We start from the raw sequence: 68,083 nt of genomic DNA, 5'->3' as shown, positions 1-68,083 counted from the left end.
GCCCCCATTCACCCTTTTCTTCGGGGGTTGCTTTTTGTTTATGGACTGCAACTTCATCACCTCACACCCAACTCTATCCTCCACATTTCCATCTTCATCACCCTTTGCGAGTCCTTCCTCGGCGTCCAGCCTAACTGGGCGTTATGAAAGCGCATCTTCTTTTGTCGCCGCAATGGCTCTCCCAATGTTGCCTATAACATAGGCGGCGTTGTTATCTGCGTTCTCCCTGATGTCGATTACTTCGATGTCAAATTCCCTGACTCAGTTCAAGGGTGGCGCAAGAAGTGGCTATACATCCATGAGGAGAATCATGGATGTGCTGAAGACAACATCCCTCCTTTTGATGGTGCCGAGAAAATCTATCGCCGCCGCTCCTGGGATGCAGAGGCTACCGAGGAAGAAAAAAACGGCGACGGAGGCATTGATGACCCGCATCCACGAGCTGCAAAACACCCGCGGCAAAGAGCTGTCGGGTATCCAAATCATGGCGTATTTCCTTAGAATCAGAGTGCAGCCTCTGCAGGCTCGCAAAAATCTCCTCTGGAAGTACGCTGGCGACAATGATGTGGATCGGTTGTCGGTGGATTTATCGGTCAAGGATTTAGAAAAACTTGTCCGGAAAATCTCCTCCCTCAGCAAGAAAGATCCTGTCCCTTCTTCTTGTCGCGTAAAACCATATAGCGCCACCAATACGCTCCCCGAGGTAACCTTTGTCGACTTGCTGATTTTTGTTTGACATCCTTTCCATAACCCTTTTATTGACATCTCTCTTCGTTTGTTTGTTTTTTATAGAACCATCCAGACCTTGTCTCTCTTCCTCCCCTTCCTGAAGGTGGAGAAGTCGACGAACGAGCCGTTGTCACTGATGACAACCAAGATGCTCCTATCCCTGATAGTGAACCCGCAGGTTCTCGAAAATCTGCGGGATCCTCTGAAAAGGAAGCTGAATCCGAGGGTACCACCTCGGCACACTCTCCTCCTCCTGCTGTTTCTCCAAAGAACAAAAGGAAGAGGACTGATGTCGAAGATTCCGGTACCTCCAAAGCCGAAGAAGCTGCTCCTTCACGTCGGAAGGCAGCTTTCGATCCATACCTTGAAGCCCTCGTCAGTTCGTAAGTCACCTATTGTCTCTTACTGTTTTGCTACTTGAAGAGTTTTGTCTATCTTGTTTCTTATACTGTCGCCATTTAATCGTAGTGGTGACGAGGAAGAAATGCCAGCTATTGATGCGACCGCTCGAACGAGTACGTCGCATACTCTAGTTGTTTCTGAGGTGCAAGTTAAAGGAGAAGAATCTTCGCCTCCTCAACAAAACACCGACGAACCTGCTCCTCCTGCAAGCCCCCTTATCCCTTCACCAAAAAGGGCGAGGGTTGAAACAATCACGGAGCCTACCTTACAATTGGGTACCTCCTCGACTCCTCTTTTGGATGATGTAAGTCCTTAAATGCTTTCTGGTGCTGTCGATGTTTTCTCTGTTTGCTTCTTTTGATTTTGTGCTATCGCACTTTTTCCCCTACCGACGCTTTCTTTCTCTATCTTTCTTTTTAACAGCCTTTGATTAAGGAATTCATCCGCTTCGGTGCCCAATTCGTTGGGTACCGTGAGTATGCTAGCAAAGCTGAAGGTAATGACTCCCTGCTTTCCTTTACCCTTGCCTTCTCACTCCTTTCTTGTCACGATTTTAACTATTTTTGACTGTTTCGGCAGAAAAACTGGCGGAGGCCACCGAGCGTGCCAACACACTTGCTCAAAAATTAGAGCAAAGTGAGGAGGCTCGTAAGAAGGCCGAATCAGATGCTAGTAAGGCTAGGGCAGAGGCTGACAAGGCCAAGGCCGACGCTGCTGGTGTCGAAGAACGTAAGAAGAGGCTTCACGACGCCGAGACTTCGCTGAGCGAGCATATATCCGAACAATCTGCTCGCGAGGACGCGATTATTAAACGCCTGAAGTTGCAAAACCGTCGCTTTGTCAGTGAGTACCCGAACCATTTTGTATTCTTTGGACTTGCTTTTCTTTACTCGTTTGTTGATCAATAAATTTCTGCCTCGACAGGTAAAACATCCCAGGAATTTGAACTTAAAGATCCCGACAATGATCCTCTTCTTGACGCGCTTGCGTTCCTTGAGTTTCACGGAACATAAGCACGCGAAGGTATTGATCAGGCCAAGGAAGGGCTGTCGCAGCTCTTCCCCTACTTCTTCCCTAAGAAAGAGGAACCCGCGACTTTTCTTTCTCTTGCCAAGTGCTTTAATCCGCCAGAAGATCTTGGACTAAAGCTGCGCCAAGAGAATATGAAGGTGGATGTTCAAAGCACTGTCGCCCTGGTTGCTGACAGCCAACAAAACATCGACTGGACCAAAGTTGGCGACACACAGGAGATGGAGACCACGAAGTGGAGATCGCTGATCAAGGCTACGAAGCCCATCACAAAGAAGATCCTTGCCTATCTTGGATTCAAGCCCACTCCTGCTCCTAGCTCGTCGAAGCCGGAGGTCTAGTAGAATGCCCTTATCTTTTTCTGTTTTTCATTTTCCTGTTCCTTCTGAAGTTGTCGCCATAGTAGCTTTGGCGACAATTGTCGTAGTAATTCTTTTGAAGACTCCTTCTGTAATATCTGTGTAAATGTCCCGAAGATCAATGGAATTCTATTTTGCGTGACCATTGATACTGAAATTTTCTTTTCCAGTTGATATTTGATAACTACTCCGCAAATCCTCATCCTGCCGACGCTTTTCCTGCTTCCTCCTTCTCGAAGAAAACACTTGTCGATGATGACCTTGTCGACGGTTCTTCAAATAAACACTCCTCGCAAGATTTGCAAGGACTTCGCCAACAACTTCAGTCCATGAAAAAGCAAACTCTTGCAATGATGGAGCAATCTCGCAAAGCATCCGAAAGGGAGAGGATTGCCCTTCAACAAGCTAAAGAAGCCATAACTACCAAGGAAGCTGCTGTTTCGGAAGCTGAAAAAGCAACTACTCGAGAAAATAGTATGCTCGAGCTAATGATTGAAGCTAGTGTGGATATGTTGGGTATGCTTTTTCCAACTTAGAGCTTCCTCTGTCTTTTGCTGTATCCCCCTTTTTGTTAAATTTCTTGTTCTTTCGCTTGATAGGTTCTGTTCTCGACACTGCTGCTGAAGATGAGAGGGTAAATGTAAGGACGAACCTCCTCGTTAATCTCTCTCTTAACCATGGCTGTCTATTCTGGGCCACTCCCGAGCGGACCCAACAGATTGTCAGGTTCCAAGATCGCGCATGTCAGGTTCGCGAATTCCTTAACTTCTGCACGAGAACCTTGACCCTTGTTTACAAGACTATGTTTCCACGAGATGAAGCTCCCGATACTCTTCTTGGATTGATGGAAAAGTTTCGAGATGCTCCTCGGATTCATAACTTTGTACGAGCTCAATTGACTGCTGGAGCAAGATTCGCCATGATCATGATACATATTTGCTATCCAAAACTAGATCTAACGAAGATTGTCCCTGACTGCCTGGCCAAGAAATTGCGACGAAAGAATAGCGTTGACGATATCAATGAAATGGTGACTCCTGTGGCCGAAGCGATGATGGATGAACTTCTTCGCATGGATTCTGAATTCTTCATCAAGGGGAGCTATGCTGAGCACAAGACAACTGCTGCAAATAACAAAGGTTTATCCATAGATAGTATATTAGGCCTTGACTGAGTTGTACTATATTGCAAAAAGTTATGTCTGTATTTTTTGTCGGACTTTTTGTATTGATGAAATTGTCTATATTGCAAAGTGTAATCTATATTGCGAAGCCCCCGAGCCTTTGGCTGGGGCCTATAATATTTTGTCTTCTTGAAGAATTTTCTGTTTTGCGAGAATATATGTATTTTGCTGTCGTGGGTTATGAGCCCCCGAGCGTGTCGAAGAAAAAAGATGTATCTCATCACTATGTTTTATTATATTGCAGCACCGCGAGCCCGCCTCATTAAAAACCTTTCCAGCCCCACTCGGTGCCCTGAAAAGGAAAAGAGTGCGTCTGAAAACTCGCGGGCATTTCAGTACATTGTATTTTTACAAGGGAGGACTATATTTTGGCTCTAAGCGTAGAACCGCCTGAGCTGCGCCACGTTCCAGGGGTTTTTCTCGGGGACCCCTGTCTTCTTGTCCTTGATCCTGTACGCTCCTCCTTCGATTACTTATGTGATGACGTAAGGGCCCAGCCATGGTGACTCGAGCTTTTCAGTACTTTGTTGATTGAGCCGTAGAACCAAATCTCCGACCTGGAAAGATCTTGGCCGCAATCGTCGACTGTGGTAGTTTTTTAGGTCTTGCTGGTACTTGGTGACTCGTGAGAGTACTTCATCTCGAGCTTCGTCGAGTGCATCTACGTCGTCCTCCAAAGCTCTTCTTGAAGTTTCTTCGTCATACTCTGTGACTCTTGGGGAGTCGTGCTCTATTTCGATCGGTAGTACTGCCTCAGCTCCATGGACTAAAAAGAACGGAGTTTCTTGCGTCACCGTATTTGGTGTTGTTCGAATACTCCATAGGACACTTGGCAATTCTTCTGGCCAGGTATGTTGAGCCTTTTCAAGCGGTCCTAGCATGCGCTTTTTAATACCGTTGCAGATGATACCATTGGCTTTCTCGACTTGGCCGTTGGTTTGCGGGTGCCCAACTGACGCGAAGTGTAATTTGATGCCTACTTCTACGCAGTATGTCTTGAACTCTTTGGACGTAAAGTTACTACCATTGTCTGTGACGATGTTGTGAGGTACTCCAAATCGAAAAACGATGCCCTTCACGAATTTTATTGCTGACGCTGCATCTGGTGAATTTATCGGCTTCGCTTCTATCCACTTGGTGAATTTATCGACAGCAACCAACATGTACTCGTATCCTCCTGGCGAAGCCTTGTGCAATTTTCCCACCATATCGAGTCCCCATTGGGCAAAAGGCCAAGACAATGGTATTGGCATCAGCTCTGCCGCCGGAGAGTGGGGTTTTGCGGCAAATCTTTGGCACGCGTCGCAGGTTCGTACTATCTCTTTTGCATCCTCGATCGTTGTCAACCAGTAAAATCCAGCCCAAAAAACCTTGGCTGCAATAGCTCGACTGCTCGCGTGGTGACCGCATATTCCCTCGTGTACGTCCTTTAAGATTTCCCTTCCTTCTTCGGGTGTAATGCACCTTTGCAGCACGCCCGAAATACTTCGCTTGTATAACTCCCCTTTGACCATTGTGAAGGCTTTGGATCGTCGAATAACTCGCCTTGCTTCAACTGGATCGTCAGGTATTTCTTTCCTTAGGATATACGATATGTACGCTTGCATCCATGGGACTTCTACCATCATCACCAGCTCCTGGTCCTCTTCTTCGTCTGGAGCTTCTTTGAGAGGCGCCGAAGTTTTCTCCTCCTTCGTCTTCTTTTGCGCCTTCTTTGGCTTTGTGGATCTCTCAGCTATTTCTTCCCAAAACACTCCAGGCGGTATTGCAAGGCACTGCGACCCGATGTTTGCAAGAACATCGGCTTCATCGTTGCTCAGCCTACTGATGTGATTTACTTCGCATCCATCAAACAGCTTCTCGAGCTCGTTGTACACCTCCTTGTATGCCACCATACTGTCGTTGACTGCATCACATTGGTTCATAACCTGCTGAGCTACCAATTGTGAGTCGCCAAAGATTTTTAGTCGAGTTGCGCCGCAAGCTTTCACCATCTTCATCCCGTGTATAAGGGCTTCATATTCTGCTTCATTGTTAGATGTGTTCGGGAACGTCATCCGTAGTACGTACTTCAATTTGTCGCCTTCAGGTGATATGAGTATCACCCCTGCACCAGCTCCTTCTACTCTCTTGGATCCATCGAAGTTCATGGTCCAAGTTCTCGACAAATCTGGGGGTCCTGTATTTTGTAGCTCCATCCACTCTGCAATGAAATCTGGAAGAATTTGCGACTTGATTGCTTTTCTTTTTTCATACGTGATGTCCCGAGGGGAAAGTTCTATTCCCCAAAGGGAGACACACCCTGTAGCTTCTGGATTGTTCAGTATATGTGATAGAGGTGCTTCATTGACCACTATGATCGGGTGTGCCGAAAAATAGTGGCGCAATTTTCTTGCTGTCGTGAATACTCCATATGCTAACTTCTGGTACTGCGGGTACCGCTATTTGGAAGGCGATAAAACTTCACTGATAAAATATACCGGCCTTTGCACTCCATGGAGTTTTCCTTCTTCTTCTCTTTCTACGACTAGCGCCGTGCTAACCACCTGAGGCGTGGCTGCGATGTATAACAGGAGAGGTTCCTTTTCTTTCGGCGCCACCAAGATTGGTGGTGTCGAAATTGTACGGTTCAGATCCTCGAAGGCTCTATCGGCCTCTTCGTTCCACTGGAATTTCTCTCCTTGCTTGATTAGAGCATAGAACGGTAACGCTTTTTCTCCTAACCTGGCGACAAATCTGCTTAAAGCTGCGACTCGCCCAGTTAGTTGCTGTATTTCCTTCAACTTTGTTGGCTTCCTCATGGTTACGATATAGCTTGGATTTTTTCGGGATTTGCTTCAATCCCTCTTGCTGAAACTAGAAAACCAAGAAGTTCTCCTGCAGGGACGCCAAAGGAACACTTCGTCGGGTTCAACTTGAGGCAGAATTTGTCAAGGTTGTCGAAAGTTTCCTTCAGATCCTCAATTAGCGTCGTCCCCTTCTTTGATGTTATGACGACATCGTCGATGTACACTTGTACGTTTTTCCCAATTTGTGTCGCCAAGCACTTTTGCATCATCCTCTGGTATGTTGCTCCCGCGTTTTTCAGACCAAAAGGCATTGTTCTGTAGCAAAACACGCCGTAAGGTGTGATGAACGCTGTTTTGACCTCATATTCTTCTTTCAATCTGATCTGGTTATAACTAGAGTATGCATCCAAGAAGGAAAGACGTTCACATCCTGCCGTGGAGTCGATGATTTGATCGATCCTCGGGAGGGTAAAGTGATCCTTTGGACAATATTTATTGAGACACGTAAAATCGACGCACATGCGAAGGACTTTAGTATTTTTCTTCGGCACCAACACTGGATTTGCTACCCATGTGGCCTCTGTATGCAGCTCTTTGATAAAACCAGCTTCTCTTAGTCGATCGATTTCTGACAGCATAGCTTTGCGGTTTGACTCCGAAAAACGCCGCAAAGGTTGTTTTATTGGTCTTGCTAATGGATCCAAGTTTAGGTGGTGCTCGGCAAGTTCCCTGGGTACTCCTGGCATGTCAGCTGGACACCATGCGAAGATTTTCCAGTGCTCACGGAGGAACTCGACGAGCGCGCTTTCCTATGCGAGGTCCATGTCCTTTGCAATGGACGTCGTCTTTTTTGGGTCTATCGGGTGAATCTGCACCTCCTTAGAATTTTTCTCAGTGTTGAAAGTTGATTCTTTGTTTGGCCTTCCTACCTCTGGCAGCACATCATAGTCAGTCGTGAGTCTTGACGCCATGTATTCTGCTTGCATCCCGAAAGTTTCTGACAGTCGATGAAAATCCTTATCACACTTATCGGCTAGCGCAAAGCTTCCTTTGACTGTGATTGGTCCCTTAGGCCTAGGCATCCTCCATAGCAGGTACGTGTAATGTGGTACCGCCATAAACCTAGCATATGCTGGGTGTCCCAACAAAGCGTGGTATTGTGATGGGAAATCCACGACTTCGAATTCCAGCCTCTCTATTCTGTAATTTTCTCGGGTCCCAAACTGAACGTCGAGATTAATCTTCCCCAGCGGATAACTTGGCTTTTCCGGTGTGATACCGTGGAATCGCGTGTCGGTTGGTTTTAGGTTTGCTAGGGATATGTTCATCTTCCTTAGTGTATCTGCATACATAAGGTTTAAACTGCTGCCGCCATCTATGAACACTCGAGATACGTCGAATCCTGCAATTACTGCTGGTAAGATAAGTGCTGATTGCCCTGGTCGAGGAACTTGTTGTGGATGATCCGCTATTGTGAAGCCAATATCTTGCCCTGTCCAGTTAAGATACTCGACTGTTGGTGGAGGCATCTTCTCTTCCATGAACACCTGTCGCGAGGTTACTTTCTGAGCTCTATTGGATGGCCTGCCTTTCTGAATCATCGAGACCGCTCCATTGGAATTGGGATCAACATAAGGCGGTGGTGCAGGTGCTGCCGCAATTCTGAGCTGATGTCGATTGTCGTCCGTAATTGCGGGAGGAGGTGGCAGGTGAATCTCACTCCTGGGTCCTTGAGGATTTCTGGGTGCTGCCTGAGCATTGGCATGCCCTGCCCACCTTAACATTGCCTGAAAATTTCGGCAATCCTTCTGCAAGTGTCCCGACTGTCTTTTTCCGTTGTTGTCAAGATAAAAATGCATTTGACACGGCCCGTTCATCATCTCCTCGGGAGACACGAAAGGCCTCTGAAACCTCGACCCGGTATTTTGCCTGTTGTTTCGAGAGTCATCTCTATTGTCGCCTCGCTGCTCGTTGCTCCTCTGGTAATCATCTCTATTGTTTCCTCCGGCGCTTGCTCGGAAGCCAGCCGAAATTTGCCCAGGTGTATCATAGCCCGAGTACTGCCGAGGAAATCGTCGCCTATTTTGATAATTTCGGCCGCGGTCCTCCTCTGGTGACCTATGCCGTTTGTTGTGAACAACATCTTCTCCATCTGCCCATCTGTTTGCTATCTCCATCAATGCTGATACTGTCTTTGGATTGGTTCTCCCCAAATCCTCGACAAAATCTCCTCGCCTGATTCCTGCAACAAACGCATCTATCGCTCTCTCGTCAGATATATTCCCTGCCGAGTTTTTGATGATATTCCACCTTTGGATGTATTTTCTCATTGATTCGTCTGGCTTTTGTCGACACGCCCTCAATTTCTCTAGCGATGCCGGTTTTTTGCAGGTGGACCGGAAATTCTTGACGAATATGTCCTCGAAGCTATCCCAGTTGTTGATAGATCCTGGAGGAAGCTTCTTAATCCACGATCGCGCGGCTCCACTTAAATGCACCTGGATGCTTTGCATAGCTGTTGCTCTGGTCCCTCCTGTGAGCTTCACCGTTTTGAGGTAATCAACTAGCCAATCCTCTGGATCTTGCAAGCCGTCGAATTTCTTGAAGTTATCAGGCAACTTAAATCCCGAAGGGACTCGAGTTTTTCGGACTCTCCTCGTGAAGCATGGTAGACCGCACATATCCTCGTCGTTTATTTCTGGGGAGTGCCGATGTTCCCTTCTACTTTGCCGTGCTCTGTCCACCCTTGCTTGCGCTGCTGTGTCTCTTGCTCTACTTGTTCCTTCGGGAGCTGCTGCTGCTGCTGCCGCAGGTCGTGGACTATTTTGTCTTGCTGTTCCTTCGGGAGGTGTTGATGCAAACGCCGTTCCAATGGCTCCGACTCCTGCCATTGCCATGGTGTACAGTGCCTCCCTTGGATCTCCTGGAGGTGGCCTTGATGCAAGGATAAAGGCTTGTGTCGCCATATACCCAGCTTCTGGTGTCTTGGGGATAATATTCCCTCTCGTGTCTATCGACATAAAAGACATTTCGAGGTTTTGAACCAAGTGCTCTCTTTCTCCTTCGGGTATATGTTGCAACCTTGATCTTGCTCTGTTTCGAGCTTCCATGTGGCTATCTCCCGAGGTTCCAGATTGTCGACTCAGCTCTGCCCTTCGCCTGCTTGACGCAGAGGCTGCATCCTTTCTTCTGTTCAGGGCAGCTGTCTGTTTTTCCAATTCCCTCGCAGCCCGTGCGAGCCTATATTCATATGCTTGCAACTCTTCTGGCTTGGCTGTTGTGGCCATTGGTTCTGAGCCATCCATGGCTCTTGCGGCTCTATCCCATGCTGCTTGCGGGAGTTGAACTCTATCACGAGGCTCAGATCCGATATATTTGTTGCCTAGACCTCGTCGTAGATCAGAGGGATCGACGTATGGATTTCCCAAATCATCGAAAGCCACAGACGTTTCCTCCTGATCGCGGCTTGGCTCTCCGATGGCATAAATCTGATGGTATTTTGTATTCTGCTCTGTTCTGGGTTTGGTGACACCATCATAAAGATTGGTGAAGACCTTGCCCACTGTAGTGGATTTGTCGATGAAGTTGAAGCTATCGACACTGCTCGAGTCATCGCTTATATAGGAGTCCGCAGATGACTTGAAGGACATGTCGCTGAAGATCTTGGCGAGCTTTTCGCTTGCCCTAGTACTGATGAAGCGTGGCGATGAAGTCTCCTCTTCGCCTGACTCGATTGACGATGTTGAGCTCGAAAAATCGGAATCGACCGCCGACAATCCCGACGAGATCGAAATTTCGAGACGATACGTTCCCTCTTTCTTGACGCGAAAGTGGAATCTTCCGAACGTCATCTCCATAGGCTCCTCCAGATACGCATATGCATCCAAACAGGAGGGCGGGTGAGGAACAAAATCGACAGGACCAGTTGCGATCTGTTTACCTCGATCCATCGCGTTGCTTGCTGTTGATGAAGTCGACGATCTTGAACATGTCATCGAGACCAGATCCTTGACGCCTCTAATTCCCACAGACGGCGCCAATTGACAAGGGATTAACTTGTCAATGCCTACGGGTTGTAGACTAGGGTTTAGTTGGAAGTAGAGGGCAAGCAGATCTCGAAGGTTTCAGCCGAAAAGTACTCGACGATTGTGAAAACTAGGGTTTGAGAGACAATGATTCGATGCTTTCTTTATCCCTCGACTCCCCCTTATATAGGAGGTGGAGCCGAGGGATTCGTATTGTACAAATTACAGAGTCCGGGAGGGTTTCCAACTCATCCCGCAAGATTACAAATATTATCTCCTAATACAACTCTAGCTTTCCTTAATAACAACTTGGGCTTCCGATTCTTCTTATTCTTCGAGTCGTGGGCCTTCAGTAAACCCCGGGTACTATCTTCGGCAGGCCCATTGGGGGTGCCTATGTCACTGAGTGAGCTGATTTTCGTGACTGCGTTGAGTGCGAGGCTGACTGAAGTTTGCTACATTTTTATTCGGATGCTGTAAGAGATGCGAGTTCTGTACACGCTATACATGCATTCAGCCTCTTCTATTTAAATCGCTCACACCCTCACTCTGAGCTCTCACATTCTACGCGCGTACTCACTCTGTCACTCTCAACTTGCTGACAGTCACACTCACACTCTCAGCTCGCTCACACTCACACTCACACTCTCACGCTGTCACTCTCAGCTTGCTCACACTCACACTCACACTCTCATTCTCAGCTCGCTCACACTCTCACTCTCAGCTCTCTGAAGTATTATGTGTACGGTGCAGGAGCTGATTTAGCTGTACAAAAGATATATCAAGGTAAGGGTTTAACAAGCAGATCCATTATATTTTATTTATGTACTTAGAACGTAATTAGGTATGTAATATAATTAGTTTGTGTCATTAGTGCATGTGCTGCGGTTGCATGCATAGACAGGGTTAAAAAATGTTAGGATATAGACTATTATTTTATGTGTTACGTAGAAATAGGCCGCGTATGAATTAAGTTGTAATTAGACAAAGTAATGGTGTAGATTAGGAGTAAAAAGGTAATTAAATGTGCCGTTTAGAATTAATGTGCGGAAATATATCTCGTATGAATGATCAACTTCTAATTAGATTAAGTAATGGTGCATATTAGGACTAACGGTAAGTAACGGTGAACATTAGTAGTAAATAATGATCTCTTCTAATTAGACTAAGTAATGGTGCATCTTAGGACTAAGTGGAGTAAGTAAGGTGAACATTAGTAGTAAATAATGATCTTTTCTAATTAGACTAAGTAATGGTGCATATTAGGACTTAGTGGAGTAAGTAACGGTGAACATTAGTAGTAAATAATGATCTCTTCTAATTAGACTAAGTAATGGTGCATATTAGGACTAACTGGACTAAGTAATTGTGTTGTGTTATGATTATTTAAAAATGTTAATGACATGTTAAATATTGTTGTGTTGTAATCTAATATAATTATAAAAATATTATGCGGTAGGTACGATGGAAACTTTGTTAGTGTTTTATGGAGACGTCGTACGCGACGAATTTTCTGGTGTCGATGTGTCGCGCTGCGACTCGATGAAAGTTGTAGTGACAGACATGGTCAATAGAGAATTTTTGGATGTTAGAAGATGCATCCGAGCATAGTTTGGGCGTGAGATGCGTGGGAAGAAGATGACCGTTGAGGCTCTCATCGTCGTAGGAGGGAATGATGGGACACCTGCCCGTTGGGGTTTGTGGGAAGTAAAGAGTGATAGAAATTGGGGTACATACATGAGGTTTGCAAGCACACCTGGTGCTGCTATGTACGGAGAGCCCATTGTGTATGTTCAGTTTATATCAGGTGATGATGGTGCCGGAAGTAGTATCGGCGCTGGTGAAGAGGAGATGGCCATCGTCACAGGACCGAGCACCGTTCAATCGCTTGGCCCTGACTACAGCAGGCATGATAGGCCAATCAGAGCATGAGGCACTGACTGCAGGCCATAGCACCGGCCCATCGGAGCAGATGGTCGCCCAGTTTGCTGCCGAGCCAGGATACTGGTCCGCGTTCGTTGACATTAGCGAGCGTGTGGAGGGACTGCCAGAGGCGTTAGACGATGACGCTCGTTCTTCTTCGTCTGAATCCTCCTCGGACGAAGAAGGCGTCGGTCCTTCCCGGAGGGCGGTTGCGGCACCAATGGACCCTGAGTTCTTAAAAACAATTACCATCAGCAATGAATTCCGCTCTGTTCCAGGCATAGGGGAGGCGAGTCTGCAGGTTGGGCAAACTTTCCCAGACAAGGACTCGGCTGACCAAGCAATCAAGAGGTATGCGTTGGCCATATCTCGGCAACACAGAGTGAAGCAGTCTGATCAAAGGCAGCTGAAAGTCATATGCGTCAAATTGAATGAGGGTTGCGGGGGGAGAGTTATCGCTCGGGTGAGCCCTGGGGTATGTCAGCCATGGCATATCTCAAAAATAGAACCCCATAGCTGCGAGCAATTGGGGGCTCTTGACAACCACCGCAACATCACTGCAAAATATGTATCACATATCATGCAAGTGGCGGTGGAAGAAGATATAACCCTTGGTACAAAGAAGCTGCAAAAAACCGCGGAAGATCTGATTGGCTTCCCGGTCAGCTTTAGTAAGACAAGGCGGGCGAAGGAGGAGATTTTCCAGAGATTGTATGGCACCTATGAGGAGGCATATGATCTTGCCCCGAGACTACTCCATCATATAGCAGCAACTAACCAGGGGACTCAAGTGGTCAGGAGAGTTCGTCAACACCCTTTGGAGAAAAACCAAGAAATCCTTGATCGTTTATTCTGGGCATTCCCCCAGACTATACGTGCATTCCATCACTGCCACCCGGTGCTGTCAATAGATGGTACCTTTCTCACAGGAAAGTACAAGGGCACACTCTTGGTGGCGATCGCAGCTGATGCAAATAATCAGCTCTTGCCTATTGCCTATGCACTTATCGAGGCTGAATGCTGAATGCATGTATAGCGTGTACAGAACTCGCATCTCTTACAGCATCCGAATAAAAATGTATCAAACTTCAGTCAGCCTCGCACTCAACGCAGTCACGAAAATCAGCTCACTCAGCCTCGAAATCGAATCAATCAGCTAAAAGTCACCGCATGCACAGAAATATTCGAGCGGGAAAGCAGCCTCGGAATCAACGTCGTCAATCTCGGAAATCAGTGCGATGCTGCTGCCGGGAAGATGCTTTGTCGGGAGCTTGCCTCCACCGGAGCGATGTTGCTGCAACTGGCCAAAGTTTGTCCCACGACGCAAGATTCCACGCGGTCGTCGGCCATGTGCATGGCGGGGCCTGCCGCCACCGGCGTTGGAGGCAGCCTCCACGTCGACCTGCCGCCGCACCGTGGGGCGGCATGGCCCACCAGGCAAACGGCGGTCTGACGGCGAGCAGGGCCGGCTAATGTGCCGCCACAGCCACTGGCGGCGGGTCCCTGCCGCCACAGCCCCTTGCGGCAAGCACCACGTGTCGGCTGGGGGCCCTGCCGCCACCCAGCAGGTGGTCCTTTTTGCCAATTTTGCCCAGAGGTGGTCCTTTTTGTCAATGAGTTGGGGCAGATGGTCTCTTTTGGCAAAATTTCGAGAAAACACCACCTATACGGTCATACGGAGTACATGAGTGAGCAGCCCGCGTCCAAAATCCTCTGCCTCTTGCTCCACGAGGTACCACCGAACGCCGTCTCCGGGAAGGCGACCTGGGCCAACGCCTGCCACACTGTCAGCTCCAGGGCCCTAGGTCCAGCACCGACATCGCCGTCCTCGTTGCAGAGCACGAACACGTGGTGCGCCCTTCCTCCCAGTGAGGCAAACTCCGCCCTCAGTGTCCTCAGCCCGAGGCCGCGGAACGCTCCGGCGAGGCCCGTGAATAGGCCCGGCCGGTCGTCGCAGCTGACGGTGGCGCGAATGCACGTGGTCCGGTCGTCGCTGCCGGCTGTGTAGCAACGGACTGTGATCTCGTTGGCCTCCGGAGGAATGGGCGTCAGCGGTTGTGTGGCGGTTTCGGCTGCCTTCCTCTTGAGGTGCCTCACTTGGCTCACCACACTGCTTAGCAATGTGGCCTTGTCCATCTGCTCAGAAGGTTATAAGATAAATACTGTTATTGCCATTTCTTTAACAGCTGAACCGATCTTGTTTCAGCTGCAAATTCAGGTACTTTGTTCATCTGATTTTAGGGATTGCATGTGTCGCTTTGGCAATTTTTGTGAAGTCTGAACTCGCATGGATATGACATTAAAATGCTAGGAGACAGAGTTGCTGCAATGCAAAGTTGCGAACCTGGTTAGCATCGGGCATCATTCTCCTGAGCGTAGCCAGATGACCATTGATCCTCTCCCGCCGCCGCCTCTCGGCCTCGCTGTGGACCTTCAGGGACCTCGCCTCCGTCTCGCTCCGTCCCGAGGACGACGACAGCTCCGGCGCGGCCGTCGGAGTAGGCTGGCGTCTAGAAGCCGTCGATGCCATTATCCTCTCCAGTGAGATCTGGAGCAGCACTTCAACAGGAAGCAACAAGTCTCTATTCCCTCTCCATTGTAATGAGATACGCTAAAGGATTGACCAACGCACAGTCACCTGAAGTTGATATGAGCAGAGCTACACTGGTGCAGGAAGAATGATATGGATGGATATGGCTGTGAGAGCTACACCTCATGTGGTATATAATGTGGACGTGTTCCTTATATAATTGGACAGCCACCAGTCCCGCCCAAGGACATCGTTTTTCCACATTGGTTCCCCACCAGGGGTTGCTTCTTTGGACCGGCATTTGCACGCTATGTCAATAATCGTCCATCTTGGGACTGTCTAGTCGTCAATGAGTGCAGTGCATAGATCGGCCTGCCATCACTGAATTTTACTGCCCCGGTTCACACGTGCAACTTTCTTTTTATCCGAATCGGATCAGATACTTTGCGTTTAAGAACATTATGTACGTGCAAACATGGAAGCAAATTTGGTGCACATGAGCACTAGTGCTCTCAGTTTTTAAAAATATTTCAAAACTGAATTTCCGCATTTCAAAAAATCATCACATTTATTCCATGAATACATACAAATATTCTGAATATTTATGCAAAATTTTGGTAGAAATTGCATTGTATTTTGAGCTACAGGAAAAAAACAAATTTGTGGCTAGTATAGAGGTATATATTTGTCAGAAATTTGTCTTTTTTATATAGCTTAAAATATAACATATTTTTTCTTTAAAATTTCTACCGTACCTTCAGAATGTTTTTTTTTTTGAGAAACACAGTACAACCGTAGACGCTCACATACACGCGCATACACTCACCCCTATGAACGCACACACGCACACCCTACCCCTATGAGCACTTCCGAAAGACTGAGCTGGCGGATTGGATCTTGAAATTGACGAAGTCACCACAGGCGCCTCGCTGTCGACGGGAATGTCGCCTCCCACTGAATGAATATTCCGCCTTTATGAGACACACAGATGTCAAATCTGAGATTTGAACTCTGGTGGGCTGGGGGTACAACCACCCTCCTAACCACCCAACCTCAGGTTGGTTCTCTCCTTCAGAATGTTTATATGTATGTAGGTATTTAATTTCATATTTTTCCAAATCCAAAAAATATGATTTTTAAAAATCGGGAGCAAACATACACTAGTTTAACATACACTAGTTAATTGCCTAGTATTCATTTCAACTTTAGGAGGAGGGCGCAGAGACATTGGAGAAGGTGGTGTCAATTTGGCTATCCGACAAATGTGTTGAACAGTAGCCTCAGTCCGACAGTGGCTCACAGGAGAAGAATTGGCGTCTAGCGAGCTGCAGCCGCCATTTGCTTTCACACGCACGCACTTTGCGGCTTTCACACCCGTTGATTTTGCGCACGAGCTTCTCTTTTCCCTCTTTTTTACTTCCGTTTCGGGCAGTCGTTGCTCACATGTGGCCCCTCGTGTAGTTTTCGCCTTCTTCATGATATGAGACTAGTATAAATGCCCGTGCGTTGCTACGGGGCTTCAAATTTTATTTCTCAATACACATGTATAATTCACAATTTACTACGAAAATTTAAAACAAACCAAAAATATCATAATATAATACAACATGATAATACCAAACGAATAACAAGACAACATTGTTGTGCGGTTTCAAGTTCTAGGTCTCCTTGTTACTCTTCTGTTGTAAGTCCCACTGGGCCGTCATAACAGTCAACTCAACAATCTCTACTTTTGTGTGTATTATTATCTCACAAAACATAGGTGCCGCAAACACAAGTATAACTGAAGGAATACTTCTTTTCTAATTAGTCTAAACCACACTTTGATATTCATAAATATAATAACGCGTGTCTTTCGAATCCTACTTGTCTTTTGTCAAGTTGCTTATTACCTTTTACCTATGTGTGGTTTAATGAGCTACTTAAATAAGTTATATGGCCTAACGGTGTAAGCGTGTGCATGCAATCGCATGATCCACAAACAAGCGATGGTTCAAATTTGAGTTATGTTTCACTCTATTTTAGCTCGATAAAATAAACACTGTCTTAAAATATGTCATATGAATCTGATAAATAGTAGGTGGAGTTGTTTTTTCCAATAATAATTTTGTATAGAGCAAGTATCCATTACCTAAGTAAATACATGTTCAGAAATATTAAGAAAATATCTCTCATCCTATATTTCATCAAGTTAAACATCCACACACCACAAATGACTTACGTCATTACGGAATTTGCAGGATGCAATTTGTTGAGAAAATGATGATTTTTTCAACATAATCAATTAAAAATAGTTATGAAAAAGATATTAGAAGATTTTAAAATTTAAAAGAAAGCATAATGTTGAAAATCCTAATATAATCCTAACGCTAGCTGGACCGAAGCAAATCCAACATTTATGTCATTGCCTACTGAGAAGTGTATAAATTGATGAAGTAGCTCACTTCATTGCCACAATGCCGAGAAGAAAATAAAGGAGAGGTGTATACCCTACTACGGATTATGGAAAGCAAAGAAAATGATAACATGAATCGTACACATTCGAGCCGCGTCAACCATCCCCTCCATTGCCTTCAGTTGCTTGTGCGGACGGCTGCCCCTTATCTGCCTCCCTACCGCTGGCGATAAGATCTGCTCCTCCACTTCCTCCCGCCACTACCGCGAGTTTCTCACCTTCCCTGCTTCTGCAGCGAGTTCCGCTCCCTTTCCCGGCCTCCCCGATGCCGGCGAGAGGACCGCCCCCTCCCCTGTCTCTTCACCGCCGGAGACACGCCCCTAGTATCTTATTATCCCTAGTCATTGACCCCGGTCACCAAAGATCTCGAGGAGGCACTGGAGGTGTGGACATCAGGCAACCTCTATCTCGGCATGCTACAAGCCAGGCGACCGCCTGGCGCCAACAGAGGTGGAGGCAGAGGCGCTGACTTCCTGCTCACCGGATCCATGGACGCGGACAACGCGCGCAATTGAGGGCTCCACAACACCAGCCTCCTGTTCCCACGGGACAAGCCGGTGAACTGGAGTGTGCTCAGCTTGATGCCAACAAGGACACTTTGCTCCAGTGGGTTGGCCGTGTCGCGAGCTTCCCTGAGTGGATGGTTGACAGCCCTCCACACCTCACCCGTCGTGGTCTGCTGGAGAAGGTCACTCGACAATTCGCTAGTATCCTAGACTTCTGCACATTCCCAATTCTCCCGCATCTCCACAAGGTGTGTCAGTTCCCTCTCATCTCCGAACTCACGACATCCCAATGTTCCTCTTAGGACGCTTGAAGCCATTTGTCAGGATCTGCTAGATCCAAATACTGCAAAAGTGATAATAAGCGAAGATGTGACTAATTTAAAATTTATATTAGCGCGAGGGATTCTAAAATTGGAAGAAAGCTGGAACCAAACAATATATATTGGTAAATGAATCCAATTGTGATTTGTATTGTACTTGACTCCACAAATGAATTCATCCAATTCAGATTTCTACCAGTGACAAAAGGACAATAACAAAGGGTGCCTCCAAATTTCTACATCTTTGAAGACGATATATCTCATAAATGGAAGACAGAAGATGAAATAATAAAAACAAAACATATACTCCAACATTAGGTTCTTTCTCTCCACTATATTGTCTTAAATCCAGTATACAACAAAGCCTAGTTAAGACCTCAATCAGAACTCCAAAGGAACATCAATAATTATCAAGCATTCTGATTCAGAAATAACTCACTGCTCACCACCATAATTATTCTTGGCAGTCACCTCCCACGATCCAACCTGCAATATAAAGAGGCACAATCAGATAAGAGGATAAAAAAGGAAGGTCAGATAACGGTAAGTTCCATCCAGCTAGGGACTTTTTTGACCAATTAATACTCTTTCTACGGCATGTTTAGTGTGACATGTTGCAGCTTGGCGGATCTAGCACTTAGAAAGATAGTTTCTTCATGAACCAGCCAGAATAAGAAATCAAGTGGGGTGGTGTATTAATACCCTTTCCCAATGTGTTTATGCTTTTAAATTAGGCTTCAGAAGATAATTTAACAAAATGAAGAAACCTTATTCTGGCTTCAAAAGATAATTCATAACACAAAATGTATTCAAACAATTCCTCATTATGTGAAGTATGATATGTCATGCATGCCTCATTCTGCAAAGTGCACTCTGTGGCCAGCACAACAAAAAACAAGACTGAGGGAAGGCCTCTTATAATGAGTGAATCCAACGGATGATCACCATGGAATACCAAAATGATGACATAGCAGGTTGACTCACCAAATCATAGCCGGGTTGCCTTTCATCCAAAAGCACCTAAAATTACCATCATCACAATTATGAAGGATGACCAATTTGATTATTTGACCTTTTTAATTATGATTGTACTAAGATATAATGTAAAAACACTAAATATAATTAGCAATGCTCATATTCTCAATACGTTGGTTGCTGATATATACAAGGAACCTACGCTCTACAAACCTGCTGTTCTTGGATGAGTATTTTCTACCGTGAACCTGCTGCTAGCTCGAAGACGTAAGACCCTCTCTGCATTTGACATATTCAATATCATAAACTATGGTTCTTTCCCTGGCTTAAGGAAACAATCAACTGAATTGTCTGACAAATCAATAGAATATATATGCATGGTATGGACGGTAGAACATACGTACCAATCACCCAGAACTGAACCGCCACAATGAACAGCAGTAGGGAGAGGCTGCATGGCCGCTGCTCTTCTTGAAGCTCTTTCTCCTCACTGGCACAAGCATCTTCATATATTCAGATATTCAGATGCAAAACCCAGCCGGCAAGAGGTAACAGGCCGCGCACTCCATCGTTAGGGCTTGTAAAACCAGCTGACCCAGGCCTGCATAGCAGGTCTCCGCACCTTTGCCCGCGTTGACCTGCTCGACCAGGATGGTCCCCACCACCGCATGTCGGGTCAGGTCTCCCCCGACGCAGGAGATCGAACTCCTGCATCCATCCTTCTCCTTCTACAAGGATGGAGTCGTCCTCGTTCGTCGCCGCGGAGACCTGCTCGACCAGCATGATCTCCTGAAAAAGCTACCATATCTTGAACAGTATGCACAAGTCTTAGTACGAATGAAGAAGTATGTAATGTACTCACAAGAGAGTGTATTAAGACCTCTGCAAGAATTCTAAAACAAAGTTTCAGCGTTGCAGAAAATAACTCAGCACAAGTTCAGTAATGAAGGTTTAGAAATTCTTTTGCCAAGTTACAAAACATCTTCAAGCACAAGGAATTGCAGGCCTTACTATTTTCAGAGGTACTAACAATGATACTGCAGCAGTTTCAGACCTTAGTATTTTTCAGATAGCAAAACAAATACTCCATTTAATTAGAAACAGAAATACATCCTTGATTTTATTGTGCCACCAAATATATATCTCAGGTTGTAACAATGCAGGTTGAACTACTAAATATGCAGGGAGTACTAAAAAATGGCTACTGTAGTAAAAAAACAAGGGAGTATATACCTGACCTGCTTCAGAAATTGTGGAAGCATGGCTTGTAGTAACTGCTCAAGCACTTGCCTTCCACTTGATTCAATGGCTTCACCATTGGACGCTTCATCCCGCAGCAAATCATGTCAATGAACTCTTGAAATGAGGATTAAATATTTCCTTCAGAAAATGCAAACATGCAACTACGAATTATGCATGATAAGCTAACATAGAGTAGTTTATTTTTTTCAGATTTACACAATTATTGAGTTAAATAAGTGCAGAGAACAAACAAGGACCAAAAGTAATTGCAGGCTGACATAACAGAATAATGAAAATCAAACATGACAAGACAAGTACAGAAAATAAAAATGTTACTCCATCACTCTCACGGAGAATTTTCTGTCATGAGAACACATTTGCAGTTTAACCTTCAAGTGCAATGGTATTTCACAATCTAATAGAGAACTTCTTATGACAAATGAGAATGGGTTCAGAGAACAACCCTGGTCAGCTGCCCTAGCTTTATTGCTGGTTCGAACAGGGATTAGCTTGAATAAATATGCATGGCTTCTTTTGCTGAACAGGTATAGTACTGCACATAATCAGTAGAAGGTGGAGATGAAATTGCAGATCCATACATTGCCATCCATACATTGCCAGGAAGAGCAGCGCCATGTTCTACTTCTTGAGCTTTTCCTGGTACTCCTCGATCCTCATCTTCTGCGCCGTAATCGTCCTGAACCCCAATCCAATGAAGCAATCAGCGGGACGCGTCAATCATAATATACCCCACAAGGGGAAAAGAGGGAGGGAATTTTGGGAAGCAACATAGCATTGAGGATGGAATCCAAACCGTACCAGATCGACCACCGTGAAGACGACCTTGTCGTACCTGGCCTTGGCCTCCTCCACCAGCGTCTGGGAGAGCTACGGGCTTAGGGTTGTTCCGTCAAACAGATGAACAATCAAGCAGAGAACGGCGAGGGTGAGAAGATAACCTTGGCGAATTCCTCGGTGGCGCCGATCTGCGTGCCGAAGAAGAGCGCGACCCGCTGGCAGCCGTCTTGGTAGTCCCTGCCGGCCATAACCATGATTGGAGTTCGTCCCTGATAGATCGAGCCCTGACACAACAGATCTGGCTGCCGGAGGAGTAAAAGATCCCATTTTGGACCTCAACCTCCATGTGCAGACGAACATATTTGTTGATCAGCGTAGACGATGCAAGCGAGGAAGAGGGTGCCGTCATGTGGCGCGCAAGGGAGACGGCGCCGTCGTCGCGAGAGAGGGCACAGCCGCGAGGGAGAAGAGTGGACGGAGGGCGCGGAGTCGGTCGGTCGTGCATGGAGGGAGGGGCAGAAATAGAAACTTCGTAACCTAAAAAAATGACTATAGTTTCCTTAAAATAGGAGTATGTGATTTGGTGGAAGGGTAAAATGGTCAGATAAAAATATGTAGGACGAAACCTTCGACCGGAGGAAACAGAACCAGTTCGTCCTTTTTAGATAGTAGAGATTTGGAGTAGAAGATCACCTTCTGATTACGATCATGTTTGTGTTGTATGTTGAATGAAAATGAGATGAGAGAGAACGAATGAAATTGGGTTGTATTGATTATCCACATGACCCTTTTGTATATATAAGGTTTGACGCCTTTGTTTGAGGCGTACGTACAACGAGATGGTGTCCGTATGGATAGATCTGTCCATATATCACTTTGGGCATGTTATAATCCTAACACTCTCCTTTGCACAAAGCTCGTTCTTATATTTCTTCTATGATCATGAATTTTGTGTATATTATCTTAAGTAACTCCTCCCATACTTTTGTGGTAAAAACATGAGAGTTTGAAACAGTGTCTAAGAGGAACTAGACACTAGTGACATAGTAGAAGCGGGACTTGGCGTGACAATTCCAGAAATTCGTCCATGACAGGGTCGAACTCCGGTCGTTGGGGTGCACCACTGCAACCTCATAATGGACTACACATTTTGCTTGCATCGAGCAGGCACAAGAATTCTACAATTACTTGTAAGTCAATATCTCTATTAGGTGCTCTAAGACACGATCAGACACCTCTCTCTTTGTCATGTTTGGCACATGTAAAGCACCTCCGGGCCAGACCAGAGGACAACAGTCAAATCGGCCGTTTCTCATGGGCATGTGGATCAAGGTGGTCATGAGCATGTGGATCAAGGTGGTCGCTCACGGCTTCACTCGCCCCCCCCCCCCCCCCCCCGGCTTGTAAGATAGGAACATCACGGGAGGTGGATGGATATTAATGTGTTATAACTGAATATAACTGTGGCCGAGTCGGTGCATGAGTAAGATGATCTCTAATAGTGGCATATGTGGTTATCACCCTATGAAACCACAATGAATTCGCTCAAAGCAATGTGTATAAAGGACATGTTAGAAGATCCACGGTGATGAAAAACCCCTCCATACCCGGACCGAGGACGAGTGACCTAGCCTTCAGTGCTTGGACCAGACAACGGCATATTTGCCTTGTATCCTTGTTGAAGGCGCCGTGTTTATGTCTAGGCCTTGATTGGTTTGATCTGCCATCGAAGATGAAAATCCTTGTCTTGGTTTTACAGGTTGAACTTAAGTAACTCGGCACGAGTGTGTACCGTCATTCTCGAAGCTGTTGGGCATGGAAGAATGAGGTGGTTTTCTTTTGGACAATCCCAAGGAGCATACGTTCGAATGTTCTTAAAATAAATTTTAAACTAATTTATAATATAAAGAATGACACAAAGAATGTATATCTTGATGTTCTATGTGCTCTGAGCTGTGTAACAAAACAAAAATTTGTGCTAAAAATGCTTTTCACGAGTCATCTTTATTTTTTTTATACATGTCCTAAAAATGTCGGGTTTCTGCGAAACTTGGCGTGCGTATATAAAACGTTGAGATGTACACGTGAGATTTTTCTCAATTCTTTTCTTTGACATTTCAAAAAAATGGTGACAGAAGCATATGCACTCAAGATTGAATTTATGGTTTTATCATCACATATAGTAGGTCTGCCATGGCCATCCATTTTTTACACTTTGTTTGTATGCCGATTTAGCCCGACTTTCTTATGTCTACCTTGTCGCTAATAGCGTGGTTGTGTGTATCCACGAATGCAAAAGGTAGGATGTTTGACCATCTTTTTCAAAGCAAAAGGTTAGAAATTAGTAATAGGCCAATTGAGTGAGAGTACGAGACGGGGAAAATGTCACATGATAGCACCCCACAACACTGGCAAATCCAGCCCATTATGTTAGGGTGGGGCATACCAAGCTTAGGCCGAGATTTTTTTATTTTCTATAGAAAAATATATAGGTTGGGCTGCCCCACCCTTTCATTTTGCTGGCTCCGCCACTGCCCCACAATAATACTTGTCAAAATATAAATTCATGTTTCTAAAAATTTCAAAAATAATGGTGCGTGTTAGGAGGAAGATGTGTTTTGCAATCTCTAACTTTATATAACCAAATTCAAAATAAAATAATAAACAATAAAGACAAATCCCACATGAATAGCATCACAAAAGGGGAACAACATAAATGACACGATTTACATACCAGTTTTCTTTATCGTTTCTCCCTGTGTATCTTGTGAACATTTACAATATTTTTTCAATTTTTTTTGAAACTTTTAAATTTAAATTTTGAGACATGATATCATGGTATCATTTGAAAGGTGGTATCATGTGATATTTTTCGTTACATGGCGGTGGGAAGCTCCCATTTCCAACGGCCATGCTTGCGCCGCATGGCCCAAGGTTGGTAATAATGAAACTATATACTGACATCTCGGGTCCACTTGAGCTCTCAGATGGGAGTATAGTTGGGCATGGGCAGCCCAGCTTGGCTTGAAATCCCTGTCTGGGTCGGGCCAAGATTGTATGTCGGACTGGGTTCGGGCTGAGATTTTGAGCCTGATTGTCAGGTTGGGCCGGGCTTCGGGCCAACCATGATTTAAGATGTAGTCGGCCTGGGCCGAGCTTTTTGGGCTTTGGGCCGGACTCGTGCTCAAATTTTAGGCCTGACGGATGGGGCCATGCCTTAGATTTTTGCCTCTGGCTTTTTTTAGCCCGGCCCGAAGCCTGGCCCGACCCAAGTTTTGCCCAGCTATAGGAGTGGTCTCATTTGTCAGTGACCTCGACCTTGCGTACACGCAAGTCCCCCGCGCCGGTGAGCCAGTTTTGTTGTCTCCATGACTAGTGGGCCCGCGTAGCTGGGTTGGCGTACGTACCGTTTATTAACTCTCCAAATGGCTGGATAGCTACCATTACCAAAGCTTTTCGTCTCTCCGTCGTCCCCTTCTTCTCCACTACTACTACTCCACCTCGATCGGAAGAAGCTGCTCGTGCTCGGGTCCCCGGACTAGCCCGCGATCTATCGGTTGAGCCGCGGATATGGGGAGCTTGCGAGGTGGGTGGCGGACTGAGCTCCAGAACTAGTGGGTTTGGCGCTTGGATTGAGTTCTGTCTGGGGATTTGATTTCGTAATCGTGCAGGCGGCGGCGGTGGCGCAGAGGGGAAGAGCGAGGACGGAGGGAAGGTCGGGCTACCGGCTCTGGAAGTCTCGCTCGCGTTCCCGCAGGCCACGCCGGCGTCCCTGTTCCCTCCCGCCGGTGAGATCTCCGGCTCTGTTTCATTTGATTTCCTGCGTTGACCCTTTTTTCGGGTTTAATTACAGGTTTTAGATGCACATACTGCTAAAGGTCATTTTTTTATGTTTAGGGTCATTAGAAATTTTCTCAGATGAACTGTCCTGTTTATCTATTTGGAGAGGATAGTGCCCTGTTCTATCCGTCCTTGTGTAGTTATCATCACATTAGAAGGAAATCCGATTTGTTCTTGAGGAAAAGAGGGTCATGATCACTTTTTATTAGACACCCAGAGACTAGAAATGTATTTTGAATTTTGGGTTAGAATTGTTGCAACTATGCTGTGATTTTTAAATGTGTTCTTATGGTTAAACCTAGTGAAACTTGGTTGGTTCTCAACAATTCGATAATGATAACAGGATCCGTTCGATTAAAATAATAGGATTCTTTGAGAGTCATTTTCAATTTAAAATTGGGGGCAGCGAGAAAGTAATAAAGAAAGAGATCCGGATCTCCAGTGAAGTAAACATGATATGCTTTCTGTATTTAAGAATGCATTTCTTTGGAATTGTTGATCATTGGGTTGGTCGCTTTCGCAACTTAGCAACTTTGCCTGTACAGCCTGGGCATATTATTTTCCTTAATTGTTGTTGCAAAGTAGTTGGATCTGGACCACTCACCAAAATTAAAGAGAGAGCGGAAGTAGTTGATCCTCTCGTTTCACAATCTTCCACCTGCTTATAGGCCTACTACATAAATTTATTTCTTTGTCAGTTATGTAATTCAGCACTGTATCTTGTTTCTTGTGGACCTTGATTGAACGTGAATTATGCACTGTGCTACACATTGCCTTGTTGTAAGTTCATCAATTGTTGCTTGCAGTGTCGGACTACTACCAGTTTGATGATTTACTCACCGATGAAGAGAAGGCGCTTAGGAAGAAAGTCCGCGCTATTTCGGAGAAAGAAATCGCACCCATTATGACCGAAGTATGTTCTTGCTACTGAAATTTCCCAACCCATTTCATCGTCTCAGAGAAATAACATATAGTTGCTGAAACTGTTGAAACCTTGTACCACATAGTTACATACTATCTTCTTTGTACTAGCTGCTGTGCTAATCTAATGCTTGATGTGTCATAAACTTTGTCATATTTCGTTTGCAGTACTGGGAGAAGGCAGAGTTCCCATTTCATGCCATCCCCAAACTTGCAACTCTTGGCCTAGCAGGAAGTACCACTAAGGTACGAACCACTCAATCTTCTATTCGTGCTATACTTTGTAATGTTAGATTTGACCCACATGTACAACGTTAGATTTGTCTTTGTTTACAATTTTTTTGACGTTACAGGGATATGGATGCCCAGGACTCTCAGTTACAGCTAGTGCCATTTCTATAGCAGAAGTAGCACGAGTTGATGCAAGTTGCTCCACATTTATTCTAGTGCACTCCTCTTTGGCAATGTCCACAATTGGTAAAGCTAGCATTTTTTTCGAAATATTATGATTTTTATTCTGTTAGACTTTGACCAACAACAACTTTTATACTTGAGCTCGTGTTTTAATTCTGGATTTTGTATGAAGAAAAGCCCTTTGTGGATCAGAGGCTCAAAAGCAGAAGTACTTACCATCGTTAGCTCAACTGAAAACTGTTGGTTGCTGGGTGAGTTACATTATCCAGTAGCCTATATATACAATATTAAACGTGCTATTATTACCATATTCTGTTCATAAGAGTGTATCCGATTTCTGTAGGCTTTAACAGAGCCAGATTACGGTAGTGATGCTAGCGCCTTGAAAACTTCAGCAACCAAGGTTTTATTTTTATCACTGTATTTACCTCTTTTAATAGAATTCTACTGTGGGGGCCTTCGTACTGGTTTCAGCTAAAAAGAGAGCTGTATTTGAGAACCATTTGAAATTTTCTTACTACCTTCTTATCAGGTTATGTTATTTTTTTAAGGTACCTGGCGGTTGGCAATTAGATGGCCAAAAACGCTGGATAGGTAACAGCACGTTTGCAGATGTGCTCGTAATTTTAGCTAGGAATGCAGACACAAAGCAACTAAATGGGTAATCATCTTGTTTTGGATTATTGTTTATAGCATTTGTTTTGATATCATGTACATATCAGTATGAGGTTATTTCTTTGCTGATAAATTCAAAACTTACATGCGAATGATGAATCTGATACATATTCTACAGATTCATTGTGAAGAAGGGAGCTCCTGGTTTGAAGGCCACAAAAATTCAAAACAAAATTGGACTCAGAATGGTTCAGAATGGCGATATTCTTCTGAATAAAGTATTTGTCCCAGAAGAAGACAGATTAACAGGCATCAATTCATTTCAGGATATAAGCAAGGTACATGCCACCGCCAACTTCCCTGCTCTCTGTTAGCATATTGGAATGTTCTGCTTGCTCGTGTAATCTTATTTACTCTTGTCCCGCTGGACTAGGTCCTCGCAATGTCACGTATTATGGTGGCATGGCAGCCAATTGGCATATCGATGGGCGTCTACGACATGTGCCATCGGTCCAGCCCTCACCTTTCCTGCAGTGCATTCAGTTAGCTTTGTACCATATATACACCAATTTTGACTAGCACATTTGCCACTGAATAGGTATTTGCAAGAAAGGAAGCAGTTTGGCGCTCCACTGGCAGCCTTTCAGCTCAATCAAGAAAAGCTTGTTCGGATGCTCGGTAACATCCAAGCAATGGTTCTTGTCGGCTGGCGCCTGTGCAAGCTCTATGAGTCTGGCAAAATGACACCAGGCCATGCTAGTCTAGGCAAGGTTCGTAAATTGCTACATGACTAGCAAATGGTATCTTTGTTTGCGTCGCATGCTGTTGTTGCTTGTAGATTATACTGATTAACAATTGAATCCAGGCATGGATATCGAGCAAGTCAAGGGAGGTAGTTTCTCTAGGTCGGGAGCTATTGGGTGGCAATGGTATCTTGGCTGATTTTCTGGTAGCAAAGGTATGGTCCTAACATCTCTAATTTTCTCCTAACATGGCGGATTGGATTTGTGAATTTGAGTACCTTTCAGAATTTTCTGATGGATAACTATTAGCCATAGTAGCATGTGTCCTCTCCATTTCATTTTTCGTTTCATGTAAAGGCTGGGCTCGTAACAATCTCAACCGTTGCAGGCATTCTGTGATCTGGAACCGATTTTCACATACGAGGGTACCTACGACATCAACGCCCTGGTGACTGGACGAGAAATCACCGGGATTGCAAGCTTCAAGCCTGCTGCGCTAGCAAAAGCTCGGCTTTAATGATCCTTCTTCCAGCTACGATGAGCAGCAAATATATTCCCCATGTTGTGTTCTGGTGGGTATGAGTAAGATCCGAATAAGTGCAACATAAAGATCCGTCCAAATTGTATGGTGAATGATATAGCATGTTGGGCGGGATAAGATAGGAGCTGGATTTGTATGTACTGGGTACAACACATGGAGTCACCTCTCGGGAACAGTGTTTGTGTTGTTGCATCGTATCATCAACTTATAAATAATGGACTGGGACAATTTAGTATAATTTTCCTTTGTCGACTTGCCTATGAGGTGCCTGCTGATTATGTGCCATTTTAGTTGAGAAAATGTTCTATTTGATTGCTACTACAACTAAATTCCTTGTTGTTACAGCCCTCAAATCATATCTGGCTAGGGGGAACGGGTCATATTTCATTCATATCCTCAACTTTCTCAAGTCGAAGTAAAAAATTCCATGTTAAATCTGAAGACGTAGAAGCTAGAACAGGGGAACCCAGACTGTCCAGAGGAGTACCAGGCTCTTTAGGGGCCAGACTGTGTGGGGCTTCTGGCCTAGAATGTCCTGGCACATTGGCCTCTAGCCATAGCCTGAGCCATAACAACGAGCAGCGCTTCCACTGCCTTCTGGGCGACCACCGTAGTGGCGATGAGGTGTGTGCCGGTGAGCAGGATTAGGAGAGCTGCTAGATCCTGCTTGTGGGTGCTGGCCATTGTGACTGTTCTGGTGCTGTGATCAGCTTGAGATCTGTGTCGAAAGGAATTATAAATTTATAGGCCTGGTCACTTGCATTTGCATTTGAATTTGAATTTATAGAGATGAGAGGTGAATGAATGGTACATGTCATCACCTTGCCTAATTATGGCAACTAGCCAAGCTCTAATATCAGATAAACTGAAGGACAAATGTATGGATTGGTTCACAGACACGTGTCATATTATTATAGCAACACAACAAATGCATTTCCTTGAATTTATCTACATTATTCTTGCCATACACATTACAGCAGAACACATTCCTTGGAATTTTTTTTTTACTCTACATCTTTTTGCCTGGGAGGAGGAGGAAAGATAGATGAATTGTCAGTTGGACGAGTTCTGAGGGAAGACGGTGTGAATGAATTTGAGGAAGCGCTCCGAGTAGAATCGAGGTTCGACAACAGATATTGACAAGGGGTTATACTTGATGGACTTGTATGCATGTTCAATCTTCTTCCTCATGCTGTACTCCTGCAGAATATCAATGATCCCTATGTACAGCACCACATCATACACCCGATGGAACGATTTGTCGCCATCTTCTTGCTTTTCTTCTTTTTCCGCTCTCGCGGGCATATTCACCCCTAGCTGAATCTGAAGCCTATCAAATTTGACAGCAAATTCAATCATCTCAAACATAGATCAGCATTGGAAGAGCATGAGAATTGACCAAATAGAAATCAACCAATGACCTTGCTGTGCCTGGAAGCAAGAGATCTACTTCCTCAAAACAAGCAGACGACGAACGCAGGCGGCTTCCCCTTATGTGAGGGCCAACGTCGACTTTGCTCTTTTGGTCGTTACCCCTCTGTACCAAAACCAGCCCTTCTTGGTAGTTATAAGTGGAATTCTCCTCCACTGCATCTACATCATGGATGCCAGCAAGCCAAAAAAAAAAGGCAATTGGATTAATTGGTGACAACTTACTCACAGAAATGAAGATACAATTGCATGCTTACCTTCTTCTGAAAGAACAGCTAGTTTATCCGCCAAAATGCCTTCATGAAATGATGCTCGTCTTTGTAGGTTTTGACGAGCCCGGTAATGGAAACCAAGAAGTAAACTGTAATCCATTATACCCTGCTTCTTTAGAAATTCGCTGTCGGTCTCAATCTGTCTACACAGAATGAGAACAGAAATATGGTTGTTACACAGAAAACTGGCCACGAGAATTGTTAAGCTGCTTTTTTCAGCGAGAACATGCTTACTTAAGCAAAGCATCCCGCCATGAAGGCTCAAGATAAAATGAGTAGTTCAGATCCAAGTCTTTCAGAGTCGTGTTCTCATCGATTTTAATTTTGTCGGTAGAACGACCCAAAGATGAACCTTTCAAATCAAATCTTCGATGAATTCTAAGTGCTGTGTAGAACATGTTTCCCATCACTACAAATCGAAACTGCAAATACAAACAATCACAATCAACGGTTCAATACCAACAATTATTTCAAAAGAGGTAACCAGAATATATTAGATGTGAAAACTAAAATCCTTTAAGGACTGACAGAAAAATACTACCCATGTTCATAAATATGCAAAACTTTGTATAACATATGTAACTTTGACCATCAACGGTAATCTTGGCATGGTGGAAAATGCAGACATTTTTTTAAATTATCAAAGTACATCCCTTGAAAATCCAACATAATTATTTTAACATGATCATTCCATATCGTTTGTAATGCACTACTGTCTACTGATCGAAGTTACTAAACAAGTCACAAATTCAAAATGTTTTCATATTTTTTGAAGCGATAGAGCGACAAGGAAGCACAAATAACAGTTATAGTGTCATTACCTTTTGACCACTTGAAGGTTTCACCCTATGGAGGCCAAAAAATTTGGTTACGAGTGTGTTCTCATGAGTATGGACATGCCGATAATAGTCTGGAAGCATACGCAAAAGAACCTACATGAAAATATCATGCCAAGAAAAATCAGTTGCACATGTAAACAAATGAACTAAATGATAAGTTTGACTCAATTGTTAAGATAAATCGATAAGTTCACTACGTAACTAATTCACAAATATAGGAACATGTTCGGCGTAGTAGTCACATAAGCTAAAATTCCTGGATCATAATTAGGCATGTCCATTTCTGATCAAGTGTTGAGACAGACAAGCAATCACCAGATCATTCAAAAGAGCATATTCTGATTGGGTAGGCAAGGAGACCGGTTTCTCGAAGGAAAAGAAATAAGACCTAGATTACAGGATTGCAATCTCTGATGATGGTGCGGCAACTTGGATGCAGTGCAGGTGATGTCCTCAATCTGTTTCCGCCGATCTCTCCTTTGGTTTTGTATAGGAAGTGGCTAGCGCGATGCTCTTTGTGGGCACTGGGCAGGCACTCACCGGCAGCATCGCGGTCAACGATGAGTGTGCGCGCTCACTGGGTGAAAACTCATGATCTAGCAGTTGGTATGAGGACGATGACTGGCTCGCCGTTCTGCATCATCTATGCAGAAGGGCTGCCGATGGGCAATTTCTCAGCAGTTGGGTGTCCGTTGCAATAGACAGGGTATGTGGAAGTGCTAGGTGGTGCAGTGCTCAAGACATGGGCAATGATTGATGGTTGATGACTGCAGGGTCCGCAGGATGCCTTGCGTGCCCTTCTCGGGCCTGCCGGGGCCATCTCCTCTCATTGTTGCGGTCACATCGGATCAGGCCTTCTCAAGGTCGCCATGGCACGACAGGGGTGTCTTCGGCGGTAGTGCAAGGTTAACAGTCCGCGACCATTGTTAAGCAGCCGCCTTCTCCAAATCGGGAACAACCCTACTTTGCCCTTCTTTGAAGAGTGGGACTCTCTTTCTCGCTAGCGGAGGTTCCAGCTGGTATGCCGTGTACTGAGTGCAAGCATGGAAGACATAGAGGCCATTGGTTGTTGTGGTTGTGTCTGTTGTTTTGTTTTATCCCAACGGCTCTTTGTAGCTTGTCGCGAGTGTTGGGTGTAATGGCCTAGTTCTAGGCTTGTAAAACTTCTTTCTATCAATGCATGAGACGCAAGTTTTTTGTTTTCTCGAAAAGAAAAGAAAAACTCGTGATCTAGCCTTTCCAGATGGATCAAGCAATGGTCGTGCATACGGTGTGTCCTTGTTGAAGGTACTGGCTCAATGCTTCGCTTCTGGTGTGATAATGAACCCCACATGTACCTCTTGGTTAGACCCAGCAACATCGCCAGACGAGCGGTGCTTTCTACTTTAAGGCGTTGTCTTCGAGCATCATGCTCTTAGTTAGCTTCCGGCATTGTTTTGTCCATGGATTTGATCCACATATAGTCTTGTTAGATATATTTACTGTCACGAGACCAGATGTTGGTCTTGTTTTTTTCTATGTAAGCCAATTATTTTGGTCTGCTGGCATCATTTTAATAAAGTTACGGCTGTGTCCATCCAAGGAGGCAGAACCTGGAAGGCTTGTCCTTCCTTTTTCAAAAAGAAATGACATGATCCCATTGCTTGGTCTATGCCAGTTTACCCGGCCATGCTAAGTTTCCAACATATATTATCAACTAACAGGTATTGTACAGTGCTTATCATAAAAGTATAGAACAGAAACAAGAACCTGCACTTCTGATTTTCGAAGGGTCTTGATCATAAACCGGTCATCTTGTGATAAGAGAAAGATACTTCCACTTTTCCCAGGTGAAGATAACTCCCTAAGAGCATCACTTCCACAAATTGACATCATATAATCGGCTGTATCAATCTTGAACATCTCCCTCAAATTTCTGTAATCAAACACTAACAAGAAATTAGTTGAAATAGGAAATAATATTGTGAGGGTGTCTCACTAGTTACTAGCTACTAAAACAATGAAACTTCAAATTTTTACGAGTTGAGAAGCAATCAATAAATTCCAAATTCATAAGCAATCAATAGCATTGTAGAATAAGATTCAGAGAGATTCCAACAGAGTGATACTTTAAGTAGTTGAACTTCTCAGGATACTTCATGACATCCTTATAATTTACTTTTACTTATAAAGCTAGTTTATAAGGCTGCACTATATGAACAGAAAAACATAGCTGATCAACAATATACTCTTAATTAAATGAAAACTGGGGAACGGAGACAACAAACCTGAAAACCATTGGACAATAGTCCTTCCACTTAAAATCTACAGCACGATGTGCAGGAGTCAGTCGTGATCCTTTTTTTGGGAAGTTCATCCAGAAACTTGCATTGGGGCCATAATCAGAAGCTCGCACTTCACGCCTCTGAATTGGCGTAATCTTTCCAACCGTGTACCTGAGTAATATAATCATATTTAATGTTTTGCTGATCAGAAGAAAACAAATTAGTTGGTATTCAACAAGAGAACATGACTCTCTCATGTTGATAACAGAGAAAAGAAAAGAACACACGGCTGTGGATTAGGCTGAGGGATGTGTTGTTATCTCCGGACCAAGACAGGCTGGTTTGGCGTTGGACGACGGATGGCCAGTATTCTTCCAGCTCCTGCTACGACGCCCTCTTCCAGGGGGCGATACTATCAGGTTCCTGGAGGCTCAACTGGAAATCCTGGGCGCCACCCAGGGTGAGGTTCTTCATTTGGCTCGCTTGCCTGGATAGATGTTGGACGAGTGAGCGTCTGGCGCGGCGGGGTTTGCCCCACGCGACAAGATGCCCGCTGTGCGACCAGTCTGTTGAGACTATGGCGCACATTCTGACTGGGTGCTCCTTCTCGAGGACTATCTGGTTTGAGGTTCTATCGTGGATTCGATCCACTGCTAGGCCTCCCACGGGTGAGGGTGACTTCGCGTAGTGGTGGTTGCTGGTGGTGCGGACCTCACCTCGCCAGTTGCGTAAAGGTACTTCGTCGCTCATCATGCTCACGGCGTGGTGGATCTGGAAGCACAGGAACGCTGCGGTCTTCGACAATGCGCGTCCCTCGGTGACCTCCTTACTTCGCAACATCAAGGCCGAAGCGCGACAGTGGGCGGACGCGGGTGCCCGGGGGCTTCGCCAACTTCTCCCCTAGATTAGGTCTTTTGGGTTGAGTTGTACGGCGTGGTGTGGTCCTCTCTTGGACTTGTACATATAAACCTTCTTTTTCTATCAATGCATCGAAACGCAAGGCTTTTGCGTTTTCGCGAAAAAAAAGAACACACGGCTGGTTTCTATAGAGATGGGGAGAACCCTTTCAGTCACCTTCTCTACCATAATGGCGCCTTAAACTTAAGAGCGTCAAAAGCAGTGATCTTTCTAAGAGTTGAAAGTCAGAACTAGTTTGGTCAATGAAAAAAGATGCACGGTTGGTCTTCTAGGCTACACGTTTGTAACTTGGTATATGTCACAATCCTCTTCCCTATATGGTTAAAATTCAATGAACAATACGTGCTAATTATCAGATGTTTAAAGCTTAAAAATACAGTTTTCGAAATTTTCAAATTATCGGGCTCCAAAACACTGCACTCATCGGAAGATTCCATATAAATACCATAGGACAACTGCGTACAAATAACAACGTAGAAAAGGAAGTCGCTAAAATTTCAATCAGGAAGCCTTTTATATTAGCCTTTACCTGATTCCAAGCTGCAGACAAAGCATTAGATCATAGCTCCTGTGTCCTTTAATGATTGCCTCTCCAGGCCTTTTGATATCCTTCGTCATCTTGCTCTGGCGACGTTTCAATTTCTTGGATGAATCCGAGGAGCTCTTATTCAGCACAACTTCGCTGATAAGAACGCCCTGCGCATACACCCTTTCGAGTATAGGGAAGTCAGAACCAGCCATATCTTCTTGTGTTTCAGAAGCTGCACCAGATTCAGGGCCGATGATTTTTTCGATAGCCACTCCGATACTCCAGCGTCTCTGTAAAGACGGCTTCTTCGAAGGCGGTCGCCCAAAACTCAAGTTTCTACTGGGCAAACTAGCATCCGCAGACTCTTGATCCGCGTCGGCCTTAGTGTTGAAGGAAGAGGATTGCTGAAGGATAGTTGAGATGTCAGGAAGCACACCTCTCTTCCTCAAATCATCAATGTAGAGCATGTGAGCTGTGGGAACTCTGCAATGTTTAGGATAGAATGCGCCACTTCCATCCTTGAATCCCCTGGTCCAGGTTCCAAGATAGTATCCACTGTCCTCCCATGTATACAGCCCGTACCCGTGCATCATGCCGTCAAGCCAGTTCCCCTGGAACGACTCCCCGGTGTTCCATGTAAGGACCCCCTTGCCGGACATGAGCCCATTTCTCATGGTGCCAACATAACTGTTGCCATTTGCCCATGTATACCTGCCATGGCCTTCCATCTGCCCCTGAATCCAGGAACCTTGGTACATGTCTCCGCTGGGGTACGTCTGAAGACCGAGGCCGTGCTTGCGGTTCAGCTTCCACTGTCCCTTGTAAGAAGAGGCGCCATCGGGGCTGACATACGTTCCTTCACCGTCCATGTATCCGGCAGAGTACTCGCCTTCGTAGGTGGCTCCCGATGGCCATAGAGTTTTTCCTTGGCCATGCCGCATTCCTCTCCTCCACTCGCCCTCGTACACGCAGCTGCTCCCGGCCCAGATGTACCGCCCTGTGCCCTCAGGTATTTGCATTTCCCTGGATAGTGTGCCATAATAGATGTCACCATTGGGTAGCGTGAGCTCCCCCACTCTAGGCCCAGCAGAATTTGTTCTGGATGCAGCATTTGAATGGTTTTCTTGAGGCTGAGAGAGGGCGATTCTTCCTTGAAGGTCGTTGGCCACGGGGGATGTCATTCATGCTACTGGCTCCCCTGTATACGGAGATGAAATAAACAATTATATAGATACATGAGTTTCCTTCAACTTCAGAATGTAAAACAATAGCCTGGCATGCAGAGAACACTTGTGCATACAAGAGCAAGAGGTAGTGGTGGTGAATGTAACTTTCATTGAGTAATGTCTTGCCTCTTGGGTGAGCAGTACTAATTCTGAATTTTTGATAGGAGTGGTGGCTGTGTTGAGTCTCATTCACTCTACTAGCAGCGGCAATACACCATAAGTGCTGAATCAGTTAACTAACCGCATGGATATCCACAATAAAAGCATACAACCAAGAAATGGATGTAAGATGAGAGACAATACATGTACGTACGTAGAGGCCGAAATGAAGCCCTCTCGTGGTAGCCTAGGCGACCGCGCTGATCTCCCTGCCGTATGCAGGGAATGGGGGGCGTCAGGAAGCTGTCTCTCGGCGCTCACGGGAATGCGGAGGTGGCGGAGGAGCTGCTCGCCGCGCTCCGGTCCGTCGATAATAACCCTTGGGGGATTCATCGACTAGGCTCTGGAGTCTGGAGGGAGCGGCGATACGTCACCGCGCTGCTGAGTGCTGAGACGTGGATCTGGCTTATCCCACCGCTCCGGTGTCGGGTGGCGCCGGCTAAGGGGAGATTATCAGGAGTTTTTTTTTTGTTGAGAATCGGAAATTATCAGGAGATGACCTGGCCATGGGTCGTATTCTGACCTGGGCCTCTCGTGATCCGTTAAACGTGTGTGAGTGTGTTGGTTAACTACCGAACTAGACCAAGTCTCTCTTTTTTCTGTTTATTTTATTTTCTGTTTCTTTTTATTTTTCAGATTCAAAAAATATTAGGATTCAAAAATGATTAAATTTGAAAAATGTTCAGATTTTTAAAAAAATGAAAAATGTTCATATTCAAAAATTGTTCATATTCGAAAACTATTCATATTTAGAAAATGTTCAGATTTTGAAAAGAATGTTCGATCTCAAAAAAATGTTCTTTTGTTTAGCCGTCACAGTGTTGTCTTTTTTTTAGAGATTGAACATTTTTTAATTACTAACCCGAAACCATAAGATCTCGCTGCCGGCGAGGTTCCCGCACCCCACCCGCATCATGACCCTAAGACCTCGTAGCGAGTGAGCTCCCCGCACCCTAACCGTAACTTTTATTCCTCACCTTCGTCAGCGACGCTGAGGCCAACTGTGTCCTCGTCTCCGGTGAAGTTGGTCGCCTTCGTGTCTCCATCTTCTCCGGTGTCCCCGCCACTAACGGGCCCGTCCCACGCACTGACTTTGGAGGGTGCGCGGGGCGAGGCTTCGGTTGAATTGGCGGGTTTAGTACAACCCCTCTTTGCATATCTACTATAGATGTTGTTAGGGTTTTTGTCTTGTTGTATTTCACTTTCCAATGTTGGGCGTTGTGGCAGATTAGGAGTAAGGGCATGAACAATGGAGGCAGCTGTCCAACTAGGTTTGGATAAAACTTTTCACATATGCATGTCATGTTATGGTTCCATTAATATATCTTTCTCTCAAAAGCTGATTTGGTTTTTCTTTTTCTCTCACACATTTTCACCCAGTTTTCACTTTATGGCTGAAGAGGCTGCCTCCTGATGAAAAGGCTGTCTCCTTATCCGAACCTAATTTGGACCACCCGAACAAAGATAAAGCTGCGAGGCAACATCCATGGAGCTATGCATTGGCCATGCCCTAAGCTTACTGTCGAAATTCCCTAACCATCCAGTTAACTGCATTTTATTCGTCAACTCTGGAGGACCACGGCCAAAATAATCAGGTTGGACAGGAGCCCAATCGAGCAGCCGTCTGGCCGAGCACACAACAGCCGCGCCACCTAGATCACATGCCTAACTGCTTGCGCGTAGCGTCACCTTTGTAACATGATAGCTCTGTTGGTGTTAGCTGGAATTGCTCAAGTTATTTTGATCATGTATCATCAATCATCATTACCTGATATGCTTAGTTTGTAAGGCACTAAACCCATGTTGTATGGTGGGTTCAGGGATGTTAAAGCCAGACACCTAGTGTCTTTCGTCTAAAAGACGTTAACACACCATATAGGTAGGATGATGAAACTACAAGATGACCATAATAATTAAGTGAAATCACCAATATCAAGTAGACATATGGATTAAGGACTATTGATATGAGAAAGCAAACACAGTATTTTTTTTTGAAAGGAGGTATGATGTTATTGAGTGAGGAGAGAGGAAATGTTGTTAGGTGGGAACCTGAAAGACCCATAAAGCAGGTGGAGGTGGGACAGAACTGGCATTGGGGTCGCCATGAATCCGGTGAGGTCCCAAATGCCGGGAAGGAGTGGAACTGAAATGCAATGGAAGGGGATCGGAGGAGGACCACGCTTGTTGGCTGTGGCCAGCGTCGGCGCAGCTGAGATGCCGTCCGGTTGGCCGGTGCATCGTCCTCCTCCACCGTCCCGGGTCGGAGAGGTTGGAGAGGAATAACAGGAGGAGAAGGCGGTGGTGGTTCCCGTACACAAGATAGCTGAGCTCGTAGATTCATTTGGAAAGAGAATACTTACTCAGCCAGTCAGTTGAGCTTGATCTAGAGCCGCCTGCTTGCTTGCTTGCTTGCCCAGAACCAGGTCAGGACAGGCGCCGCCACCACCAATCTCTTCTTGCTCTCTCTGTTTTGCTATGTCGTGCTCTCTTTATCGGTGGATGCTATCACTCGTAGGGAGCTATCGGCTATGTCGGGCAGCAAACATGCTCTCGTCTCCCGTCACTGACAATGCGCACAAATTAAGCAACTCACTGATTGCACGTGCTGACGTGCATGCCCACGCGGCGGCCATGTGACCCCCAAATCAACCAGCCTCTTCTTTTAGCTAGCTTCCTATGCAAATGTAGCGCCCTCAAACTATTGTTTGCACTCTGACTCCATGTATGCGTGTGTATGTATTTACACATATATACGTATAGCTTTATAGTGAACGAAAGGGAATTAGGGAAAAGGATTTGACAGAGTATGGGTGAACGGATTTGACAGATTGACACTATCATTCTCCGACAGTACTATCCACCCACCGACAGGTAACCAAAGCTACTGGAGCTGGGAAACGACTACTGAAATCATGCATACTATGATGCACAAAAGCAGGTACGTACGCTGCTAATTAAGTACAGATATAAAATCACCGGTCGATCGCAACAAAAGCAAGTGAAGTTCATTGGCATCAAGTACGCATACATGTAGCTAAGTACCAGGAGTAGAATATATTCCCTCAATCTTTATCATGACAAAAGAACCTTTGATCGACCGGCCGCTGGTAGGTATATTTCTCCTCGCCTTTTGTATGCCACTGCACCCTGCTAACCACTTTACTTTACTGCCATCTAGCATATAACTAATCAATCATTCCTTCTCTAGTAACAGCATACAACTAATCAATCACTCCGTCTCGAGTAACAGACGTCAATTATGTACACGGCCAAATTATTAAAAAAAAATGAGAAAAAAAACAGGATCTAAGGCTAGCCATAGTGCTAGTATTATAACTAGTATCATGCATATTGGTCCCACAAAAATGCTGATGTGGTCGCTAATTAAGGTGGAAAGAGGAGATTAGAGTAACATATATAGATACTGTATCATAGCGCATGTTACCAGAAAAAAAAGTTAATGGCAAACAAATCTTGTGCATAAATTTACATTGAGATTCTGAAAAGCAATAAATATAGCATAACTATGATACTAGCCACTATATAGACCATACACAAGTATCATATGCATGATAGTATTACATGATACTTACCACTATGGCCAGCCTAATGCAGTAGTAACTAACAAATAATCATCGACGACATCAACCACTGTTCTAACAACATACATGCTAAGAGAAAGTTTTCTAAAAGCAACATCTCTGTCACATAAGTGTTGTTGTCACCCAATCCAATCAAAGATTACATCATGAGTTTTCATCCTCAAGAGCAAGACTGGGCAAAATCCATTCAAGGTAACAATGGCGAAATACCGCCTTCCCAGGTATGACCAAATAAGACCAAACCAAGAGTTTTCACCTAAAGTTTTAGCCCCGATACTACTGAAGAAGCACCACCAAACCTCAACCACGACTTGCCGTCGCATCGCTTGACCACCATATGCATTCCTTCTAGCCTTGGCACTGATTAACACAAAGAGATGCTCATGCTCTTCATATACGAGTCGTCATGTCCCAAACGACTCATGCAACAAATATGCATAAGCCTCGAGCACCAAATCTGCGGAACATGATCCTAACATAATCAACGTACACGCGGCCAATAACTGTGTCTGCGTGAGCTTGTTAGCGGGCGACAACGAGAGTGGCCATGCACAGCCAAATTTTAGGGCCAACCGTCGGCAGACGCTGAATTTGAAAAAGTAGTTTTCAGACATCATCGCCTATAATATAGTAGTTTTGCGTCATTTACTCGAGAGAGGGAGACGGGGCGGTAGGGGCCCCTAGGAGCTGACGCCTCAACCCTCAAGCAGCCAGTGTAGGACCTGTTGCATATATAATGATGACTTTCTTGGTCTTTGTTATTTTTGTTATCAACAAGACTGATTGACAGATAGTGGTATATCTTTCCAGGCGCGCTAGCTAAGGCTACCCAACTACATAACTAAAGTACGTAGCTATATCTCGACGTCATGTATCTTTTGTCTTTCTTCTTTCCAGACCTGCACCTAGCTCGATCACATGCATGTGCTCGATCAATTTAGGTGCGCACCTGCAGCATACATACGCACATTGGCTAACTGGATCCAATACACACTAGTGGAAAACAGGGCTTTCGTGGGAGTCTTTTGTCACGGACGCGACTGCACCTGCGATAAATGGCGTGGCCACGTTGCCCCGAAATCATTTGGAGCGAGTCGGGCCTTTTGTCGCGCCCTTTTGTCGCGGGCCGTATCACAACCCGCGACAAAAGGGGTCTGAGCTCTGGTGCCTCCTGCCGGCACCCCTTTTGTCGCGGGTCGTAATACGGCCCGCGACAAAAGGGCCATGCCTATATATACACGCAGCCAGCCCCCCCCACCTCCCTACATTTTTTTTCCTTGGTGGTCAAAGGTGGAGGTGTATGCTACCTTATTTTTTCTTCATGTGCACAAGAGGTGTTTGATGGAATGCTTGTGAGGGATGCCACTTGATTTTATTTGATAAAATTTCTCCTCTTTTTGATCCTAAAAGGTTAGCAACTATTTTCTCGTATATACATAGTCCGTACAAAACTAATTTTAGCAAGGTGATTGCATCTGATACATAATTGTACTTATGATGCAGATGAGTCATCCATGGATGTACGGTAACCGATGTGCTCCCGCTTTCAGAGAGGGCGTGAACTCTTTCCTGCTTGTGGCCGATGCCAACAAGTCGAAGCAAGGTTTTATGTGCTGTCCATGTCTGAAATGTAAGAACGAGAAGGATTACTCTTGCTCAAGAGACATTAAGAGCCACCTGCTTCGGTTTGGATTCATGTCCAGCTATAATGTTCGGACCAAGCACGGAGAAGAAGAGGTTATGATGGAAGACGGCGATGAAGAAGAAGATAACGATGACCAGTACCGATCTATGTTCTCTGAATGCGATGATACCGCAATGGAAGACAATGAAGAAGAAGGAGGTGAAGAACAGGCAGCAGATGATCCTGTTGATGATGATCTTCGTCGGGCCATTTCTGATGCAAGAAGAGACTGTGGCACGGATAAGGAGAGGTTGCAGTTCGACAAGATGTTAGAGGACCACCACAAATTGTTGTACCCAGGTTGTGAAGATGGGCAGAGAAAGCTGGGTAGCATATTGGAATTGCTGAAATGGAAGGCAGAGGTCGGTGTGACTGACTCGGGATTTGAAAAATTGATGATAATATTAAAGAAGTTGTTTCCAAGAAATAATGAATTGCCCGTCAGTACATATGAAGCAAAGAAGCTTGTCTGCCCTCTAGGATTAGATGTGCAGAAGATACATGCATGCATTAATGACTGTATCCTCTACCGCGGTGAGAAGTACGAGAATTTGAATAAATGCTAGATATGCGGTGTATTGCGGTATAAGATCAGAAAAGATGACCCTGGTGATGTTGAGGGCGAGCCACCCATGAAGAGGGTTCCTGCGAAGGTGATGTGGTATGCTCTCATAATACCACGGTTAAAACGTTTGTTCAGAAACAAAGAGCATGCCAAGTTGTTGCGATGGCACATGGAAGAACGTAAGAAAGACGCGATGTTGAGGCACCCCGCTGATGGTCGGCAGTGGAGAAACATCGGGAGAGAGTTCCCGGATTTTGCGGGTGAGGCAAGGAACTTATACTTTGGTCTAAGTACAGATGGCATGAATCCTTTTGGGGAGCAGAGCTGCAGTCACAGCACCTGGCCTGTGACTCTATGTATCTACAACCTTCCTCCTTGGTTGTCAATGAAGCGGAAGTTCATTATGATGTCAGTGCTTATCCAAGGCCCAAAGCAAACGGGCAACGATATGATGTGTACCTAAGGCCATTAGTCGATGAACTTTTGGAGTTGTGGGCCAAACCAGGTGTACGTGTGTGGGATGAGCACACCGAGCAAGAATTTGACCTACGAGCGTTGCTATTCGTAACCATCAATGATTGGCCTGCTCTTAGTAACATTTCAGGACAGACGAATAAAGGATACAATGCATGCACACACTGTTTAGATGAGACTGAAAGTAAATATTTGGGAAAAAGCATAAAAGTTGTGCACCCATTCAATCGTCGTTTCCTTCCGCGCAAGCATCCCTTAAGGAAAAAAGGCAAGCATTTCGATGGCGAGGCAGACCGTCGTCCGAAGCCTGTCCCCCGTAGTGGTGCTGATATATTTGACATGGTCAAGGATTTAAATGTTATCTTTGGAAAGGGTCTAGGCAGTCGACCTGTTCCGAAAGACGCTGATGGACACGCGCTCATGTGGAAGAAGAAATCTATTTTTTGGGAGCTAGAATATTGGAAAGTCCGGGAAGTCCGCTCAGCAATCGACGTGATGCACCTGACCAAGAATCTTTGTGTGAATATTCTAGGTTTTCTGGGCGTGTACGGGAAGACAAAAGATACACCAGAAGCACGGGAGGACCAGGAACATCATAAAGGACGAAACGGCAATCATCCAGGGCAGTTTATAGGGCCTGCCAGCTACGCTCTTACCAAACAAGAGAAGGAGATCTTTTTTGAAGCCCTATTCAGTATCAAGGTTCCGTCTGGTTTCTCGTCGAATATAAAGGGAATAGTAAATATGAAGGAGAAAAAATTCCAGAACCTGAAGTCCCATGACTGCCACGTGCTTATGACACAATTGCTTCCGGTTGCATTGAGGGGACTTCTACCAGAAAATGTTCGACTAGCCATTGTGAAGATATGTGCATTCCTCAACGCAATTTCTCAGAAGGTAATGGATCCAGAAACTTTGTCAGGATTACAGGAAGATGTGGTCGAATGTCTAGTCAGCTTCGAGTTGTTGTTCCCACCATCCTTCTTCAATATTATGACGCACCTCCTCGTTCACCTAGTTGAAAAGATTAGAATTCTCGGTCCTGTATTTCTACACAATGTTCCCCTTCGAGAGGTTCATGGGAGTCTTAAAGAAATATGTTCATAACCGAGCTAGGCCGGAAGGAAGTATCTCAAAGGGCTACGGAACTGAGGAGGTCATTGAGTTTTGTGTTGACTTTCTTCCTGACCTTAAGCCGATTGGTGTTCCTGAATCTCGGTATGAGGGGAGGCTGACTGGAAAAGGCACACTAGGAAGGAAAGCAACGGTGTGCAGGGACGAGATTTATTTCAATCAAGCACACTACACGGTTCTATACAATTCCAGCTTGGTGGCTCCGTACATCGAGAAACACAAGAATGTTTTACGAGAAATAAACCCGGGCCAGCCCGAGTCCTTGATTACACGTCAACACATGGATACCTTCGGCAGTTGGTTGCAAAGACATCTCATTAGTGACCCATCTATTGTAGAGCAGCTGTACTTGTTGGCCAGGTTACCATCTTCAAATATATGTACATTCCAAGGGTACGAGATAAATGAGAATACATTTTACACGATCGACCAAGATAAAAAGAGCACCAACCAAAACAGCGGTGTCCACTTCGATGCAAAAGATGAGAATGGAAAAACCACCACATATTATGGATACATTGAGGAGATATGGGAACTTGACTATGGTCCCACTTTTAAGGTCCCTTTGTTTCGGTGCAAATGGGTGAAGCTCAGCGGTATACAGGTAGATGATAAGTACGGTATGACAACAGTGGATCCCAACAATCTTGCGTACATGGACGAGCCATTCGTCCTAGCCAGCGAGGTGGCTCAAGTTTTCTATGTGAAGGACATGTCTAGCAAATCAAGAAAAAGAAATCAACAAAAGAATACATCAACCGAGGAGCCAAAGCGCCACATAGTTCTTTCGGGCAAAAGAAACATCGTGGGAGTGGATGACAAGACAGACATGTCAGAAGATTATAATAAGTTTAAAGAAATTCCGCCCTTCACGGTGAAAATTGACCCAAGCATCTTGCTAAATGATGAAGATTCTCCATGGCTACGGCGTAGAAGATCACAGCAGTAGATGGCGATGTAATAATGTATTCTTCATATATAGTTCCCAAGACAATCTCTACATTTATGTAATAATGAGAAACCTTTCCCCAACACTGTTAGAGCAGATGGAGTCTTTCACGGGCTTGCAGGGAAATTTTTCCGAGGAGCGGCTTCTGAAGATGCCGTAGGGCGTGTGCACCAACGACATCTTCGAGAAGCTGCGCCATGGGAGATTTCCCAACCCTTTCCTTCATGCATGGGAATGAAACTCTGCTTGGCTTGTTGATCTGCTTGGCAAGGCGTATCGATGCTCCTTTTATAGGCACGGCACCGCTTCTACTTTGTCTTGTTCCTTCGACAGGGCGTTGTGCGCTACATGCTTTATCTCATCGAGCAGTGCGTCCACCCACGCGTCCTTATCCTGCCGACAGCTTTAGTCCCGGTTGCACCCACCAACCGTGACAAAAGGTTACTGACACATCCTTATCCTGCCGATAGCTTTAGTCCCGGTTGCACCCACCAGCCATGACAAAAGGTCCCCCCAGATAAGGCCCTCTTAGATAAGCCTCCCCCAGTTAAGGCCCCCTATCTTTTGTCCCGGTTTGAGCCTCCACCCGGGATGAAAGTTTCCCGCGCCATTGCGTTCCCGCCTATTTTCTTCCCGCGTTCCCGCCTCCGTCTTCCCGCCATTTTTTCAGTATATATATGTAGGCTTGGCCTCCATTTCCATATCACATCTAGACTCATATCTGCAAACCTCATCACTCTCTCCCATGGCTTCCATCGTATGTCTAACACCCCGGGAGGCGGAGGCACTTTGCGCCTCGAACTACCCCTGCCCGCCAGGCTACCGCGTCCCGACCGGCTGGTTGCTGCGTGTCGGAGGCGTACCCGTCCCTCCTATCCCTCTAGGTGTGCCACGCGAGATGGCCATCACGAACCACTACTATTTCGAGCTCACGCCTGAGCAGCGGAGGAATCCGCGTGGCATCCCGACTACAACCCGACTTGGGACAGCTTCTTCATCAATCGGCGTGAGAGGGCGGTTGCCAGGTATGAGGAGGACGGCCCGCCTCCTTCGAACTTCAACGAGGGCCGTCGGCTGTGGTGGCGCGGCCGGACTCTCCAGAGCGTCATGGCCTACTGTGGCCCCCGCCTGCGCTACCCTCAATCCCAGCCCATGCGTGCTCACCCGCCGAGGTTCGACAACTGCGACCCCGATGCTAGCGACGATGATGTCAGCGACTATGATGACTACAGTGGCGACTATTATAGGGCTAGGCACGACTATGACTGAATGGTGGCTCCAACATTCGAATCTGGCCATGTATCTTAATTTTCAGTTGAGCTCTGTACTTTAATTCCAGTTCAATCGTAATAAATTTTCGTGTCAACCACTTCATTGAACAAAAACAACCGACAACGACTTTATAAACTAAATTTAAACTAATAGAACCGACAACGACTTTATTGAAATTACAATAAAATAGATAAATGACTAGTCTAGTCTCTACTCGTCGTCGGAGGTTGTCTTCGTCCAAATGTCATCCCACCGAGGGTCGTTTTCGGTCCAAGTTGTATTCGGGTTCTCGAGCTCGAACTCGGCGACGGCCCGACTGTCGTTGCCTAATCGACGGTACCTCGGAGGAGGGATCCTCACGAGGGGGAGAAGAAGTAGGGGCCATAGGGCGGAGTGCACACGGGACGGTGGTACGCGAGTTACCCAGCTTCGGAACACCTGCACGATGACAGGGCCTACTGCTGCTTGTCTGGAATTATCTGGGCGCTTTCGCGTTGTTACAATGAGTCGTGGTTGTGCCTCTAGGGCTCCCGGGATCCGGCTTATAAAGGCGCACGGATCTAGGGTTTACATGGAGAGTCCTAGCCGGATTACAGACAGCCTAGCTACGGTACAATATCTTCCCGTGCACGTCACGGATCCGCCTTCCATATACGTCGTACTGGATCCGGGTTCCTCATGGGCCTCCATGGATCCGGGTTACTCCTAATGTCGGTACGGATCCGGCTTACTGATCCTGGGCTGGACTTCTTCCTTCATGATCAATAGCAACTGGGCCGCCCGATGGGCCACATGCCTCATCACCGTCTGTGGGCCACCCGGGCTTGCCGGATCTAGGCACTGTCGATGGTACACCCATGAAGTATACCCACAACAGTAGCCCCCAGAGTTCTCCGAGTTTCACCTGCAGTTTCCGCCATGCTTGTACCTTAGGTTTCCGGCATCGTTGGTAACGCGGAGAAACTTGAAGAACTCCAACTTCGCATTTTCTTCTTTCCTGACCTTTAGTCAGAAAATCCCCCATCCTGCGGGACTTCATCCATCGACAGTTTCAAACATGTCTCCGGGTTACTCCCCTGCTTGCGAACGAGAATCACTTATCTTCACGCTTTTACCCGGAATCTTAACAGACTCAGACGGTTCCGCCAATTCTGGCGCCATTTTCGCGCGATTTGCGCGGTAACTTATCTCTAGCCATTTTTACTGTTAGGGTTTGGGACACGTGTCACGCATCCAACGGCGCGACGCTTGCGTTCCGACCACAGGATGCGGAGCACGAATCTCGTCCCCCAGCCTATAAATATCCACCGTCGACCCTTTACCCCTCATTCACCCCCCTTCTCACCTCTCTGCCGAGCGCCGCCCGTGAGCTCTTCCTCCGCCGTGCCGGAAACCACCGGAATAGTCGCCGGAGCATCACCGGAGCGAGCCCACCACCGCAGTGTTCTTCGTGTTCTTAACTCCGGCGAACCACCGCGCGGAAAACTCGTCGCCGGCAACTCCGACCATCGCATACGCCATTACGGTAAGTCTTCGAGCTTCACTTTCGCGCCGTAGTTGGTAGGGGTGAACTTGGGGAAGATGATGTGGGATCCGACTAAAGAAAGTTTCCGCCAACCCCCTTTTCTTCAGATGTCTTCAACGACTCCGCCTCCGACCTCGGAACCAATCATGGCGACCCCAATCTCCTCCGCCCCCCTCCCTTCGTTCCAGTCAGGCTAGATCCTTCAAAGGATTCCGGCAAGGAGGCTGAGGGGACCTCTGCTCACCCGGAGAAAGCCTCCGGGGCGGGTCAAACGGAGCATCAGGCGGAAGAGGCTGCCAAAAAGTCGAAAGCTCGCAAGCGAGACTCCGAAGCTAAGGGAAAATGGTGGCCCTGCACCACCACCGAGATGGAGCTGAAGAACCTCGAGGCGGAGGGCTTCCTGCAACCCGGAAGCTGGAGGTCAGTTCCAGATGAACTAGCTCCGGCTCCGAGGGACGACGAGATGGTGCTGACGAAGGCACTGGTGGAGCGCGGTTTCTCATTTCCGCCTTCGGACTTCTTCCTGGAGATTCTGAAGACGTATGGGCTCCAACCCCACAATATATCTCCGAACAGCGTGCTTGCCATCAGCAACCACGTCACCCTCTGCGAAGGCCATCTCCGGGTAACCCCCGAGCTCTCTCTGTTCCAATATTTCTTTACTGTCAAGAAGGAGAAAATCCGCCAGACTTCCGAGTTGGCAACTTGCGGGTCTATCACCTTCATACTCCGCCCGGGTCGCGTCTACCCCCCCACCGACCACCACGAATCCGCGAGGTACTGGTCCGGGGGTTTCTTCTACTTGAAGGACGTCTCCGACCCCGCAAGCGAAAAGAAGCTGCCGCCTTTCAAGAACTGCCCCGCCACCGAGATTCTGGCATGGTCGCACTGCCCCCACCTTTCCGAGTCACCCCAGCTCACACGCGCCGTCAGGCGGATCTGTAAGCTGACGGAGGAGGGGCTGACAGGGAAGGACTTAACCCTCTCCTGGTTCACCAAGCGGATTCAGCCGCTCCAACACAGGGACCGCCTGATGTTTGAATACACAGGGCGCGACGACGAAATGCGCGCTACAAAAGATAATCTTTCCGCCGACGCCATCGACAAGAGGATCCGGCTCCTCATCAAAATCCCACGTGAACTTCACGTTCACGTGTGCAACAAAGACATTCATACGAATGATTCCGGAACCGCGGTACGTCGTCTCGACTTTAATCTTTTGTTTCTCTTCGCATCTACTTTTTTGTCTAAGTGTTTAACTTTGCATTAGCTCGAGGCGCTTGAAGAAAGCGAACTCGGAATTCTCCTCCGGGTTCCTTCCACCGGTAACACGGATCCGGATGTCACATCGGAGGCGGAAGCTCCTGAAGCCCCACGCCCTGCTATGAGGAAGAAGCCGGCTCCTTCCAGCCCCTATGCGAAACGTCCCCGCGAAGTGCTTAGCACTGTGGCTACCCGGAAAGCGGAGGCGGAAAAGAAGCGCCTCTCGCTGATTAACACCAGCAACAAGGGGCAGCCTGCCATCCAGCATTTCTTCAAGCCTTCCGGGTAAACTCCTATTTCCGAGATCCAAGTTCTGGTTTCACGCTCAAACTTACTTTTATGTTTTTTCTGAAGCTCCGGAAGCCAGCCCCCCAAGGCCCCAAGGGTCCCAAAGAAGAGAGCCAAGCCATCTCCGGCTTCCTTTCCAATTACTCCTGAGGTTGAAGTTCCGCCCAAGGCTTCATCTGCCAGCAAGCCGGATCCGAAAGACGTCATCGACCTTGATGACCTTCCTGAGGATCCCGCCCACCATGGCGACTCCGCCAAGGGGACCTCCTCACCCGTTCCTCCGCCAGATCAGCCAAGCTCCGCTTTCGCGGGGCCCACTGGAGAAGAACAGGAGCAAAAAGTTAAGCTCCTCCAAGTTACCAACGCGACTCGAGTCAACCTACAACCAACTCCATCCCTCCAAAAGCTTACCCTTGCACAACGTCACGCGGAAGTTTCCGCCATGCTGAACAAGGTGTGGGGAAAGCCGGACGAGGAGATGCGAGAGCTCGCGGACCTGGAGGACAGCCTGAAGGATTTTTTCGCCAAGCACAAGGAAGTGCGGCAGGTAATACTAGCCCCCAAGCATTGGGTGATATAGTTCCGTGTAACATGTATTAGCCGATGCTTTCCCAAAATGTACCTTTAGGCGGATTCTTCGCTAGCTCCCCAGACTTAATATCCGACTAACTCTATGCTGCTTCGCAGACCACGCGGAAACTGCACGAAGATCTGCGCGTGCACGTGCTGGAGCAGATCGCGGAAATCGAGGGGCTGCGCCAGCATGCGGAAAATAGCAAGAAAGATATCCAGCTGCTTGAGACCCGCCTTCAAGGTACGAGATCCTGGTCTTTTACTTTTTGTGCTGACATAGTTGTTTAGGATGCATAATATGTTCAACTTTCTGCCTTCAGAAGAAACTGCTAAGCACACCTCGTTCGATGAGCTTTCTGCCAAGGTCAAGGTGCTTGAGGCGGAGAACGAGTCCCTCAAAGCCTTCATCCAAGAATCCTCCAGTAAGGAGACTGAGGCGAGGAAAGAGCTCTCCGAGAAGCATGCCCGCGACCTGGCGGAGCTGAATGATAAACAGGAGAAAAGCCAGGGCCGCGTGCTTTCCGTGATATCCAAGAACAGAGTTCTGGAAGCGGAGGCGGAGGCCATTGACAAACTTATCTTCCGTAAGCGTTTTTCCGTGTCTTTGCTCCGACTTCGATGTATGCTCTCTCTAACGGAACTGAACCTCCTTCTTCCACAGCAAGCCTTGGCTTTGAGTGGTCCAAAGAGTCAAACCTGAAGAGGACGGAGGCATACGACGAAGCGCGGATTTCAATTGACGCGTTGTTTGAAGCCTGTCGCGGAATCACCAAGACTCTGTCGCTGAAGAAGGCCAAAACCACGATCATCGATACGATGACCAAGCTTATGCAACAGGTGCCGGATTTCATCAAGGACTGGCAAAAATCTTCAGCACGCGGAGCCGCCTCCCTAGTCCTGGCCACCTGCAAGGCTCACTTCCCCTCACTCAACCTGGCGGATGTTGCACGCGGAGCCCCCAAGGATTCCGACATGGGTGCCCTCCTCGCGGAAACCGAAGGCTATGAGTAGCTGTTTGTCAGGCGAGTGGATCACTCGTTCTGGTATAACAAGCACGATCTGCCTGAAGGATTTTCCGATGCAGAGGAGGAGGCAGGTGAGCCGGAGTATTATGGGGAAGGATCCGGGTCAAGCGGCGAGCATTCCGGAGGAAACTCTGGTGACGACTCCGAAGCTGGATCTGGTGACAGCGACGATGGCTCCACCTACCAGCAATCTGAAGAGGAGGACTCCGAGTAGAGTTCCTGTTTTAGACAATGAAACAAATTGCATCATTTTGGTCCCGGAGTGGGTTTGTAATAATACTTTAAATTCTTAAGTAGCTAGGAACGAAACGATTATGCATGGGGCGGAAACACTTATCCTGCTATCCGTTAATGTTATGTGCATGTTTCGTTTTGTGCTGGAAAGCAAGTGCTGATCTCGTTGTTTTCCGGCTTGCCCGCTTGACCTTCCGCGAGCCGGAAGACCTTAGCCGGAAACGCTCGCCAGCGGCGACGAAGCCCAATGGCAATCCGTCAATAACCGCAGAAACAAGCCCCCAGGCATAGGTGCCGGAAATCGCTACTAGGAATCCACGAGTTCACAACAGACAACAACTTAATCAGAAAACTTAAGCTCACGCCCTAAAGGACGATTTTTGAAAATCACAACTTTTATACACGCCTAGGCGGAAAAATCCAGCTCTGCGGTTTTAGTCGGAAAACATACACGATCTAAAAATGAACAAGTAAAGGAGGTAAAAGACTCAGAGAGTGAACCATAAGCTTTATTTCATTGATCATGTATAACTATTACAGAGTTTGCAACTCGGAAAAAATATGCTAAGTGTAGAAAGGACGTAGCTGTGCGATGTTCCAAGGGCGTTCTGTCTCGTCGTAGATATCATCCGGATCCTCACGCTTGCGTTTCCGGTGCCAATTAGCAGGTCTGTCCCTCAGCTCGCGGAAATCAACAAGGTAGTACGACCCGTTATGAAGCACTTTGCTAACGACGAATGGTCCTTCCCATGGAGATTGCAGCTTATGGTCTTTCACCTGTCGAAGGCGGAGGACCAGGTCTCCTGCCATGAAGGAGCGTTTCCGAACTCGACGACTGTGATAACGTCGGAGCTTCTGCTGGTAGATGGCGGAGCGCTGGTCAGCTAAGTTCCGAGCTTCCTCGATCAGGTCCACAGATAGCTGTCTGGCCTCGTCAGCTGTTTCTTCATTGTAGGCGGAAACTCGCGGTGAATCGTGGATGATGTCGGAGGGAAGCACGGCTTCGGATCCGTATACCAGGAAAAAAGGGGTAAACCCTGTGGATCTGTTAGGGGTAGTTCGTAAACTCCACAGGACAGCTTCCAACTCATCAGCCCAAGCTCCAGCTGCTCGTCGCAGCGGTCCTTCAAGGCGTGGTTTAATTCCTGATAATATTAGGCCGTTAGCCCTTTCAACCTGACCATTGGATTGTGGGTGCGCCACAGACGCAAGGTCTAGTCGTATCCCCATCGTTTCACAATAATCCCTCAACTCGCCTTGAGCGAAGTTTGTGCCATTATCTGTGATTATGCTGTGTGGGATGCCGAATCTCATCACGAGGCTGCAGACGAATTTTAGTGCCGTAGCACCATCGGCTTTTCTCACTGGCTTAGCCTCGATCCATTTGCTGAACTTGTCAACAGCGACCAGGAGGTATTCAAAACCGCCAGGAGATGATCTTTTTAACTTACCAACCATATCGAGCCCCCAGACCGCAAATGGCCAGGTGATAGGTATGGTCTTCAGCTCTTGGGCTGGAGCGTTTGGTTGAGTAGCGTAGTACTGACAACCTCGGCAGGTCTTGACTATTTTGTCAGCGTCTTCTTTAGCTGTGAGCCAGTAGAAACCTAACCGAAAAGCTTTTGCAACGAGCGATCTGGGGGCGGCATGATGCACGCAGTCCCCTGCGTGGATCTCTCTGAGGATTTCAATGCCATCTTGATTGGAGACGCATTTAAGAAATACCCCTGCTGCACTTCGTTTGTAGAGCTGTCCATCAACAATTGTGTAGGATCTTGCTCGTCTGACGATCTGTCTTGCGAGGACCTCGTCCTCTGGTAACTTCTGATCAATGAGGTAGTCCAGGAAAGGCTGTGTCCAAGCCGGAATGATAGCCATCACTTCCCTAGCCGGAGATACTGCCACTTCTGGGTTTTCCGGGTTAGCGCCCTTCACCGAGGGTATCCGGAGATGCTCCAGGAAAATGCCAGGCGGAATTTGCTTCCTGCCGGATCCGAGTTTGGATAGCATGTCTGCCGCTGTGTTATCATCTCTCCTGACGTACTTGACTTCGTATCCGAGGAAGCACTTGGGGATCTCATCAACTTCGTCTCTGTAGGCCGCCATGACAGAGTTTCTGGCGTTCCAGGTTCCGGCTACTTGTTGTGCCACCAGGTCGGAATCTCCACAGCATATGATGTGCTTGATCCCAATTTCCTTAGCGATGCGCAGACCGTGTAGTAGAGCCTCATATTCCGCCATGTTATTTGTAGCTTCAAGTGGATCTGCGTAACGTCTGCAGTTCTTCTCCGGTAGGGGACTTCAGGGTGACTCCGGCTCCTGAGCCTTGATGCTGCTTGGATCCATCGAAGTGCATGACCCATGTCTCTGGTTCCGGCTCCAGACTTGCATCCAGAGCTTCTGTCCAATCTGCGACGAAATCTGCCAAGACTTGGGATTTAACCGCAGTCCTAGGCTTGTAAGCGATGTCGAAGGCAGATAATTCGATGCCCCATTTAGCCATACGTCCTGTTGCGTCAGCGTTGTTGAGAATTGTTGACAGCGGAGCCTTGCTCACAACTGTTACTGGGTGCTCTTGGAAGTAGTGTCTCAACTTCCTGCTGCCTAGAAACACTCCATAGGCTAGCTTCTGAAAGTGAGGGTATCTTTGTTTTGACTCTGTCAGCACCTCGCTAATGTAGTAGACGGGTCTTTGGACGTCATATTCATGACCTTCTTCCTTTCGTTCCACCACGATGACGAGGCTGATGACATTGTTGGTAGCTGCCAGATAAAGGAGCATTGGCTCTGACTCTGCTGGAGCTGCCAAGATAGGTGGGGAGGTGAGTATTTCCTTCAACCCTCGAAGAGCTGCGTCAGCTGCGTCGTCCCAGACAAATTTGTCTGTTTTCTTCAGCAGCTTGTACCGAGGGAATTCGCCTTCTTACCCGGAACCATGCCATGAAACTCAGTGGTGCTGTGTTTAAGCTGTTCCTTGGTGAGGTTCATCCGCTCTAGAGTCTCCAGGTACATGATGTTCAAGCTGGCTCCGCCATCCATGAGGCACTTGGAGAAGTCATACCCATCTATGCGGGGACTTACAACCAAGGCGTAGCATTCCTTTGGCACAATTGCGGGGTGATCCTTCCTATCAAATGTGCACGGGATTTCCGACCACCTGACGTACTGCGGCACAGCCGGAACTATGGCGTTCAGGATCCGGGTAGCTGACTTGGAGGCGCGTACTGTTGGTGTCCCGAGGAAAGTGTGGTAAGCCCCCACGCTCTTTTTATCGAATGGGTTGGATTTTCCTGCGGATCCTGCCTTGGGATCCGGCGAGTTATCATCCTCATCCATCGCCTCAGAACTATCCTCCTCTTTGTCCTTGTTCTTGCCCTTGCCACCTTTTCTGCGAGGGCGGTGCTTCCGGGCGCGTTTGTAACCGGCTTCCGGGTCGTTCTTTAGATCATTGACCCACTTGCAGTTGCGGTTGGTGTGAGTGGACTTCCCTGTAACCGGATCCAGATGGGCCAGGCAGGGCATGTCTCTGTACTCCTCGTAGGTTTGCGGGGCGCGGGATCCACCAGCTGTGACCTCGGAGGTATGCTGCTGACCCCTGCCGGCTCCGCCTCCACGTCCGCATCCTCTGCCGCCTCCTGAACCTCCGCGTTGAAACGCCATGGCGACCATCTCGGATCCGCCACTCTTCTGGTCATCAGGGTTCTTGCGCTTATGGCTGCTGCTGCTACCGTTGTCACGGTTCTTCTTTTGTTGATGCAGGGGGATTGCTGTAGCTGCGAGATCACCGCCTGCGTCATCATCGGCGGCAGTGTGATCGCTGGCGATGGTGATCATGTCATCCAACGTCAGTTTATTGGCATTGACCAAGCAAGTTAGCTTGTGTCGCAGCAATCCTCCTCGCTGCAAGCCCCCAATGAAGGCGTGCATTGTTGTGCGGTTGTCGACGTTCTCGCACTCGTTTCTGCATGCCAACCATCGGGTGAGGAAATTCCTCGATGTTTCGCCCTTCTTCTGGATACATGCCTGCAGGTCGCTTGTTGTGGCAGGTCTCTTGTAGGTGCCCCTGAAGTGTTTCTCGAAAGCGTTCTTCAGGTCGAACCAGCAAAAGATGGAATTCTTCTCGAGGTCGCTTAGCCAGATCCGGGCTGGACCTACAAGGTACAACTGAAGCATGCGGCAGGCGATGTTAGGGGTTCCTCCGGCGAAGGTTACAGCATTATAGTAATCCTCAATCCAGGTATCCGGCCTTTCCGTGCCATCATAATTCTTCAGATTTCCGGGTAGCTTGAGATTCATCCTTGGCTTTGGTTCCTCTCGAATCATCCTGCCAAAGCACTTTGGGCTGATGTAGTCGGTTCTGTATTCGTTAAGGCGATCCCGCGCGTCGCGCGAGCCGTGGCGAGGAGACTTTGAACGAGAGCGAGATCTCCGACCATTGCCTCCGCCTCCACCTCCGCCGCCACCGCTAGGTGGTGGTGAGGGAGACCTGCGAGGTGGGCGGTCCGACTTCTTGCTTCCGCCATCTGAATCTCCTCGGCCTTCCTGGTGCTGGCTCCGGCTCCTGTGGCTGCCTTCACCCTGGCGCTGGCTGCCCTGGTCGTTCCGGCGAGGCTCCGGGTCACGGCTCCGGCGAGGCTCTGGGTCCCGGCTCCGACGAGGTTCTGGATCGCGGTTCCGGCGAGGTTCTGGGCCGCGGTCCTCATTCTGACTCCTCCTGGGCTCAGGCTCATGAACATTGTTCTGGTTCCGGCGGGGTTCCGGCGAGCGCTCCCTGTTTCTGTTTCTTGGCAGCACGTTGTCGCGGATAACAATCCCACCATGCCCTGGGGGCCTGGTGTTTCCGGCTGGACTACGGCGGCGAGGGGGTCGCGGGTAACCGTTGGGCGGAGGAGAGGGGTTGCGGTATTTGTCTCGTCCAGAGTACATCGCATCCTTTCCCTTTCTTGGATCTGACGAAGGTGTCTTTGACGGAACAGGGATCGGATTTGGGTGTTCCCTGGTCCTTCGTCTGCGCTCCGAGGATCCGGTGTGTGATTCATCGTCGGGATGCCGATCAGCGCGGGCGTCCTTCTGCGCGGTAGATACACAGTTATCCGGATTGGATTCCAGCCTGCGCGAAGTATCCGCCTTGCTTTGCTGCTGCATTGCTGAAGCGACAAGTGTGCGGAGATAGTTGATATCAACCTCTTCGTCCTTCTTCTTCAGCAATTCCGCAGCTTTTTGCATGTTGTCCTTTGGGGTTTCCAGCGGCTGGTGCTCTGCGGGCGTGTTGAAGGGTATCCTGCGAGGCGGAATTGCTTCTCTAACAATTCGATCGGCCTCCGCCTGCGCATAGATCATCTTTACTTCCCACTCAGCCCTCATGCTCTTGACCTGCTCGAGTGTGGCAGTAATCTCGCGGTCCTGTCTGTCGAAGTTTTCCGCCAATCCTGCAGCTTCTGCCCTCTCTTCCCTTAACGCGGCTTCGGTATCGGCGAGCTTCTTGGCTGTGGCCAGCATTTCCTTTCTAGTGGCCTCTAGGGCCTCCAGATCTGCGGCGTCGCCCGGGGTTATAGGTGTGTTAAGAACTGCTCGCGCGACCATCTCTTCTGCTGACAGGATTTCCTCCGAGGGAGAATCCCTGTGGGGTCGCACCCGAGACATTGGAGATCCTTGTTGGGATGGTTGGGGGTCGGATTGGCTGGTTGGCTCTTCAGATCCAGTTTCTCCCAGCGCTGCTACCGTTGCGAGAACCTGCTTAGGCTGGGCGGAGTCGACTTCAGGCTGATCGCCGAAACCGTACTCCCCTAGCTTGCGGACGAAGTCATCAGACTCCATGGAGGGGGTATCTCCGGAAATTGGGCTCAGATTGCCCAAAATCGATTCTTCAACCGGAGCTTCGCTTTCTCCGACAGCTCGGCTGATCCGGATCTGCGCCGTTTTCCGGTGCCTCTACTGCTCGGGACCAGCTCCGGCTTCTTGAGGGCGGTTCCGGCGGTATGGGCCAAGAAGTGTACGAAGTGGCACCTCTGCTTTTCTAACACCGGGAGACCCAGCGGATCTGCATTGGTCGTCCACCGTTGTGTCCTGGACAGTGGCGGTTTGGGTGGGCTTTGAAATTTCCAGATCGGTGTCGGATTCTTCCTTGGGATGGTCCTGCATCTCAGATCGGATCTTCGCGACAGCGTCCAGCTCTGCGGCGGTCGCGTCTGCGTTACTTACCAGTGGGTTTCCATCGGAATCGACGGTTTCCCCGATGAAGATGTGTATGCCGCCAATAGGGACGATGGAGAGCTTGACGGGGTTTGTCCTAGCCGGAATCCAGCACTCATCCGGAGGGACGATCGGCAGATTTCCGGCGTAGAGGACGCGCCCCACAGCGATGGTGTCGTCGTAGCTTCCCATGGCGGAACCCTCCCGGTTCGCCTCCGCACGCCACGGGCCCCACGGTGGGCGCCAACTGTCGTTGCCTAATCGACGGTACCTCGGAGGAGGGATCCTCACGAGGGGGAGAAGAAGTAGGGGCCATAGGGCGGAGTGCACACGGGACGGTGGTACGCGAGTTACCCAGCTTCGGAACACCTGCACGATGACAGGGCCTACTGCTGCTTGTCTGGAATTATCTGGGCGCTTTCGCGTTGTTACAATGAGTCGTGGTTGTGCCTCTAGGGCTCCCGGGATCCGGCTTATAAAGGCGCACGGATCTAGGGTTTACATGGAGAGTCCTAGCCGGATTACAGACAGCCTAGCTACGGTACAATATCTTCCCGTGCATGTCACGGATCCGCCTTCCATATACGTCGTACTGGATCCGGGTTCCTCATGGGCCTCCATGGATCCGGGTTACTCCTAATGTCGGTACGGATCCGGCTTACTGATCCTGGGCTGGACTTCTTCCTTCATGATCAACAGCAACTGGGCCGCCCGATGGGCCACATGCCTCATCACCGTCTGTGGGCCACCCGGGCTTGCCGGATCTAGGCACTGTCGATGGTACACCCATGAAGTATACCCACAACACCGACGGTGGCGCCTGTTGGACCTGCGTTGTGCCCTGAGGTCAGCGAAGAACGCGTCGGTGTTGTCGACGTCGTTGGGGAACTACGCCCTCCACTGGCGCATCAACTGCTCATCGTGCTCGGCGATGGCGATCCTGCGCTGCACCTGGCGGTGCCGGCGACGGTCCTCGTCGTCGACGAGGCACGGCGCTGGCACGAGGAACTCCGCCTCCTCTAGCGATTCAACATCCGGGAAGTTCATGTCGCACCGTGGCCGCCGAAAGCGCCACGCCGCCGCGTCGTAAGCGCGCGCAGCCAGCTCCGGCGTGTTGTACGTGCCGAGGGTGAGGCGGAAGCCACCGGCGCGTATCTCGGCGTAGAACCTACCGCTCGGACGCACTCGAACGCCACAGAAACCGGACGACCCTCGACGACGTGGAGGCATCCCGGAGATGAATGAGCGGAGGCGGAGGCGGTGGCGGTGGCGACGTGTGATTGCGCCCGCACGCGTCGCTCTATATAGCGCACGTGGGGCATGGCACGTGTAAGCCACGGCTACACACGTCGCACGCGGGGCATGGCACGTGTAAGCCACGGCTACACACGCCGCACGCGGGCATGGCACGTGTAAGCCACGGCTACACACGTCGCACGCCGGCAGCGGCGGGGCGCGCGACACGTCTGGCAGGCCGGCGGTGCGCGGTAGAAAAGAAACAAAAGCGGATCAAAGTTAAACGGAGCGGGGAAACCTTAGTCAGTGTCACTCCACATATCATTAGGGGTGAAACATACACGACTATGATGATGCGAGATACAAATAGGTATATGGATGTCATATTCATGTTCGTTGGATTTTGCTGATCAATTTTCATGTATAAAACATTTCTATTTGAGTTACCATTTAAAAGTTATTACAATAATAGTTTTTATCTTTTTAAAATAGTTAAATAGGGTTGCATTTAGGCTGATCCGCGTTGGATACAAACGGCCGGAGCCGTTGGATGCACTGTGCCACGGATCAGCCCCAAACCCCTTTTGTCGCGGGTGGTGGCTCAACCCGCGACAAAAGACCAACCCTTTTGTCGCGGGTGGTGGCGTCCACCCGCGACACTGGAGGCCAACCCTAATCGATTTGACGCCGCCAGGCTGCCGGATTTCATCGCGCCACCGCCGCCGCCGCGCCGCCTCCCTTGAGCTCCTCCTCCGGCGCCGCCTCCCTCGAGCTCCTCCGCCGCGCCTCTTCCGCCGCGCCTCCTCGCCGCGCGCCCTCCTCGCCGGCGCCTCCGCGGGAGTCCTCTGCGCGCCGCCGCCGGCGCCTCCGCGGGAGCCCTCTGCGCGCCGCCCTCCTCGCCGCGCACCTCCTCCCTCTGTCGCGCCGCCGTCTGCCGTGCCGCTGCGCATCTGCGAGGTAGCCGCGCCGCCGGCGCCCCCGGCCATCTTTATTTTTTTTACTTTTTTTGTAATATTATTAGTTAATTAGTTAATTAAGTTAGCTAGTTTAAATTTAGTATATGTATAGTTAGTTATTTTAAATTTTGTATTAGTCTTTTGTAAGTTTTCTATGTATTAGTTAAAATTTTGTATTAGTAATTAGCTAGTTTAAATTTAGTATTAGTTAGTTAGTTTAAATTTTTGTAGTTAGTTAATTCAAATTTTGTAGTTAGTTAGTTCAAATTTTGTATTAATTTGAATTTTGTATTAGTAATTACCTAGTTTTAAAGTTAGTTTAAATTTTGTATTAGTTTAAATTTTGTATTAGTTAGCTAGTAAACAACCGACGCAAACACCCGCCGACACCCCTCTCCCTCTCGTAAACAACCGACGCCGATACCCTCTCCCTCTCGCAAACAACCTACGTCGACCCCCTCCCCCCCCCCTCGCAAAAACCCGTCGCGACACCCTCCCCCTCTCGCAAGCACGCGTCGCTGATACGTCTCCAACGTATCGATAATTTCTTATGTTCCATGCCACATTATTGATGATATCTACATGTTTTATGCACACTTTATGTCATATTCGTGCATTTTCTGAAACTAACCTATTAACAAGATGCCGAAGTGCCAGTTGCTGTTTTCTGCTGTTTTTGGTTTCAGAAATCCTAGTAAAGAAATATTCTCGGAATTGGACGAAATCAACGCTCAGGTTCCTATTTTGCCCGGAAGCATCCAGAACACACGAGAACCGCCAGAGAGGGGGCACAGGCCCACCAAACCATAGGCCGGCGCGGCCTAGGGGTGGCCCGCGCCCCCCTATAGTGTCGTCGCCCCTTCGACCTTCTGACGCCGCCTCTTCGCCTATATAAAGCCCCTGGACCTAAAACCTCGATACGAAAAAGCCACGGTACGAGAAACCTTCCAGAGCCGCCGCCATCGCGAAGCCAAGATCTGGGGGACAGGAGTCTCTGTTCCGGCACGCCGCCGGGACGGGGAAGTGCCCCCGGAAGGCTCCTCCATCAACACCACCGCCATCTTAATCAACGCTGCTGTCTCCCATGAGGAGGGAGTAGTTCTCCATCGAGGCTCGGGGCTGTACCGGTAGCTATGTGGTTCATCTCTCTCCTATGTGCTTCAATACAATAATCTCATGAGCTGCCTTACATGATTGAGATTCATATGATGATGCTTGTAATCTAGATGTCGTTATGCTAGTCAAGTGAATTTTACTTATGTGATCTCCGGAGACTCCTTGTCCCACGTGTGTAAAGGTGACAGTGTGTGCACCGTGTGGGTCTCTTAGGCTATATTTCACAGAATACTTATTCACTGTTGAATGGCATAGTGAAGTGTTTATTTGTTGGGGGGATGACCCCCGGTATGCCAAAGGCATGCCAAACCGGATGGTATGAGCCATCAAGATACCGGTTTAATATTGATACCGGACATGGTCGTCTCTAACCAAAGATACCGGATAAAAGAATAAGATACCGGATTGAAGAGTAAACCGGATTATGATGGCTGAGTTCAACAGTGTTGGATGAAACAATCCGGTATACCATGAGGGGTATACCGGATCAAAGATACCGGTAAAAAGATACCGGCATAACAGGCAAAGGTACCGGAAAACCGGTACCAGGGTCACTGTAGCACGTCGGCAAGACTGGTCAAAGATTCTCTAAGGAGCTAGAAGACAAGTATGAGCTAAGCAAAGTAGCTTTAAGCGAAGCCCTGACGCCAAAGGTGGAGGATGACGCCAAAAGCAACCGGGGGCGTCAGCCTCTGTGGTTAAAGAAGCCGGCGCCGCCCTTTTTGACTAAAGTGACTTTGTAAAAGTAGTTTGTCTAGTCAAAGATGCTGTAAGATGCCATTAGATGCCATTTAGATGCCATTAGGGTTTCTTGCTCTGTAAGCCACCTCTCCCCTATATAAGGAGAGGAGGTAGCCCCATTACGGGCACGATCTGAGGGACGACCTAGCACCTACGTTCCTGTAACCACAAACCTGTAATTTGCTAAGAGCAATAAAGAGAAAGATCTAGAGCGGAGTTCATCCTTGTGTTCTTCTTCTTGTTTCGCTACCCTTGGTTGTGTTCTTGAGGAAAGCATCCGGAAGTTCGTCCAATCTTATCACAAACCCTCCCCCGAATCCTCTAGCGCACATTCGGCCCCAATCTAAGCCATCCTATGGCATCTGCTCGTTCACCACGACGACAGTTGGCGCCCACCGTGGGGCCAGCAGCTGCGCTTGCTGGAGTACATATTCGGGCGGGCCTCCTCACCATCGACGGCGAGCGTGTCGTCACCGCGCTCGTCGACCGCGTCCTCGACACGGACTTCATCAACGACAACGCGGGCTGCTTCGCCAACGGCGGCATCTTCCCCAAGAACGGCCGCATCATCGAGTTCAGCAGCCACCGCGTCTACCTCGGCACCGTCTCGGAGCGCCAGTACCTCTCGCCGGTACTGGAGGCGCCAAGACCCGCCAAGATCTTCACCAACTCGCGGGCTGCGCACCGACCGCGCAGCCGGCAGCGTCGAGGTTATGATGGCCGGCGCAGGAGGCGTTGGCGAAGCGGCAGCTGAGGAGGGCGCTGGGCCCGTCAAGTTCGGGCACATGGCAAAGCATCCAACGGAGCCCGACGGGATCATCCCGGCACCTCTACCGCGCCACCGGCAGCAACCCTACTGCAGGCCGCCATTGGCTCGTTGGCCACGCCTATCGCTATTAACCCCGGTAATGTAAGGAGTTCTTTTCTCTGCCTGATTTGCTGTCTGTAGTATGCCGGTACCTCGAATGAATCTCGGGGACTGCCTCTATCGAAATTGCATGCAATATGTTTATTCTTTCCGTATACCGGTTTGTTTGCTTAAGGTTCGCTCTTCCGGTCTGGTAACGTGCTAAACCTACCGGAGTCTTCGACTTTGCTGCTGTCCGAAACCCGGCTTCATGGCAAGCAAGATAAACCGGAAGGTCCTAAGCACGTGAAAAACGAAAAAGGGACCGAAAACGAACAATCCAGAAGAAAATTTAACTAACCCCGGTCATACCGGTTTTTTGTGAAACATTCCGAATTATTTCTAAATTCAAGAAAGTGCTTGCTTGGCAAAAGAACTTTGAGTCTCATATGCCGAACGCCCAAAAAAGGTAGGCAGAGCCAAAGCAAAAGAACCAAGTGTGCATCGGATTGGATTCGGAAACAAATCCAGAATCTTCACCATGCAAGGATCAGAGCAAAACTAAAACAAACCGGCAAGGTCTTAATCATGTAAATACCGGCTCAACTTATAAGCCTACCGGTGTACCGGTTAAAGTCAGCACCACCAAGAGGGCTTAACGCATTAATACAACTCCCACCCGGTATACCGGGAAAATTTCACGAGGTTGCTTTTCATGAGACAGGAACAGAGTTTTCACAGGTAAAATGGAGATGAGCTCTCCGGGGCTTGGGCGGAAGTAGCAGGTATTTCTGTGGCTTGTTTAGGGGCAGCGAAGCTCGGACAAAGCCGGGCTCGAGCAAAGCCGGGCCGACCTTCATGTGCATCGACTTGCAACTGAGGTAAAATATTTATGATGTATATGCATCGACTAACCCTGTCTTCAGGCACAACTGTTTTCCGATGAAAATTCATCGCTACCATCATTTTTCTTAGCTCATAATATATCATGGCACCATCTAGTATCTCAGATCGCCGTTTATCATGGCATAATCAAAACTATCGGATCGCCGTATATCATGGCACCATCTAGTATCTCAGATCGCCGTTTATCATGGCATCATCCAAACTCTCAGATCGCCGTATATCATGGCACCATCTAGTATCTCAGATCGCCGTTTATCATGGCATCATCCAAACTCTCAGATCGCCGTATATCATGGCACCATCTAGTATCTCAGATCGCCGTTTATCATGGCATCATCCAAACTCTCAGATCGCCGTATATCATGGCACCATCTAGTATCTCAGATCGCCGTTTATCATGGCATCATCCAAACTCTCAGATCGCCGTATATCATGGCACCATCTAGTATCTCATATCGCCGTTTATCATGGCATCATCCAAACTCTCAGATCGCCGTTTATCATGGCACCATCTAATATCCCAGATCATTGTTTATTCTGGTTGGCCAAAGTATCACGCCAAAGTCAGCTACATCATGTCACAAGTAACGTGGCATTGACTACTGAGTCAAACCACTGCATATCTGGGTTGACCAGTGGCCATAGCTCGTCGAATATCATCTTGACATAGTCCAAGAGGGCAAAATGTCAAACATGCCAAGATGGCAAAATTTCAATCCGGTATACGCCAAGAAGGCTATACACACCGGTATGTGACAAGCCCAAGAGGGCAAAATGTCAAACATGCCAAGATGGCAAAATTTCAATCCGGTATACGCCAAGAAGGCTATACACACCGGTATGTGACAAGCCCAAGAGGGCAAAATGTCAAACATGCCAAGATGGCAAAATTTCAATCCGGTATACGCCAAGAAGGCTATACACACCGGTATGTGACAAGCCCAAGAGGGCAAAATGTCAAACATGCCAAGATGGCAAAATTTCAATCCGGTATACGCCAAGAAGGCTATACACCGATATGTGACAAGCCTAAGAAGGCAAAATGTCAAACATGCCGAAGATGGCAAAATTTATTCCGGTAAACGCCCAAGAAGGCTATATACCGGTATAGTAAAAAAAAAAAAAATGCCGGTTTCTTGGCAAGTTCGCACTAAGTACTGCGTGCTTAACCCGAAACTCGGGGACTGTATATACCAGTATAAATAAAAAAAAAAAAAAAAAGATGCCGGTCTCTTGGCAAGTTTGCACTAAGTACTGCGTGCTTAACCCGAAACTCGGGGACTGGCTATGCCGGTTTTTTGTTTCCAGCAAAGTTTCGCGCTAAGAACTGCATTCTCAACCCGAAACTCGGGGACTGGGAGGATGTACATATAAGCTGGGAAGTTGAAAACCGGCATAGATTTGAAAGATGAAGCTTTGAAGTTTAAGGTGTGCGGCTTACCACGACGTTGCCGCTGGCATCGTGCCAAGTGGTGTCAAACTCCTTGACGACGCGTGTAAGCCGGCTCAAGTGCTGCGCCGTGCTCCGCGAACCGGAAGTAACAACGACCGGAAGCTTGTCCTTGCCCGGGCCGCGGGTAGCCGGAGACAACTCCGCCTGGTTCCACTTCTCAGCGTTTTCTAGCAGCGGGCCCAGGTTGACCTCGCCGCGGTTGAGCTCAGTGATCCGGCCCGGCTGCGCTGAGACCTTCTCGCCGGCTTCCCTTGCAGCGCGCCCAGTATGGGCAAATGCAAGGGTGCAAACCGGAAGGCTGTGATGATAAGGTTCACCCGAAGGAGACCGCAATCTGGTTCTTCCTCTTTCGGCCTGAGGGCGCTTGGCAGCCGGAGCAGCGCTGCTTCTGGCATCAAAAGCCGAAGCCTTCTGCACTATGGAAGCCGGAGGATCCCCGACTTTGGCACCAATGGAAGTCACGTGCTATAGCACCGAGGGTTACCAGTCGGCTGAAATCGGCGCCACAAAGAAAGCACAAGATAACGCAAGTGATGTAAATACCTCAAGCACAACACAGTCGTTGTCATCATAGCCGGAACCGGCGGCCCGAGTTCCGGAAGGGTCACATGGATCCGGTGCGCCACATTAACTGCGCGAGGGAGACGAAGGATTTGAAGCCTGACGCTGGCACGCCAGGTACAGTGCGCATGTCTCTCATAGGCACAAGTTTCAGGGTATTCTGGACTTCGTCAAGACAAGCATTGAAGACCAAGGAACCAACAGAAAGAAGCCGGAGGTGTTCGATGATGGTTGTTCAGCTAAGTGGGTTCGGCAAGGAGCTGGATGAGTTTAAATGGAAACCGGAAGGATTAATCCGGTACGTTTGGAATGGGAACCTGGCATGACGCGTCAGAAACAGTGCGTATGTCTCTGACAGGCACTGCTCCCCACATATTCTCGACTTCACCGAGAAAGTTTTTGACAACAAAGATACCGGAGCAAAGATACCGGAGCAAAGATACCGGAGCAAGTATACCAAAGCTGAATTCGGTGTGATGAGATGGTTTCGGTAGAGACGCCGGAAGGTTTTCAACTAGACGCCGGAAGGTTTAAACCGGTACCTTGAGAAAATAGAACCTGGCATGGTCCGTTGGGTAGGATCCACCGGACTATACCAGCTTCGGGGACTAATGTTGGGGGGATGACCCCCGGTATGCCAAAGGCATGCCAAACCGGATGGTATGAGCCATCAAGATACCGGTTTAATATTGATACCGGACATGGTCGTCTCTAACCAAAGATACCGGATAAAAGAATAAGATACCGGATTGAAGAGTAAACCGGATTATGATGGCTGAGTTCAACAGTGTTGGATGAAACAATCCGGTATACCATGAGGGGTATACCAGATCAAAGATACCGGTAAAAAGATACCGGCATAACAGGCAAAGGTACCGGAAAACCGGTACCAGGGTCACTGTAGCACGTCGGCAAGACTGGTCAAAGATTCTCTAAGGAGCTAGAAGACAAGTATGAGCTAAGCAAAGTAGCTTTAAGCGAAGCCCTGACGCCAAAGGTGGAGGATGACGCCAAAAGCAACCGGGCGTCGGCCTACGTGGTTAAAGAAGCCGGCGCCGCCCTTTTTGACTAAAGTGACTTTGTAAAAGTAGTTTGTCTAGTCAAAGATGCTGTAAGATGCCATTAGATGCCATTTAGATGCCATTAGGGTTTCTTGCTCTGTAAGCCACCTCTCCCCTATATAAGGAGAGGAGGTAGCCCCATTACGGGCACGATCTGAGGGACGACCTAGCACCTACGTTCCTGTAACCACAAACCTGTAATTTGCTAAGAGCAATAAAGAGAAAGATCTAGAGCGGAGTTCATCCTTGTGTTCTTCTTCTTGTTTCGCTACCCTTGGTTGTGTTCTTGAGGAAAGCATCCGGAAGTTCGTCCAATCTTATCACAAACCCTCCCCCGAATCCTCTAGCGCACATTCGGCCCCAATCTAAGCCATCCTATGGCATCTGCTCGTTCACCACGACGACATTATTTATATCTCTTTATGATTGCAATGTGTTTTGTATCACAATTTATCTATGTGCTACTCTAGTGATGTTATTAAAGTAATTTTATTCCTCCTGCACGGTGTAATGGTGACAGTGTGTGCATCCGTGTTAGTACTTGGCGTAGGCTATGATTGTGATCTCTTGTAGATTGCGAAGTTAACTATTGCTATGATGGTATTGATGTGATCTATGCCTCATTTCTTAGCATGAAGGTGACAGTGTGCATGCTACGTTAGTACTTGGTTTAGTCGTGTTGATCTTTCATGCACTCTAAGGTTATTTAAATATGAACATTGAATTGTGGAGCTTGTTAACTCCGGCATTGAGGGTTCGTGTAATCCTACGCAATGGTGTTCATCATCCAACAAGAGAGTGTAGAGTATGCATTTATCTATTCTGTTATGTGATCAAAGTTGAGAGTGTCCACTAGTGAAAGTATGATCCCTAGGCCTTGTTCCTAAATACTGCTATCGCTGCTTGTTTACTGTTTTACTGCGTTACTACTGCTGCGTTACTACTGCTTGTTTACTGTCCTGGGCAAAGCACTTTTCTGGTGCCTTTGCCACTGCTCATATATATTCATACCACCTGTATTTCACTATCTCTTCGCCGAACTAGTGCACCTATTAGGTGTGTTGGGGACACAAGAGACTTCTTGCTTTGTGGTTGCAGGGTTGCATGAGAGGGATATCTTTGACCTCTTCCTCCCTGAGTTCGATAAACCTTGGGTGATCCACTTAAGGGAAACTTGCTGTTGTTCTACAAACCTCTGCTCTTGGAGGCCCAACACTGTCTACAGGAAAAGGAGGGGGCGTAGACATCAAGCTATTTTCTGGCGCCGTTGCCGGGGAACAAAAAGCTACAATACAGGGATTTCCTCCCTCGTCAACCACGCGCCAGTTGTAGGCAGTCAAGCTATTTTCTGGCGCCGTTGCCGGGGAGGAAAGGTAAAAGGCACTCATACTTCGGTTCCAGGTAACAGTACTTTTCTGGCGCCATTGTGTTTGTGCTCGAAGCTATTTCCTTTAGATCCTGCAATTGCAACTTTTTGTTTCTTGTTTACACTAGTTAGGCATAATGGAAAACAACAAAAATATGAGAGATCTTTATGAACTTTATCTTGAATTAGGACATGATGTGTTTGAAGAGAGAATTAAAAAACTCATGGAACTTTATGTGCATACTAATGGGAATGTTATTAATATGAATGCTTTGAACACTATTGTTGCTAATGCTATGGAAAATTCTATGCTTGGGAAGCTGGTTTTGATGAGCATGATATTTTTAGTCCCCCAAGAATTGAGGAGGAAATTTACTTTGATGATACTTTGCCTCCTATTTATGATGATTATAATGATAGTAGTCTTTTGTTGCCACCTACTATGGAGAGTAAATTTGATTATGACTACAATTTGCCTCCTATATTTGATGATAGCTACTTTGTTGAATTTGCTCCCACTACAACTAATAAAATTGATTATGCTTATGTGGAGAGTAGTAATTTTATGCATGAGACTCATGATAAGAATGCTTTATGTGATAGTTATATTGTTGAGTTTGCTCATGATGCTACTGGATATTATTATGAGAGAGGAAAATATGGTTGTAGAAATTTTCATGTTACTAAAACACCTCTCTATGTGCTGAAATTTTTGAAGCTACACTTGTTTTATCTTTCTATGCTTGTTGCATTATGCTTCTTGAACTTGTTTATTTACAAGATTCCTATGCATAGGAAGCATGTTAGACTTAAATGTGTTTCTAATTTTCCTCTTGATGCTCTCTTTTGCTTCAAATACTATTTCTTGCGAGTGCATCATTAAAACTGCTGAGCCCATCTTAATGGTTATAAAGAAAGAACTTCTTGGGAGATAACCCATGTGTTATTTTTCTACAGTACTTGGTTTTATATTTGTGTCTTGGAAGTTGTTTACTACTGTAGCAACCTCTCCTTATCTTAGTTTTGTGTTTTGTTGTGCCAAGTAAAGTCGTTGATAGTAAGGTTCATACTAGATTTGGATTA

General features: G+C 47.4%; 5 protein-coding genes across 16 annotated transcripts; 2 read left to right on the top strand and 3 right to left on the bottom strand.

The window, feature by feature from the left end:
- The first annotated feature begins 12,425 nt into the window (after positions 1-12,425).
- LOC127331241 (uncharacterized) lies at positions 12,426-13,463 on the top strand. The gene has a single exon (XM_051357323.2). The coding sequence runs from the start codon at positions 12,426-12,428 to the stop codon at positions 13,461-13,463; it is 1,038 nt and encodes a 345-aa protein (XP_051213283.2).
- Positions 13,464-14,025: 562 nt separating this feature from the next.
- LOC127292766 (transcription factor bHLH51) lies at positions 14,026-15,126 on the bottom strand. Its single transcript, XM_051322227.2, has 2 exons — positions 14,784-15,126; positions 14,026-14,575 (listed from the first exon to the last, which is right to left on the bottom strand). Exons 1-2 carry the CDS (start codon positions 14,967-14,969, stop codon positions 14,111-14,113), a joined length of 651 nt encoding a protein of 216 aa, XP_051178187.1. The 5' UTR covers positions 14,970-15,126; the 3' UTR covers positions 14,026-14,110.
- A 2,600-nt stretch (positions 15,127-17,726) lies between these two features.
- LOC127292716 (NADPH--cytochrome P450 reductase 1-like) lies at positions 17,727-21,921 on the bottom strand. 10 transcript variants are annotated; one of them, XR_007845364.1, is made up of 9 exons: positions 21,427-21,921; positions 21,287-21,346; positions 21,067-21,164; positions 20,459-20,549; positions 19,630-20,032; positions 19,439-19,504; positions 19,235-19,270; positions 18,690-18,736; positions 17,727-18,273 (listed from the first exon to the last, which is right to left on the bottom strand). XR_007845364.1 is itself a non-coding variant. In XM_051322172.1 (4 exons), exons 1-4 carry the CDS (start codon positions 21,517-21,519, stop codon positions 20,537-20,539), a joined length of 273 nt encoding a protein of 90 aa, XP_051178132.1. In that variant the 5' UTR covers positions 21,520-21,921; the 3' UTR covers positions 20,043-20,536. The 10 variants fall into 10 exon arrangements, 4 of the variants coding, with proteins under 4 accessions (XP_051178132.1, XP_051178125.1, XP_071683383.1 ...); XR_007845361.1 differs by having other exon boundaries at positions 18,697-18,736; XR_011754436.1 differs by lacking the exon at positions 17,727-18,273 and having other exon boundaries at positions 18,284-18,736; positions 21,287-21,355.
- A 2,783-nt stretch (positions 21,922-24,704) lies between these two features.
- On the top strand, positions 24,705-28,668 carry LOC127292707 (acyl-coenzyme A oxidase 4, peroxisomal). Its single transcript, XM_051322158.2, has 13 exons — positions 24,705-24,851; positions 24,937-25,053; positions 25,912-26,018; positions 26,195-26,272; positions 26,380-26,503; positions 26,618-26,691; positions 26,784-26,843; positions 26,992-27,101; positions 27,234-27,393; positions 27,489-27,565; positions 27,654-27,825; positions 27,921-28,013; positions 28,187-28,668. Exons 1-13 carry the CDS (start codon positions 24,836-24,838, stop codon positions 28,313-28,315), a joined length of 1,317 nt encoding a protein of 438 aa, XP_051178118.1. The 5' UTR covers positions 24,705-24,835; the 3' UTR covers positions 28,316-28,668.
- Positions 28,669-29,224: 556 nt separating this feature from the next.
- Positions 29,225-38,542, bottom strand: LOC127292679 (phosphatidylinositol 4-phosphate 5-kinase 9). 3 transcript variants are annotated; one of them, XM_051322127.2, is made up of 9 exons: positions 38,338-38,542; positions 34,593-35,790; positions 33,149-33,316; positions 32,631-32,796; positions 30,864-30,974; positions 30,277-30,464; positions 30,028-30,185; positions 29,761-29,932; positions 29,225-29,669 (listed from the first exon to the last, which is right to left on the bottom strand). In XM_051322127.2, the coding sequence occupies exons 2-9, from the start codon at positions 35,771-35,773 to the stop codon at positions 29,393-29,395; spliced, it is 2,421 nt and encodes an 806-aa protein (XP_051178087.1). In that variant the 5' UTR covers positions 35,774-35,790; positions 38,338-38,542; the 3' UTR covers positions 29,225-29,392. The 3 variants fall into 3 exon arrangements, with proteins under 3 accessions (XP_051178087.1, XP_051178101.1, XP_051178093.1); XM_051322141.2 differs by lacking the exon at positions 38,338-38,542 and adding an exon at positions 36,122-36,341; XM_051322133.2 differs by lacking the exon at positions 38,338-38,542 and adding an exon at positions 36,132-36,341.
- Positions 38,543-68,083: the final 29,541 nt, after the last annotated feature.

This window comes from Lolium perenne, chromosome 1, assembly GCF_019359855.2.
Source record: "Lolium perenne isolate Kyuss_39 chromosome 1, Kyuss_2.0, whole genome shotgun sequence".
Lineage (NCBI taxonomy): Eukaryota > Viridiplantae > Streptophyta > Magnoliopsida > Poales > Poaceae > Lolium > Lolium perenne.
Note: the sequence above shows the minus strand (reverse complement) of the source record. Positions and strands in the feature narration are given on the sequence as shown.

Excerpts from the sequence above, each read along its gene's own strand:
- LOC127292766 (XM_051322227.2), bottom strand. The coding sequence starts at position 14,969 with ATGGCATCGACGGCTTCTAGACGCCAGCCTACTCCGACGGCCGCGCCG. Across the intron at positions 14,576-14,783 it reads TGATGCCCGATGCTAACCAG|ATGGACAAGGCCACATTGCT; the intron begins GTTCGCAACTTT and ends CCTTCTGAGCAG.
- LOC127292707 (XM_051322158.2), top strand. Across the intron at positions 26,504-26,617 it reads TTTGGCAATGTCCACAATTG|CCCTTTGTGGATCAGAGGCT; the intron begins GTAAAGCTAGCA and ends TATGAAGAAAAG. Across the intron at positions 28,014-28,186 it reads CTGATTTTCTGGTAGCAAAG|GCATTCTGTGATCTGGAACC; the intron begins GTATGGTCCTAA and ends CAACCGTTGCAG.
- LOC127292679 (XM_051322127.2), bottom strand. The coding sequence starts at position 35,773 with ATGACATCCCCCGTGGCCAACGACCTTCAAGGAAGAATCGCCCTCTCT. Across the intron at positions 30,975-32,630 it reads TTCGAAAATCAGAAGTGCAG|GTTCTTTTGCGTATGCTTCC; the intron begins GTTCTTGTTTCT and ends ATTTTCATGTAG. Across the intron at positions 29,670-29,760 it reads TTGCTTCCAGGCACAGCAAG|GCTTCAGATTCAGCTAGGGG; the intron begins GTCATTGGTTGA and ends CAAATTTGATAG.
- LOC127331241 (XM_051357323.2), top strand. The coding sequence starts at position 12,426 with ATGATAGGCCAATCAGAGCATGAGGCACTGACTGCAGGCCATAGCACC.
- LOC127292716 (XM_071827282.1), bottom strand. The coding sequence starts at position 21,519 with ATGGTTATGGCCGGCAGGGACTACCAAGACGGCTGCCAGCGGGTCGCG. Across the intron at positions 21,356-21,426 it reads CCACCGAGGAATTCGCCAAG|CTCTCCCAGACGCTGGTGGA; the intron begins GTTATCTTCTCA and ends CTAAGCCCGTAG. Across the intron at positions 21,165-21,286 it reads TCTTCACGGTGGTCGATCTG|GACGATTACGGCGCAGAAGA; the intron begins GTACGGTTTGGA and ends ATTGGGGTTCAG.